The sequence below is a fragment of the Manis javanica genome, chromosome 2, assembly GCF_040802235.1.
Source record: "Manis javanica isolate MJ-LG chromosome 2, MJ_LKY, whole genome shotgun sequence".
NCBI classification, from domain to species: Eukaryota; Metazoa; Chordata; class Mammalia; order Pholidota; family Manidae; genus Manis; species Manis javanica.
The window spans coordinates 166,028,667-166,100,755 of NC_133157.1; positions in this window are offsets into that span (position 1 = coordinate 166,028,667).

Here is a 72,089-nt window from a genome sequence, read left to right on the forward strand (position 1 = left end):
TATTCGTACTCATTTCTGTTGTAGCAGAAGTCCTCAAGGAGAGTGACATGGTCTTTTCTCTCTGCTGTCACCAGGTGACAAGGACTCTGCATCTTCTCTCTGTCTGAGATATGCTATTGACTGGCTCTTATATCCAAGGCTTTCTCTGGTGCATAATACCTCAGCCAATGAGCATGAATCCAGAGCAGCACGTTTTGTTTAGCAAATTTCAGCAAGTGCTTTATTTGATTTCTTCATTTCTGGGCTTTGTCAATAAGTCTGTAACCATGAAATTTAGGGACTGTGGCTTTATTCTCTTTAAAAAAACAAATCTTATGTTAAGACTACTGGAGGTTTCAGTAGATGTAGTAAGTAATTCTCTGTTTCAATTTCAAGAATATTAATCCTATTTCTCCAATACCTTGATTGCTAGAAAATCCCTGTATTTAAATTTAGATATTCCACCTGAAAGCCCTCTGGTGAGAATGAAAAAATACAAAAAATAAAAAATGTGGAGAAAAGACTAGTTTGAGGGAAAAGGCCTATTTTGCACCTTTCTTTAAAAATAACTTGGAAACTACCACAGTTTTCCCATGTGCTAATGAATTACACCCGGCTTACTCATTTAACCTCTAAAACAACTTTGCAAACAGTTTTCATAAATTCCCTTTGCATTACCAATGCAGAGAGCACTTGTTTCACAAAATATGAGAGCACTAACCAAATTGATGTCCTTTTCATATTTTTCTTTCAAAACAGATAGAGAAAATAGAGGAATGCATCTCAGACCTGCAAAACCATGATCAGACAAAGAAGAAATGAGGTTGTCATTGTTCCCGTTAGGCCTGCTGTGTGATTTCTATTTGACCTACTCTGATTTTTTACCCCAGTATTCATGGATAAGGAGGAAGGCAAAATGACATATGCCCTCCAGCGTAACTGAGGCCACAATCTACAATGGGTCCCAACCATTTCCAAATGTCAGGCTTCAGTGGGGACAGAGGAAATATGGCTCGTGAATAAGAACAAGACTAAGTTCAAATAGAGTATTTTCCTCATCTTCATTGGCTAGCTCACTCTAGACTTCTAACTAGTACCAAGGTTGGGCTGTTTCACTTACGCTGCCTCCTGGGCTTACTTTGTTACTTTGAGCCAAGGGAATTAGTATGACCCATACTACTGCTACTTAAATGTTCAAGAGAAATAAAAACCTATGTCCACACCAACATTTATATACAATCATAGCAGCATTAGTCATAATAGCCAAAAAGTGGAAACAACCTAAATGTCCATGAACTGAATGGATAAAAAAAATGTAGAATGTGCAAATGATAGAATATTCAGCAATAAAAGGTACTGGTATGTGCTATAGTATGGATGAACCTTGGAGACATTATAGTACATGAAAGAAGCCATATTAGAATTGTTTAAAGAACACTTTCATAATATGATCATACTTAACATGTGATGTCCAAAATAGGCAAATCTATAGAGATGGAAAGTAGACTAGTGGTTGCTTAGGGCTGGGGGTGAGATACTGGAGTGAAATGGGAAGTCATTTTTAAAGGTAACAAGGGTTCTTTTGGTTATGATGATAATTTTATAAAATTTATTGTGGAAATAGTTGCACAGTTCTGTAAACATACTAAACCATTGAATTGCATAGTTCAAAGGATAGTAAGTGAATTACATCACAAAAAAATCTCTTATGCAAACAAAGGAACAAAAAGCAACAGGCAACCCAAAAATGTACTAAAATATCCATATGAAGTTGTTGCAGCTGAAGTGTTTAGTTGTTACATTGCAAAAAAACATTCTTAAAAATAAGCAAACAACTGAATTCCTTAAGAGGAAGAAGTTGACAATACATGAGAGACAGGGAGGGAAGAAAGCAGATAGAGGAGAAAAACCTAAAGACTGAGGTCCTTGAAAAATGTCTGAACAAGTGGAAATCTACAACACAAAAGGATTCCCTCCTCCACGATGACAAGGAAGGATACAGGCAAGGATAGGCAGGAAAATAAGTATACTAACAGGTGGAGGCACAAGGAGTTGACTGTCCCTACCAAAGGGACTCCACTGCCTTTGGGTGGCATGGCATCTTCTGTAAGTGATGGAGGATCGAGGCAGTGTAGAGAGTTGCCAGAGAGACAAAGCAAATATTCACCCAGTATTTTATTCACTCATCAGTGCCATAACAATACTGCAAAAATAAAATGCAAGAAATGAGATAATCGGACAATTGAGGCATGAAGGCTTTATGTGACAAAAACTCCAGGGAAGACAACATCAGCTTTTATAATAATCTTAACATTGTCATGTGAATGGAAAAAGTACAATTCTGAATACCTCAAAACACTTTCCTTGAATATGATTCCATTTATATGATTCTATGTTCCAACTAAACTTAACTTCTGTAAAAAAAAATAAAAGTAAATCCTCTTTTTTAAGGAAGCCCAAGCTAAAAGATAAACCTTTGCAATAAAATAAATGAGAAAATAAAAAATAAGTAAATACATTTTAAAAGTAAGTGCAAATGTATGGAAGCACAAATAATATTGAAATATTAACAGCTAACACATTGCCCCTGTGTCAGTCTGTTTTAAGTTGCATACACACACACACACACACACATTTAATACTCATAAATTCCTACGAGATAGGTACCATACTCCTAATGTAAATAAATCGAGATGAGGCGACAGTAGTTAGCACGTTTAGCAAAAATCACCCAGGTGGTAAATGTGTTAAGGGAAGATTCAAACCCAGGAAGTCATGCTTTGTAACTACTATGCAACACTGGATAAACTGCAAGATAAGTCCAGGAAGTATCAGCTGTACTTTGTGGCTGAAATGAATATAGACTCTGTAGTAAGCAATGTCAGAAGATGAAACTACAATAGTAGGCTGGGATAAGTTTATCAGTATCCTCAGATATAGAGACCAAATTGGGATTGCACCACCTGGGAGGCGCTCCAGGCACTTATTTATATGGGACTGCAAAAGAACAGTTGGTGTCAGCAATTTATTCCAAAGGTAGTGATATATAAAGAAGCATATTTACTGGGATTTCATTCAGAAAAAAAATTCCAAATGGGTTAGGAAAGAAAACTGATTAGCTACTTGGGATAAGGGATGATATCCCAGAAGGATATCTTCAAGCAACAACAGATGCCTCATTTTTACTGAGATAAAATTACATAAGATAAAATGCACACATCTTATGCAGTCCATTGGATAGATTTTGACAATTGATTATGCCTGTGAAATCATCTCCCACAATAAAACAAGGTACAGAATTTTCCAGTTTCCATATGCCCCTTCTAATTAATTCTCCTACACACTATCTGTTCTTTCAGCATAGGTTAGTTCTGCATGTATGTGGGTTTCGTATAAAAGTGTGTATACAATAGAGTTTTTTCTGTCTAGTTTCTTTCATTCATCACACAGTTTTTGAGAGTCATTCATGTTGCTGTATGTAACCATTATTTGTTCTTTTTTATTATTGAGTAGTCTTCCATTATGTGAATGTATGATAATTATTTGTTTATTCACTTTCCTGCTGAGAAATATTAGAGATTTTTCCCAGTTTGGGGCTATTATAAGTTGACTGTTATAAACATTTTTGTACAATTCTCTTTTATGGGTATATATTTTCACTTTCTTGGGCAAACACACAGAAGCATAATGTTACATTCTAAGGTAGGAGTATCCTAACTCCCTCCTGAGAAAAGTTCATCTGGTTATTAATTGAACTTGCATTTGGCAGAACAAGGTATGCAAGTTTGGGACCAGAGCTGAATTGTGCATCATAATTGAGGGAAGCTGAGTGCTTCTTTCTCCCCCTTTTCTCACAGATGCTCAGCCTTATGCATAAGTAATGATGAAAAATACTGAAAGACTATTGGTTTGAAGCAGTGATAAATTATTAACCCACTGCAAAAATATGTCCTAGTCTGGCTCACATATACCACAGTTATGAATGTAGATTTTGTTTTGAAGATTTTAAGTAACATAATTAAATCCATGTTTAATAACAATAACTTTTGTATATTACAGAAAGTGGACTAGGAACTGGGAAATAACTTAAAAGGCTATTGTCAAAGTCCAGGTGAAAAATAACAAAGTCAGCATCTTTAGAAGTTCTTAGCAGGAAACTGAATTCAAAAGATAGGCAAACACTGATTGTGAATGCGTGTGTGCATGTATGGCTTTTGTACATGTGTGTTGTAGCAGAAAATAAGTTTGTAGCAGTACTTTCTTTTTTTCTCATTTACTGCATTTACTGCATTTGCAACACACAACAAATTCTGTACTACAAATACAGTCTAACCAAAATACTCTGACCAGCCAGTAAGCTGAGGCAACCTCTCCTGCAAAAGTGGTGTGCCTGCACACATCTGGTACATATCTAATGTGATCCATAAAACTCTAAATATATCATGGCCTTCTACTTTGTTTCTTTTCAGAATGTTTCTAAAACTATTGACCTTTCCAACACGGTAGGTTGCCTTCAGCTCTAGAATCAGCTCCTATAACTACAGAAAACAAAGCATCCAACTGAAATGACACATGAGAAGAACTCTGACCTTAATAGTACCTCTCTTATTGTATTTCTCAACAATTTTCACATAAAACAGGTGAGGACTTGTTAGAGATGGACATTTTTTTAATATCAGATTCAGAGAAAAATCAATAATTTATTGTTTTTCAGCCCAAAAAGTCCTGGAAGAGCTTATCTTTATCCTCTCCTTACTGTGACAGGCTTTGTCATTCTGCTAGCTGGTAAGTCAATCCATGATCTCTGCCTCTGACTGAAATAAAACTGGTTGGTAATGGTTTAGGTCACTTTAATGTAATGCGCAGTCTTACTGTTTATTTAGCAGTATTGACCCACAATGCTAGAAGATATGAAAAGACTAAAAGAAAAGAGTTGAATTAGAGAGAGCCGTTACTCACATATTTTCTCCATCTTGTGACTATTATATTCATAGAAACTCTGTTATCCAATTTTACCCTCTGCTTAACTTCTTCAATTCATTGTGGACAGTTGGCCTATTATTCATTTGTCTTTCCACTTATCTTTAGGGAATCTCTTACTTGAGTATTTTTCAAAATTGAAAATAGTTCCTGAATCAATCTTCCATTATTAAAAATCAGGGATGTTAAATATTTGGTACTTGTTTGAGCAGAACTACAACTGATTAATTAACTATTAGGAGTACTTATTAAAGCCTACAGTGACTGGTGACTTTCATAAACAGGGGTTGAACAATTTTTTGTGCATCACTAGCTAGTCTGGAATATTGGTTTCTGGGATGTCTGGGACAAGAGCTGTGATTGTGTCTGCTAGGAAGGTGACTTTATTTGGAAGGTAACATGCCTCAAGAGTCACTAGAACTGCACACTAAATTTAGCCCTGTGATACTCTCACTGATTTTGCAAACCATTTATGTAGCAGCTGTGAACACTAACTGCAGTACATCAGAATCAATTGGAAGGGCAGGCTTCATATATATTAGAGCGATTTGCTAGGCCTTAGATTGCTAGTTAGGCAAGCTCTGATGTACATCCACACACATTGAAAGCAATACATAAGGGTTCTAGTTCTTAAAAAAGGCTCCCTCTGCAATATAAAACTTGATGCAGAATTCTTCATCTTCACACATCTTTTATCAAATTAGAACTCCAGGCTTGAAATAAAAATTGCCGATGGGAATATCAGGATGTGTGAGGCTCTATTCTCTACCAGGAGAAGACTTCAAACTGACTACAAAATCAGAGTTTTCATCTAACTAGGTGAGAAAGGAATACAAACATTTATTGGGCGAAGAAATAAAAGCCTATATTAGCCTATGTTTTTGCTTGCAGCTATGTCAGTTTACCTGAGTTTGAGTATCCAGGAACTTAAATGGCATCTTCAGAACTATAAAACCTCCCCCATGCTAACTAAATACAATACTTTCAGTAAGACCCAACACTCACACAGTACCTCAATATGAGCTAAATGAGACCACATTCTGTGAAACAAACTACACTCAGATGTTGAAAGTCTATTCACAATGATGGTCATCTGTCAGCTCACTTTAAATACAGATAGCTTATTTTATATTTCTCATGAAATTGTCTCCACAAAAAATAATGAGTAGTGGCTTGCTTTGAAGATATTTTATTTTTCACACACCTAAATACAATAAATTATTTGTTTTTATAACAAGGTTTGCTATAAAGTTACTTATGAACAAGATTTGTTTTTATAAAATAATATTCTTGAGGGCTACCATTAATAATCAGAGGCCAGAAAACCTTTGTTTGGATGTCTACCATTAAAAAGTATCTTTTTTACAGGGTTTCTCTATGAGTCAAGGCATTACTCAACTCTTCTGCAATATTAGATCTCATATACCTAAAACTTTTCTATCTTTAGTTGCCTGAGACCTGCCAAAATGCTACCAAACACCAGGTAGGGTAGATTCTGAGAGCTAATTTTTAAAGATTAAACCCGCCCATTCTGTAGAAGATACAAAAAGATTCTAAGAAACCATCACTATGGCTTTGCTTTGTTTGCATTGATAAAATTGAATTTTATATCAATTTTCTATTTTAATTATATAAAAGGAATAAAAATATTATTATAAGGAATTTATGGACACTGTTTTTATCATATAACATTTCAATAATGAACCATGGCTTATGTTTCTATTCCATTCTTATGTGATGAATGTCTCTAAGTATAAGATATATCACAACATGATAGAAAAGGCATGAGTTCTGGAATCAGACAAATACATTTCAAATTTTGTCCACTTCTTCAAAAGAGTATGTGATGTAGAACAAGTTATTTTAGGCCTTTATCATCTCAGATCACTCACCCTTTAAACAGGTATTATGACTACCTGATCAGGCTGTTGTGACAGTTCACTAAGATAATATTTTCAGACTATCTAGAAAAATTCCTAATACTTATTATTGTGTTTAAATCATCATATTTATTTCTATGATCATCTTCATTGTCTAAAGGCCTAAGACAGATTCCATACAATTAGCATTACTGAATTACTATATTTTTAGTAATTGATCATTCATACCTTCTATGTCCTTGGAACCTTTTTTATTAACTTGATCTGCACTGTTGATTTCTCCTCACATTTCTTCTGCCTTTTGTTGCTTGAAATGTATTTTAATATAATTACTATGGTATTTTAATATCTTGTTTGACATACTAAAGTTAATTTTTGTTAAGCCTTCAAAATAGATTATTAATTTACAGTGAATATTCTAGTTAATATTTTGTTCTTAGAAATATATTTGGTACATTTTCTATCAGTATCGGCCAAATATATCCTCATATGTCTTTTATTTACATCACATTGAACTATGCATCTTAATTATTTACAACATATGGCTACATTTTGTTCGTTCACTCCTATGTGTTGTCTTTTAATGAGTTTTTATATTTAGTTTAATAACTTTTATGATGTTTTTACTTCCAGGAAATAAGTGGAAATACCGTTACCAGGACCAACACATGAGTCAGAGGGCACTAGGAGCCAGATCACACAATACTGAGACAGAATTGCTCCTAACACAGTTGATGTCTCCAAGAGCCACGCCTGGTACAAAAAGACAATTAGTACAATGCCAACATGAAGCGTGGAAGAGAGATGGATAGAGAAAATGAAGGACAGGGCCAAAGTGTGAGAAGAGAAAAGTTTACATTTTGTTTTAGGACTAAGTCTGAAAACACATAATGATTAGGATCCACCTTTTATCCTGGATTTCATATATAATTTGGAAAACAAAAGGTTTTCCAAAAGGGTTCATTTTAGTTTGGACATAATTATCTTCATGTAGTGCATTTCTTCTTCAAAGAACAATTTTGTTTTTCATTTTCTCGTTCTATTTTGGGGGAATGCTGTATAAGCTAAATCTATTTTGTCTATAAGTTTTGCAATAATTTAGATGGTATATATTTGGTTTTGAATTTTGTTAGTAGATATCTTGTGTTTTTAAACACTTAAAATTGTATTTATCTAATTTATAAATAAAATTATTAACTTTTTTAAAAGTTTGTCTTTATTTCAGAAGAATCTCAGGGCTTTTATTTTCTTTCTATATCCATCTATAGACCAATTTTCACTTCCCTGAAATTTTCTTAGTTTACTATAAAGTAATTCAGGGAACATGAATCTGTATTTTTTAAAACACTTTCCAGCATACAGATTTTTTTCACATACTTTGTATGCATTTAATTTTGAAATCAAATTCTATAATTATTCAAATTATATTATTTACTTTTTTGGCTTAAATATTTATTATCAGTCTGTCTTATCTACAACTCCCCATTTTTAGATCTTAAACTTTGATTCAATAATTGAGGAGTGTCTATGTAGGATCAACGGATCTATGATAGAAAACCTGCTTTTATTTCTATAAACATCTAAAACATCTTGCTGTACATTTCAACCATGACATTTCACCCAATTTGGCTACACAAAGATGTTGCAGGTGGTAAATTTTATTTTATTGTTTTCTGGAAGATAACCTTGTGAAAAGAGGTCTACAATCAATATAAGTTGTACTCATTTTTAAGATTTTTAAAATATTTTCTGTATATATCTGGATAATCAAGTATTTCACAAATTTCTTAAACTATGTCATTTCCAGTTCAGACACTATTTCTGCTATTATTTTTGTTATAGGATATCTTTATGAGCTCTAGTATCTCATTAAAAAATATATTACCTTTGCTTCTTTGCTCCATATTTATTCTCATCATTTTTGTCTATTTATACTTTATGTCTGTGATACAGAGATGTAGCTGCAGTTACTCTTTTACATCATGAATTGGCTTTTAAAGTTTCTGATTTACTGAACCTGAATACACTAGTCATTCCCAAGCAAACTTTGCTCATTTTGCCCTGTTTTCATGACCTAATACTCTTCATATAGTTGTTATTTGTTTATATTATGTTGTGTTGATTCTAAAATGTTTTTGTTTTGCTTGCAGTAAATTTATTTCAGAGAAAAATTATTCCTTCGACATTAATGTATATTCTCTCAAGCTGTAGTTCTGCAAGTTTATTTACCATCTACCCACCGCTAGTTCCACACTTTGTCTCTTTAAAAGGAAGTTTCTATTTAATCAAGGTTTTAGCATATGGGCAACATTAGAGGCTATGAAAATTGTCCTAAATTCTACAAGAGTTTTTATATGGGACATTATACAAATGCTTCTCCATAACTCAACCTACCACATTGCAGGGTTAGAATGGAGTATTAAGGAAGGATTCTGGAATTGAATACTCAAGTCATGTCTCATCACCAATTCTCACTGGATGGTTTAGATCAGGAATTGGCAAACTACAGCTTGCAAGTCAAATCTGACCCACCATCTGTTTTTGTCAATAAAGTTTTATTGGAACACAGCCATGCTATTCATTTGCATATTATCTATAGCAGCTTTCAGGTTGTAATAGCAGGGAGGAATGGTTGCAACAGAGACAATAAGGTCTGAAATGCCTAAAATATTTGCTATCTGGCCCTTAACAGAAAAAAATTGCCAACACATAATCTAAATTCCCTAGGAGTGCTAAGGAAATCTGACTCCTTTTTCATCTTAACTATCATCTATAAATAATATGTTCTCTTTTTCCAGTATACAACCAGAATAGTCAGGGACATCCAAAATAATAAGTAATTCCTTTTCACCAATATATCCTTGCTAGGGTTGCAAAAAGAAAAAATCAATGTCCAGTTGGATTTAAATTTCAGTATATGTCCCAAGAAATATTTGTCTATCTGAAGTTCAAATTTAACTGACTGTCTTGTGTTTTTATTTGCTAAATCTGACAACCCTAATCCTGATGTATACCCATTGGATATATGCAGATCAAATCAAACACTAGGTCCCATTATAGTAAAAGAATTAAAATAGTCCATGGATGGAGAAACTATTTATGAACTAGTATTTTTTGACTCCAAATATAAGACTCAACTCCAGTTGAACTAAACAATAGTGGAATATATTGTTTTACAACATGGAGTCCATAGTCAGGGAGATTCAAGTTTAGGACTTTAAATTTATATTTCTGTGATTCCTATCGATCTCCCTCTTCTTTGTGCTGATTCATCCTCAAAGAATAACAAGATAGCTGCAGAAATTCTGTGTTACATCCAGAGCTACAACTTCCTGTGTCAACAATGAAACCATGTCATTTTTGTGTATCTTTTGAAGATGCAGACAATCATTTTCCAGGAGCACCACAGCAGAATTCCATTGAATTTCATTGCCTAGTATTGAAAAAGGAAATGAGATTATCATGATTGTCTTGTGCTAATCATTTGTGGTGGGATATTGAGAAGTCAACCACAATGACTAGTACAGTCTACTTCTTTGGCTGCCCAATGTCTATACATGTTCTTAGAAATGCCAATACCTGCATAAACATATTTATATCCTTTCCGAAGAAAGGCTAAAATCTCTTCTGCATCCAGATCCAAGCACAGGTCCCAGGCTTTTGTTCAGTCCTTTTCATCAGGGCCAGATATGCAATCTAAAGATAGGGGACCCAACCCTAAAATAGCCAACACTATTTTAGGGTCGAAAGGGGTCGAAAAGACAAGATAATAAAATTCCCACTTGGATAGAAGGGAGAATGGCAAATTAAATATAGGAGGTATTAGCCCACACATATATATTCTGTTGGAAAGAGAAGATTCTCTGTCCTGGAAAAAGAATCCTTGATCAGTCATTCTGCCAGCATATAGACTTGCAGATTTTCCTCTACAAACAACTGACAAATAATTGCAATAGAAGAGGTCATAGCTGAAGTGAGTGGTATAAAAGCAGACCTTGCAGAGTATCCCAAGGCTTTAGCAGACCATTTTAAGTAGCTGAAATTTTAGTGTCCAGGATATTTCCATAGGAGAAAACAGTTTGCCTAGCAATTTATTGAGCTTCACAGATTTTTGTTTCCAGTCCATAACTAAAGATCTTCACTTAAATATAATCTTTGTATAAAAATATCTGGTTTCTAGCTACAGATTTGGTGCCCTCCTTTTCCCTCTTGGCCCCAGATCAGTAGCCTCTGAATTGAAGGATTATGAAGCAATTGCCTTCAGTGGGGAGGCATCATGAAGAATTTGATCTTTTACCCAGGACTGGCCTTTTTCCAGACAGAGAATGACTAACAGGAAGGCACTTTAATATAACTCAAATATTGTGACCTGCTAAATTTCTGTCTCTCTGTTGCTATTTGGACTAACTTTAATAGAGTAAATGGCTATTCTAATCATCAGTGGACTTGGTTATAAATCAAAAGCACAAATGACCTCTTTCCAAAAAGCCATGTTTCTCTCCTATATGCATTTGGTAACACCACTTTCAGTCAAATCTCATCTTTTTCTTTTAGGAATTTACCAACAGCATTAAGAAGCATTAAATCATCTCAGCATCCTGAACTTTGCCTGTGGTTTTCCTAAAACCAGCATCTGTATGAGAATTGATCTATGCGTCCGTATACAAGAGCAACAGTTTAAATGAATGTTGGCAACTGCTGCTTACCTATGGTCATCCACTTCCTAGCTTAGAATAGTAAAGAATTCTAGGCTAGGGTATTCTCACTTCCCACCACTATTTTCTCTACTCAGCAAATACTCCTTTTGGGGTATATTCTTTAGTGCTACTACACTTCATTTTGCCACTTTCTGTATCAGGAATATGGCAACATCAAGTAACAATCTAGTTGGCTTAAATAAGAAAATACATGATTATTCCACACAACTAGAAGTCCAGACAGGCAAGGAAGAGCCACCTTTGGGTATCAGGACGCCAGTGCCTCTTCCTGTCGTGCTTTGGTTATATTGTCCTTTGAGGTGGGACTTCACACCCAGACTTGTTTCAAGATGGTGCAATAATGCCAAGCATTACTTCCAGACACTGCAATGTTCTCCAGAGTAAGAAAATAGCTTATCTTTCATCTGTGTCTTTAATAAAAGCAAGCAAGACCCCAGAAACTCTGGCGATCTTTTCTCAGCCTCATACCAGTAATGAGGATTATTAACCTCTTGTCAGACTTTGAAGTGTACTAGTTTCCTCCCATCTTCTTAATTGCAGAAAAATATGTTATTATTTTTAGATGACTTTCTGGCCTTTTTAAGTAGAATTTAGGGATGGAGAAAGGAATCAGTATGTGTTCATATTGTTATTGTACATAGAAGCCACTGCAATCAAAAGTATTTTTTATTTTAAATTGAAATACAGAGCACATTTTTTGGTAGCAAGATAACTCAATGAAACATTTAAAAATATTTGCAAATTCTTTCTTTTTGGATTTAGGTAAACAAAAGCAATATTTAACTTCAGAAGTTATAGTTTCCACTGAATGAATGAAGAGGGAGACTTAAGAGACCCTCTCACTCGTGAGGGTTAATTAAGCAACATTCACTACTGGGAGGCGGTACATGAGATGTTTCCCTCAGATGTTGTTCTGATATTTTTCTATTATGTTGCCTAAGATTTCCATAAGGCCCTACATACTGCATATATTTGTGATGCTGAAATGTCTCTGCCACGGAGATACCTCCTAAACTGGTAATGAACATCCTTTGGTAATAATGCCAATTTGACATTCCACACATCTAAAGTGACTTTTTATAAAAAAGCAAAAACTTAATGGGCCCACAACATCGTATGCAGTGGAAGCAGACAGACTTAATATGACCAGACTTGAAAATGTACCTGAAAATCCAGTCCTCAGACTCCATTTTCCTGTGGATAGAATTGTTCTCCCTTGTGCAAGTGACACTTTAAACACCATGTCCCAAGTGCTGTGTCAAACGCCAGGAACATGGAGGTGAAAGAGAATAGAGATTGTTTGACTCCCAGAGAACTCATAATCTAGTAAAGAAAAAAAACGAACAAACAAACAGACAGACACATTGACACATAATTACAGTGGAAGAGGGCAGGTTCTATAATAGCACTTTGCTGGGTGGCAGGTGACCAGGAAGACAGCAGTAAAGGAAGCCCCAAGAGACCCTTCTTCCATCTGGTTCATGGAGGTCTGAAGGAGAAGAAAAATTCTCACCCAGCTTTTTGCTTCACAGCACGTTGATCCCAACTCTGTCACAGGATTTAAACCCTATACAAACATTCGAGTGTACCCCAGTACATGCCTGCCCAAACAACAGGGTGAGAACAGCTGAGAGTTTACATACTTCCTACCTACATTGCTCATCAGTTTTATGCCCAGAGCTTACGACAGTGCCAGACTCTTAAAGATGCCTAGTGCATGTTTGTTGAATCTACTATGAATCTATGAATATGAATTTAATCTATGAATCTTGAACCCCAAGTCTATTTTCGGTTGATTCAAATGCAATGTGTTTAATGTAAAAGTAATCTTCTTCCTAAATTAAGCCCTCTTTCTGATTTGCCAATTTCTATGAAAAATTTTGTTACTGTCTGCATTACCCTGTTACCCCTTGATCCCCTTTACTGTCTACATCCAATTGCCAAACACGTCTTATTGATGATCTTTTCTTGGTATCTCTTGTTACTGTGGCACACCCCTATGTAAGGTCACTTCTGATGCCACGCTTATTTCAATAATTTCCCCATTTCCCTCCACCTTACAGTCTTTTCCTTCCATTCCATTCTGAAATCCTCCACTGTGTTTAAGCCCTTCACTTCTGGCTTTAATCTCTTTGCTATCTACTCAGGTAAAATAAAAATATATTCCTGAGAAACATCTTCTCAAATTAGATGTATTTTCTTACTGTCAAAATATATCAGGAGAGGACTAGAAAAAATTGTCATCCATTGGTGTATCAGTTACCGATTGCAGAGGAACGTGTTACCACAGACTTCACAGCTTATACCAACACACAGTAAGTATCTCACAGTTTCCATAGATCAGGAGCCTGGACACTGAGTCTTCTGCTTCAGGGTCTCACAGGCTGCAATCAAGGTATCAGCTGGGCTAGAATCTCATCTGGGGCTCAGGGTTCCTTCTAAGCTGTTGCCATAATTCACTTCCTCAGAGCTGAAGGACTGATGTCTTCGGCTCCTAGAGTTTACCCACAGTTCCTGTCGTGTAGCTCTCTCCATACAGTTTACAACATAGCGCTTGCTTCTTCCAAGTCAGAAGGAGAGGAGAGTGAGCCTGCTTGGAGTTACATATTTATATAGGTAATGTGCTACAACCAGGGCAGTAATGTAACATCCTAACCTTTACCATATAATGTCACACAGTCACAAGAGTGACATCTCACCACATTTTTCTGTATTTCTTTGGCTCAAAACAAGTCATATGTCCCACCCACACCCAAGGGGAGGAGTGATTACACAAAGGCAAGATAATAAATAGCCTGACTCCATTTTTTATGTTTGATTACACACAACTTGTACTTCTTATTGTTCCTTTTATATCTTCTACCTGTATCTGCGCAAGCTGATAGCAAGCCACGTGCTCCTTTCTTTGGAGCCAGCTGAAATTCGGACCTCAGAAGCTTTGGCTACATGTGAGAACCCTGACACAGGCCCACCCCCTAACTACTAAACAACTCCAGGCCAGTTTCCTTTCCCTTCACTGTTCTACTTTTCTTAGACCATCCGGAGAAGCCTTCCTGCTCTCATTATGTGAGCAATACACCTTTGCATACTCTTAGTGTGTGTATGGCATCATCATTCTTGACTTCTTTTGGATGGGGAATCCATCCTATTTGTGCAGGGTGTTTACAACAAGCATAAACACCAGAAGGTGGGGGTCACTGGCAGTCACCCTAGTATCTCTTCACCACACCAGCTTGAAAGTTGAAGTTAGGAAGAATGCATAGCACCTTGAAACCTTTTTAAGCTCTTCTGTTATGGGATGAATAGAAGCCATAGTACCAGGAAATTCTGCCTTGCTGCTATGAAAACATATTGGATAACTATAGATGTAAGAAAAACAGTATTTCTAAGATTCCATATTATCACACATCATTAGGCATAATCACAAACTTGATTGTATGTGTCATTGACAACAAATATATTGAAAATGAAAGGATAACGGAAAATGTTTAAATATTGAATTAGCATGAAATACATATATACATACATATATAAATTGTGTCACAGGTAAAAATAGAATGTAGGCTTACCATATGAAGTAAAATGCGGCTACATTCGCATTAAAGCCATAAAAATTAAATGTAGTATTACTATATACCCAGCTGGACCTGGCCATAGGAAAAATCCAAATGGATTCTAGTTCAGTTCCACCCTGTCCATCCTGTTCTGGGCAACAAGTGAGGTAATTTTCACACTCTTATCTACATACAAAGTTTCTAAGACCATGAATTTCTATTCAGTGAAACATAGTAGCTAGAATTGTGGAAGTGTGGTTTGTCCACAGGCTATGAGGCAATGGGTCACTAGGGAGGAGAAAGAATACATACTGGAGAATAGCCAGTAAGGAGCCCCTTCAACTTTGCTCCCTAGTACTAGGAATAGGAAATCCAACACTTTCCTCCCCTTGGAAGAATCATGGTTCTCTCCTCCTCCTCTCTAGATATAGTCTTATTTTCCCACTGCCCTTGCCTTACTAATCTGTGGTTACCAAAAATATACCTCCGCAAGTATATATGTGCATCTTCTGACTTCTATTTGGACATGTATTCATTTGAGTCTTTTTCTATTTCAGTGTAGGCTTGGGGAAGTAAAAATAGCCTCCAACATACCCACAGAGAGGGGCAAAGCCCAGGAAAAGCAGAAATTAATATTTGGAGTTATAGCACTCCCCCTAAAAGTAGATTGCTTTACGTTACCTGCTCTTCCTAAAACAATGATAAGATACACACTAATTAAAAACATATGAACACAATATTTTTAATATATCAGCTGTATGGGGAACTTATTGTAGGCAAGGGCTATGTTTCTTTCTCCTTTATCATTGCAATACTCACAGTAATGTCTGGTACTGAAGGCACTAAATAAATATGGATTCAATTGAATCTTATATGTTATACTTAATAATAAGTATTTAGTTTAATTAGAACTGAGGTTCTTGTTAATTTTCATCCTTTGACTTGTGAAATAGATTTGTTGTACAAACCTTAAAACTTCATTTATTTTCACAGAAGAGAAGTTTTTGAATATTCCTTATGAAAATATAGGAAGTGTAATCAGTTAATTTTTTATCTATTGGCTTGTAACTAATTAACATGGTATATTGATCTGTGACTCTCCCACCCAACATTCAGCTTTCTTTGTTGCAAAGTTGTATCAGTTAGCTATTGCTGCATAACAAACCATCTGAAGACTTTGTTATTTAATAACAATTGTTTATTATTAATCTCATGAGTCACAAGGATGCTGGTTGATCTTGACAGGGCTTGCTTGTATTTCTGCAGGTTCATTTTACACCAGATGCCTCTTATTCTCCTCCTAAGACTTGATGTCCAGTTCAGGAATATCTTTTTTGCCATATGACAGCATCTATAAAGAACAAATTGTCTCAACTTCAACACTATTGGCATTTTAAATTTAGTAATTTTTTCTTGTGGTGTGCTGTTATGTTCCTTACAGGATGACAGTCAGCATTCCTGGCCTCTACTAACTAGATGCCAGTAGAATCCCCCCAAGTTGTGACAACTAATAATGTTTCCAGATAGTGTCAAATTTTCCTGGAGGCAAATTGGCTCCAGTTGAAATCTGCTTCTCTAGAACACAAGCAGAAATGTGCAAGGCTTCCTGAGTCCTGTGCTTGGAGCTGGCACGCTATCACTTCTCCTGCCAAACCAAAACAAGTTACACGAATAAGTCAAGAGGAAGAGCAGGCCACCCTGCTAATGGCAAAGGGATTTGAATACAGAGAGGTGAGAAGGACTTGGCTATTAAAGCAATAAATCTACCACAATAGTTATGAGTTCAGGAACTTCACTGGGGTATAGACTCTCAAGATTATAATAACATTTTCCATTATTTGTAATCTTATTAGAACAAGCTTCCAGACTTTAATCCTGTACTATAACTATTTCCCTTTTGGTCTGGTTATTTGCAGTATCTCCTAGACATAACATGTGCTAGGCATCATATAAATAAAATAACATTGGCACCATTATATTATATATATTAGGTTTTCTAATATAACACACAAAGAAATTCAATCTAAAATTTTTTATTAAGTTCTATAAATAGTCATAGTTATTTTTCACACAAAAAGGTATACTCACACATAGAATACCCTGGCGGACATTAAAACAATACAAATGCAAAACATGCTTTATGGATCAGAATTGTATGCATATGCAGTATACATAAAATAATGCAATTTAAGATCTAATTGTTTTCGATTTAGAAAAACAGAAAACAAGTTGCAGATACTGATAAACATTTTTTTAAAAGAGAAACAACTATAGCTCAGGGGAAGGAGCACACTGAAACTAATTCTCTTTTACATTTAAGTAACTTTGAAGTCAAACTGTCTGAGATTCAGTTTATTCAGCCACCGAGTATATAAGGCTGGATCTTATGAAACTGCTAATAGTCATTTTTTTAACCTTCAAAAATATAATTTCATGTGACTCAACACAACAGAAAATAATGCCAGCCCTATAATATTTTTAGAGTGTTAAAAGAATGAATATTAGTTGATTTTGAGCCAAACTAAGACATATACAATGGTAAATAATCAGAGAAATACAGAAATCCCTGATACTAATACAGAATACCTCTAAAGCAAAGGCACAAAAGCATTTTCCAGGAAGTGTCTGCTTTTAAATAGCTTTGATCAAATTCCAAATTATAAAAACAAGATCACATAAAAAACTAGAGAGTTGCTGAAAACAGAGTTGATGAAGAGAGGGAAAAAGAATCAAAGAGAAAAAAATTTTTCTTTAAAAATAGAACAAAGAGTAGCACAAAAGAGACTAAAAATGAAATTAGGGCTTGTTATTCTGAGATATTCCTGTGGGGGGAAAATGAATTCATTGTTTTTGATTCTCTAAAGCAACCAAAACTTACCCTGGAAATGAAACACAAAGACTAAAAGGTTCTCTTTTAAGCTGGATGAAAGATGAATCACCCTTTGAGGCCAGTTTCTTAAAAAGAGAACTTAAAAAGAATGAAGAGAAAGAAAGATAAGGAGACAGTATGAGCACAAATTTTGATTAAGCTCCTTCTTAATTATAAGAGAAAATGGCTCATTTGTGCATCAGTTGACTACTGTGTATTAGTTTGTTATATACACTTCAAGAAGAATATATATAAGCAATACCTTTCTTTTAAAAAGTAATAAAAAATAAACATCATAATAGATTAGCAGTTCTAAAATCCATCATCAGAATTACTTGGGATGCTTTTTTAAAGAATAAAGCGTAGAAACCCCATTCCAGTTGACAAAATTAGAAATACTCTGGACTTCAGGTTTAAGAATTTGATTTTTTCAGAAGCTCCACATTTCATTTTAATCACCTAAGTTTGAAAAAACTCAGTTAAAACCTATGTTCTGTTGTTCCTCTCATTTATTTAAATTGATTTTATTTCCACACACCAGATCAAGTCATTTCTCAGATTAAGTGTATTCTCTCTTTAGCATTCAATAAGTGAAACTTCATCTTCTCTGTGCTTTGAGGTTCTGCCTGACATTAGGTTAATAACTATTACTCTTCTTAGGCTACCATAACAAAACACAACAGAGTGGGTGGCTTAAACAACATAAATTTATTTTCTCACAGCTCTGGAGCCTGGAATTGGAGATGAGAGGGGCAGAATGGTTGGCACCCGGTGGAGCTCTCTTTCTGGCTTGTAGACAGCTGACTTTTCACTATGTCCTCACATGGCCTTTTCTCTGTGCAGGAGGAGACAGAGACAGAGAGAGCTCTTGGTGTCTCCTCTGATAAAAATACTAGTCTTATGGGATTGGAGCCTCTCCCTTATGATCTCATATAACCTTAATGACTTCCTTAGAGGCCCCACCTCCAAATACAGTCCCACTGTGGGTAAGACTTCAACATGAATTTGTGGGCAGGGGGAACACAAATATTCAGGACATAACAGTAACCAATTACTTCACTCAACAGAATCAAACTAGTTGGTTTCAGCTGTGTTTAAAAATACCACTTATGATTGAGAAAAAAATGTAAACCACACAATGAACTGTGTTTACAACTTGGGTCTAAAATGCACAGAACATTGTATGACGCCGAAAACATTCAATAAGTAGTGTGGATTAAGTCATGCTACTCTCTTTAGAAGATGAGGGAGAATACTTGTGATGACCTCCATGAAACATCGGCCCTGTTCTCTCGCCTGATCTGCTTCAGAAACTTCAATATCCCTCATTAGCAGGAAGTGGGATTTATTGTGCTCTTTATGGAAGAATCTGAAGAAAGAGTATGTAGAGATGCATATGCATATGGAGAATGCATATTTACAAAGATAAGTTATTGATTTTTTTTTGAACAAAGAAAAGCTACAGTAAAAAGATCTGCTGGATTTAAGCCACTCATGCTATCTTCCTGAGTAATCCCAGATCAGACTGGATAAGAAAGATTGGATCTTGGTTGACACAAAGCAAAAAAAAAAAATCCAAACTTTTGTCAGAGCAATTTCTAGGACTTTATTTGAAGAGAATAATCAGACATGACATCAAAGATATAGGTGAAGGATATTCATTAAGGAGCAATCTCTTCCATCAGTCCATTTTCCTTTCTCTTCTTCTTTCTGAATGTTGGCAGTTCTCAGAGTTTGGTTCTTTGCCCTCCTCCTTATGTCTTGTGGGCTTTAAAAGAAGAAAAATAAAATTGGAAATATCTAAAGTATCAATAATGGGAGTATAATGAGATAAATTATAGTATATCCAGAAAGTAGGATACATTGCAGTCACTAAAAGTGGTAATTGCTCTCTACTCACAGGCACCCAGATCTGCACCCTTCAGTCATCCCCTAACCTGTTTCTCTTCCTGCCCGCCTCTTTCCTAGAATAAAAGAAGCCTGAAATCAACCCTGAGGGAAGATGGACATTAGTCTGCCATCTTCTCAGTCAGCTGGCTTTCCAAGTAAAGTCACTTTCCTTGCCCCAGTGCCCTGTCTCTTGACTTATTATCATATCGTGCAGTGAGTGGCACGAGCTTGGACTCTGTGACAATGGGGCCACATCTTAGCAAACCACAGCTAAAGATTCCCAGAGACAAGGGAGAATGATGGCAGCCTGTGCTTCTGAGGTCAGTGCAGACCCAGGTCAGCAGGAGAACACGAGGCCTCCTTCCCCACCACCATAAAAATAGGCGAGCTTCCACCTACACCCAGCTGCAATCTAGGAAAGAAGGGAGAAATGAAACTCTGGAGGAAAAAAAATAGTCTTGAAAGGAGTTTAAACTGACTAAATATTTACCATGAAGAGTTACAATTAAATGAGCCTTATTTCTTTCTAAATAGCAAAGTTGAAATTTTCCTCCTTTGGGAAGGAAAGGAGCCTTAAGAACAAGGTGAGATCAGTTATAGAAAACATAGAAAGTGACAATTTCAACAGTCTGATGTGAAATGATCATGACATGGACCAGACAAGAGTCAAAGGGAAGTATATTTATAGAAAAAAAGAACAGTTCTGAAGACCAAGAAAATGATGCTTAGAATTAGGGACTATTTAGAAGAATAATCGTTTTCTACTAAATATTATATATAGTCTCAAACAGCACAGTCTCTTGCAGCCATGTGACCTTTTGAAAGTTCCTTATAGGTTTCTTGAAGGAATGAAATTACCTTATGGAAAGCATTTGGAATAATAAGTATAATATAGTAAGCACTCACCAAAAACAAGCTTCCATTGTTTTAGTTACTTTGATTACATGTTGATGTGAATACAATTTAGTCAAAACATCGGACTTGGAGAGAGGAAAACTGAAGTTATCCCCACAGGTGTGTGGCCTGATACCAGGTATTTAACTTCTCTGTTCCTCAAGTCCATAAGGCGTAGAAAAAAGTATGGTAAATTCCATCACCAAGGAGCTAAGATACCCATTACATCCCAAGGAAAGTGGTCTGAGTGATGAGGCCATTAAATAAAACCAGGCCATCCTCATGTTCAAACATGCAAATGGAACACCCTTATCATGTCCATTTGCACATAACTGGGAGCAGAATAGAAAGCTTTTAATGAGTTTACTTTGCCAACAAAATCCCAGGCCTGGCTGCAACAGCTTGTGATTTTTGAACTCCTAAATCCATTTCTTGGGCCCCCAGATTGTACCCATGGAAGAGGCCTTAGAAGCTCAGCAACCAAAAAAAAGACATTCTCCCCTAAGCCCTCCTCAGAAAAAGCAGTGCAGGAAATGACCAAACAGGAACATCTGACAAACACGCAGGATACAAGAAGCCAAAGAAAATAAGAGAGATTCCCTAGAGAGCAGAACCAGGAGTTGCCAGATTAGCTATCTGATGCCGTTTGGTACGGCCCAGATCTCTTTCACCAGACTCAGCTGTTGTGCCTTTGGCTGCTAATGGCTGACAGCCATGTCCTCCTCAGCAACTCACTCCCCACCAATCAGAGCCAGCTGACTCAGAGATGGCTGGACCCTTACACAGAACCCTGCAGCTGAGTGCCGGCCAACAGCTAAGGACTCACTGACACAAGTGTAAAATCTCAGCGCCCTTGCTTCAAGGCAGGGCAACTCCTTGGTGCCAGTCGTACTCCTAAAGTCTCTATGGGATGAACTTGAGGCTAGTTCAACCAAACTCATCTCTTTGCCTACTTTCCCCTCCCCCTCCTGCTTCCCTCAGTTCCTTACAGGTGTCTCTTGAGGATGCTCTCTCAATTACTGACTTGCATAAGAATCACCCTCTCTGGGTCGGTTTCTTAATGAAACAGACCTAAGATATTACCAAGGAGCTTACAGCACTGCTACAGCTGCGGATCCTTGCTGTGGCGGTCCTGCAAGGTAAGGTGTTTGCTGTGAGAAGGTAACTACTGTGTATTTCCTGTTGTCCCCATTTCTGGATTAGAATTATAACTGTAGTTATGAAAGAACCATGGGGTTCTTTATGATGGATACTGTATATGTCAGAGGCAGATAACTCATCTTTTAGGTTATAGGTCACTAGACCATGAGGAGCCTTTAGAACACTTCCTTGAGATGATGGTGCATAGATTCTATGTATGAGAAGATGCATGTTGGTGTTAGGGAATGAAACTGATGTAGAGGGGGAGATTTTGATTTTGCCTACCCAACCCATTCTTCCAATATTTCCGTACGATCAGTGCCCTGATTTTGTTTGAAGTAGCAATTACTCTGCCTATTGCTACATTTCCTTCTCCAGGGTAGCTAGGAGTCACCACATGAAGTAGTGCTGAACAAGAAGGTAGAAGAAGTTACATGACAGAGCTTCTAGAAATATTTTTAAATTGGGGGAGAAGTGACTAGTATGAGCCTTTACCCCATCCCCTTTGACATCTTAAACTAGAAGGTGACAATTATGAAATGAAAGCCCCATGTTAAGAATGTTATGAAAAAACTGTAAAGTCATGCCATCAATCCTTACCTATTTAACATCACTCTATGCCAGATTTCTTATACATCAAATACATTCTAAATTTATAAGATATGCCAGAAAGAAAAATAATCAAAGGATATAATAAGGCAATTTACAAAAAAATTCCACTGTAAATTTCCAATGCGAATTTCCAATAATCAAGACTTTTTTTAAAGTTTCCTTTTTGGATAACAGATTGGCAAAAGTTAATATGGAAAAATATACAGTATCAGAAAAGCTATTGCAAAGCAGCTCTCCATGCACTCATAGGAAGATATGCTGTTACATTTCTGAAGGAGGGCTTGATAAATTATCTATATATAAAGTGTGCTCACCAGATTTCTAGTTCAAGAAGTCAGTCTAAGTAAATGCACTTACATTTTTCCCCACCAAAAAGCTTCATGAAGTAATTGTAAAAGTCACTGTTCAGAAATGAACTGTGTAGGTAGGAAATTCAAAACAATGTGCAGATAAGCTACTAGAATTAATAAATGAATTACAGAGTCACTACTGATAAAAGCCAAAAACTGAAAAAAAATGTACATTAACAGTAAGATAGACTAGTTAAATTATGGCATTTCATGCAATGGTAATATAATAAAGAGATTAATCAACAAATGTTACAGCATGGCTGTCTCTCACAAGCACTACATCAAGCAAAAAGAGAGAGACTCAGAGTACATAGTGTATGATTCCATTAAAATTAAATCAAAAGCAAGCAAAACTAATTTACAGTCTTTCAAGTTAGGCTGGTAGTGGGGTCTTTGTAGGCAATACTAAGATTGGGGGCTTTTGTAATACTAATAATGTTCTACATTTTGATCTGGGTACCAATTACATAAGTACATTCACTTATGAAAATTCATTGATATCAAAGATCTGCATACACTTCTATAACTTAGTTATGCTTCCCTGAAGTGTTTACTTAAAAAAAAAACATGATGGCAAAGCACAATATAAAACCACCACACAACAGAAGTTTATGGAATTCAACAAGTTTATGAAGAAAAAAATCAGGTAAAGTCCAAGCCACATGAAGAAGCCACATGTAGGCGTGCCAGGTGACCCCTCCAGCTGAGCCCACTGCTGACAGCCAGCATCAGTGGCCATAGTATGGATGAGTTATGTGTTTCGAATATTCAGCTCCACTGAACCTTCAGATGAAAACAATCTCAGTTGAAATTTAACTGCAAATGCATTAGCACTCTCAAGTCAAAACTGCCTAACCAGATTTTCCCAAAAATTTCCATTTACAAAATCATGAGCAAAATCAAAAGGTTGTTTTAAGGAATTAAGTTTTGAGGTGATTTGTTGCATAACTAGAGCAACCAAAAAATAAAAGCATCGAAGGTCTGATTGATAGGAGTCCCATAAAGAGAGAAGAGAGAAAACAGATGAAATTATTTTAAAAATAATAACAATAAGGACATCCTGTCATTTGCAACAACATGAATGGACCTTGAGGATATTATGCTAAGTGCAATAAGTCAGAGACGGACAAACACTGTATGATTTCATTTATATGTGGAATAAGAAAAACAAAAACAAAAACAAACTCATAGATACAAAGAACAGATTGGCGGTTGCTAGAGGTGGGCAAAATGGGCTAGGGTTTCAAAAGGTGCAAACTTCCAGTTATAAATAAATAAGTCACGGAGTTGTGAGGTACAGCATGGTGACCATAGTTCATAATTCTGTACTTTATATTTTAAAGTTACTAAGAGTGAATGTTAAAAGCTCTCATCACAAGAAAAAAACATGCATGAAACTGTGGTGATGTATGTCAGCTAGACTTATTGTGGTGATCATGTGGCAATATATACAAACAGCAACTCATTATGTGTACACCTGAAAATAATATGATATTGTATGCCAATTATTATATCTCAAATTTCAAAAGTGAAAAAAAGGAAAAATAATATGATAAAATTCCCCAGTGCTCAAGGAAAACAATAGTTGTTAAATTGACAAGGCCCACTGAGTGCAAGTAGGTAAAATGAAAGCAATTTTTCTCTTAGATAAAAACTTATGAAATTTCAGGACATCAATATTTTCACTCCTTGATCAATCATCTAAGCCAGGGACCAGTTTACAGAGAACACTTAGGCAGTTATTCCCATCCCCCTGTAGTGAGAAGGAACTGGTTAATTTTTCAAATATTCTATGTTATGGATACATGCACATGCTCACATATCAGATGACTAGACATTGGTTAAAAATTATGATTTAGCCCAATGTTTCTTGCAATAGAAAAATGGCCACAAAATATTATTGAGAGAAAAAAGATTACAGAAGAGCCTATGAAAAAGTTTTTAGTTTGAAAATAAAATTAGCATTTGCTAGATAAGGTGATAAAAATAAGGAGCAAATAGGCTTAGTGGTAAAAGAAACAGGAGTGATTAGGTATGGAACAGTTTTCTTGACTAGCATTGACAATAAAGCATAATGATGAGAGAACTGAACCAAGAGGCAGGAGTCCCTGGGTCTGGTGTCTGAGGTTTCCATTAGTTAAATTTGTGTGTGAGCAAGTCAGAAAAACTCAGACACTTGAATCCCTCATTTGTAACATGATAGAGCTGCAATAATAAGTCCTCAAGAATGAGAATCTGTGACCCTGTGATTGAAAGAAGTCATAGGGATTTCTACAACATTGGCAATAGCAAAAAGTTTCTTGAGGGAACAGAATTCTTTAATCTACCATGAAGTTTGCATTTCCCAGCTGAAGTATCTTGAAACACTTTTACCACTCAACTACCCAGAAGAGAGCATTGAAAAGTTAAGTAATTACTTGGGTAAATCAAGCCACTTGCCTATAACTGCATGTTGGAAACAGACATTAATTGACTTAATTCTTCACTGCAATGAGCCATACAATGACAATTATACATTTATTTTTTGTAACATACAATTATGCATTTTCATAACTTTTTACTACCTTGAATCAGAGATTAAATTGTTAATAAAGCAGCATGTTTCCTATTCTCTCATTTATGCCTTGAGTCTTTCCCTTGAAAACAAGTTTCTGGAACACACTATAATTTAAGAGACATGGAATAAAATGGAATAGAAATTAAAGGTTAAAAAAAGCAACTAAAGATCAGATATCATAATTTAAAATTCTATACACCATTTAAAGTTTGTGAACTGTTCAAAGTATGAGTATTGACCTCCAGACCTTATCTTCTTAATCAATTACTGCAGAAGCTCTCCTAACCAACTACTGTTTAATAAATTTGTCATATTAACTAACATTTTCCACTCCTTAGGTTAAAACTTAAAAACAGATGCTTATAGCACACAAAACACTCTCTGATCCTAAGTTACTTTTTGTATACCTGAATGCTTCCTTTTACAGTTAAATGGCCTGCCTACTAAGAGTTTAACATATTCAATTCTAAGGCATTTTATGACTGTGATATTTGTATTATGATTACATTATTCAAGGAGGTATAATATATACACATCAAGTATGAATACAAAAATATGGGAAAAATCTAGAAGGATCATGCTCTGTGATTGTGCTCAATTTTCAGAGAAATCATAATGATATTATATAATGAATTATCAGTTGATTTATTTAAGAAAGATAGCACATACCTATAACCACTGAATCCATACTCATAGGAGATGTCTATCAAAATATAGGCAATTAAATTTACCTTTCTATGCTTTAAGTTAAAGCCAAAGATTTTATTTTGTATGTTCATCAATCAGATGTCTAGGTTACACTGGGGTAACAGTCTCCAAATTTCAGTCATTTCAAACAACAGTTTACCATCTACACTATACATTACAACATGCCTAGGAGATAAAGACCTTAAATATTTACAAACATCTCTAAGGAACACCTGTGTTGAGTTTAGCCAACTGCAAAGTTAGAGGGAACACAGTCTAAACAAGTCTAACTACACTTCTTACACCAGCTACAAATTTGGTAAGGAGTGAGTGAAGGGGAATGTCCCCAAACTATCCTCAGGTTAAGCAATTTGCTAGAAGGAGTTAAACCCACTAAAAGCTGCTATAGTCATACTCATGGGTTATGACAGGCAAAGAGTACAGGTTAAAATTAGCCAAGGGAAGTAAGCATAGGGACATTCCAAGAAAGGTACTAAATGTAGAGTTTCTGTTGCCCTCTTTCCATGGAATCATGAACACATTACTTTCCCAGCACTGATGTATGACAATATGTGCAGAGTATTGCCAACCACGGAAGCTCACCCAAGTCTTTGGTGTCCAGACTTTTTACTGGGTCTCCATCACATACTCCTCTGTGGCTGTCCTTTAGTCTCCAGTACCTCCCAGAGTTTCAGCTAATACCTTAAGTCTTCAATCCCTTCCCGAGGCAAACAAAGATGCTCCTACTGGGAGTATGCAGGGGAGTAGTGGATCACATCCCAGGAGCCAAAGCAAAGGCCAGACCTCTCTTTGAGTCAACTTAATTCTTCACTGCCCAAAACCATATTATTACGGCACATTTGACTAACTTTTGTGTTAATTGACCAAATATATGACCCAATTTCTTTGGATAAGAGGACTTTGCTAAAATTAATTCATCTTAACATTTTAGTGTTGATTACATACTGATTATATTGAGCATATATTGTCCATAGAGAGTACAAAACATGATTCTCTATCCCAGACAGGGTGGGTTCTTTGATACAATAGAGGAACTTCTGCACAGTAAAGGAAGCTTCCAGGTAGCATCTAATCTGGTAGTTGGTCTCAACACAAAAACCATGATTGTCTTTGTTACAACTCACACTTCTTGACTGCAATTCAAACAGCACATCGCAGAAAAATTCCTGAGTAAGAGGCATTTCAAGATAATGCATTGAAAGGGAAGGAACGTTATACATTGAGCATTACATGAATCTGTGAAGAAGCAGATTAGAGACCATAAAGAATTATGGTCGATGAAAACTCAGCATTCAAAATATGAGCAATTACAGATAGAAAAAGTGAGAACTCTTTTGCAATTCAAATAAAAGCATAGCCAGATTGTTCACATGCCAGTGAATAGACAGCTGTCATTTCTGTAGCAGTTCATAGGAGATGGGATTGGGGCATTTGAAGAAAGCTTCACATGTGTGATGTGAGCATAGGTTTTGAAAGAGATCTATAATTAGATACACAGAAAGGAGGGAAAAAGACATTCCAGACTAGAAGACTAAAAGGTAAGCTGTGTCCAGCGTACCATAAGGAACCTAGAGGTTCTGTTTGGGCAAAGGAGTGAATGTGCCTGAGAAGTTAGGAAGAAGCTAGGGCTGGAGAGAATTACACAGGAACTCAATTGCAGAAGGTTAGTAAAAGTCTGGATTTTATACATAAACTAAAGGAAACCCTGAAGGTTTGGCAGAATAGGTATTGTGTACAAAGAAGTACTTTCAAAATATTCTTTAGGCAGTAGCATAAGAGATAGATTAAAGTAGAGGGGGACCACAAGCCAGATTACATGCCTTTCTCCTGAAAAGGTCATTAGATTCCACTTCTTATTTGTCTTGTGCAGATACATGTAGAATAATTAAATTTCAAAGACATACAACTCTGGAATTAAAAAACATAAATTTGTTTTTCTTCTCCAGGCTATTTCCACCATAAGTCTCCATTACACTGTTGGAGGAATATTTCATCTCAAGTGGTGTTTAGTCATCATTTCTCATGTAAAACTCTCAAAATTAGGATTCTTCTGCTCCCCTCATTCCCACAGAGCAAAATCCACGTTCCAAGGCAGCCTGATGGATTAGATGTCGTGGCTGGGAGAAGTTTCACACTGACCTAGCATCTGCTCTGGTCCTTACAAGATGTAATCTTTGCTCACTGGCATCTCCTCTTGCTGCCATTTACTGCTATGTCACTGCCTCTTTATGGAGCCTGCCTCTGGGGTCATTTATAGATGGCATCATCTCACCATTACCATGATACAGCCTCTAGGCTACAGCACTTTCTTGAACACTTCTGTGGTCTTCTCAGAGCAACTGGCAGCTCTTGTGTATTCTCCGTTGCTACTTTGACTCACCTGGGGAGAAAGAGGGGCAGGGATAACAGGTCCTGTCTCACCCACATCTCCTGCCAAAGACCCCCTGAGGTGGGCAGTCTCAACCTGGATGTGCCATGCCACCCTGACATACCAAGCTGGTGAGCAAATTTCTGTGTGAAGTACCCTCTGGCAGGTGAAGTACAAGTTCACTCTGCTCTCAAATACTACTGTGATATAATAAGTTATAAGAAATAAATATGTGGTCATTTCCCAGGTATATTTTGTCTTCATCCACAGTTCCTAAAAACACTGAAGGAGCTCAAAGGTGAAAAGGTGTTTTCTCATGTTAATGAGAGACTTTTGGACCTCCTCCCAAGGGCCAGAGCTGGAGGCTGAATCAGCCAATGGCCAATAATTTATTCAATCGTGACTATGCAATGAAGCCCTCACAAAACCCGTGAAAAGAGCTCTCTCTCTCTTTCTCTCTCTGTACTGCCTGCTCTGCTCAGTTGGATCCTGCTTCTTGGTTGGAGAGAGCTTCTGTGTTTGGGGAACCAGATGCCTCCACATGCCATCAAGCCAGGCCCCAAGCTCCACAAGCACAGAAGCTCCTTTATTTGGGACCTTCCCCTATGTATCTCTTCATCTGCCTGTTAACCTGTATCCTTTATGGTATCCTTTTTAAACAGGTAAACGTTAAGTGTTTTCCAGAGTTCTGTGAGCCGCTCTAGCAAATTAATCAAACCTAGTGGGGAGGTCGTGGGAACCTCCAATCTTCAGCCAGTTGGTCAGAGCACAAGTAACTGCCTGGGGCTTGCAACCTGCGTCTGGAGTTGGGGGTGGAGGGCAGTCTTGGAGGACGGAGCCTGTAACCTGGGAACCTGGTGCTATTTCTGGGCAAATAGCATTAGAATTGAGTTGAGTTCTCCAACACCCTGTTGGTGTTCGGGAATTGCTTGGTGTAAATATGCATTGGAAGACCCCCTCCCACATATTTACACACATTGGAATCAGGTCTGGGTCCCTGAATGGAGTTATACTACTATTACTGCTGTATATAATATTGTCACTGTTATACATATACGCAGGGAAAAACACACCATTGCTTTTGGTGTTGGAAGAATGGGAATCACAACTCCCAGTACACACCTAGAGTTTCTATCTCTGTTTCTTCACCAGGACTTCTCTTTCTACCTGTTTACTTTATCGTTTTCCCTAGACCATCAAAAATGTTCTCCTTTATAATTGGAAAATAGCCTCTTACAATATCATTCAATCTTCCCAACCATATTTTTGATGATACAAACTTCATTTTCTGAGGACTTTAGGCCTTTTGTAATCCCCTCCAAACACTTTTCCCTATCTGTGGGACTCCTGAAATTAAGTCTTGGAAGCAGGTCACAGTGATCAAGTAAGTAAAATTAGTCTTCCAAGGGCTGAAAACTGGCTCTACCATTTATTATGAGTATGAATTGATGAAAATAGCTTTATCTTGACATTCTAGAATGAAAATTATAATTACCTACATTCATTGGATTGCTCTGAAGATTAATCATATAAGTTTATAAACCAACACCTGGCACATAAATGTACTCAATAAAATTCAGCCATCATTTTCTCAGAGAATATATGCCAACTGTGTGTTCTTCAAAAATCTCTAGATCAGAGTTTTTAACCTAGGGACTATTTTCATTTCAGGTCAGATAATTCTCTGTTGTAGGAGCTGCCCTGTGCATTGTAGCAGGTTCAGACACATGTCTAGACCTTGCCAAACATCTCCTGATAAAAATCACCCCCCACTTGAGAACTACTGTATTAAATGGAGTTCAATAAACAAGATTTTGAATCTTTTAGACTTTCTTTTAGGTAATATGCCTCAGTCTAATTTTAGTGGTTGGTCTGAAGGGTATTAAAGAATCATAGAAAAAAAATCAATTAATGTTTCAATATTATAAACCTTCATTCAGTAAAATTATAAATTATAATCCTACTGGAAAGCAGTAAATAGACAAGACAGCCCTTAAGTTTTCCTAATTTTTCTTTCTTTGATTAATACAACATGAAATTAATTACAATATTTCTGGGTGAAAATGGGTATTTAAAAAAGTAAGGAACGTTAATGCTGTCCAAGATACAGTATTATAAAGCATTAACCCATTTTTTGAAATTGAGCTAATTATAATGACCACCAGAATTAATTAGAAATGTGATCAACATGTACATAAAAAAGCCCATCCATATTTCATGGCCAAATAAAACTCCTGCTTAATAATATAATTTGTACTGCAATAAACCAAAATCAATTTCTAAACGTTCTGATGGTTTATAACTTAATTTGCTAGTAATGTTTTTCTTGTAATATAAGCCTCTTCATTCACTGCTTGAAGTATTTTGAATGCAAGTTTCTCTCAATAGTTGTTTTCATTGTATAGATCATTGGGGCTTGCAAGCTGGTATTTTTTCAAAAGGATTGTGGCCTAATGGTTTCTGTAGATATGACTTTTATTCTAGGGTTTGATGATTTTCTATTCATTTTTCTCTTAGAAAGTACCCATTTCTCTTAGCTCACTGTTGTACTATTATCTGCAGCATGTGGTATCCCTAAAAAGGTACATCATGGGTTCAAGAGTTAGAATAAAGAGTAAGGGGAGAATGTCTCAATCTATGTGACATTAGTCAAGTCTTTAAACTCTCATTGTTTCAGTTCCCTCAACTATAAATAGGGGAAATAACACCTACTTCAGTATTATAAGATTGATTACATGAGCTCACATTTATATGAAGTGATTTAGAGAAATACCTGGCTCATAATGTGCATGACACAGGTTAGTTATTAAAAGTAAAAAGAGTAAATAGAGGGGGCGGAGCCAATATGGCAGGGCATGAGTAGTTCAGTGGAAATCTCCCAAAAATATGTATATTTATGAAAACACAATAAATACAACTATTTCTAAAAGAGACACCAGTGGATACAGTACAACAGCCAGGATACATCTACATCTGTGAGAACTCACATCACACAAAGGGGGTAAGATACAAAGCTGTGGCTAGGTGAGACCTGAATGCTCCCCCACCCCAGAACCTGGCGGGAAGAAAGGAGTTGGAATGGGGAGGGAGTGAAAGCCCAGGACTGCTAAACAACCAGCTCTAGAAATCTGCACCCGGAGCGCAGACACAAGGTGCACGGGGTGCTGAATATTAGAGAAACAGAAAAGCAAAACCTGTGGGCAGGTCCCTGCAACCAGCACCCCGGAGACAAAAGAAAAGCGAGTGCTTTTCACAAGTCTTAAAGAGACAGGGATCCCACAGCTAGACAAAGTCATCCCAGCAAACTTAGCCAGCAGCTGGGAATCTCGGAGAACATTAGGCACCCTAATCCTCTGGGCAGCAGCACAGCTCTGAAAACCCTCACAGGACAAAGCTGCCTGCCAGTCATTCCCTCCACTGGCATGGACCTCCACACACCGACCCTGTAGTGGGAGAGCGGCAGCACGCACTAGGGATGGCAGTGCCAAGGGGAACGGAAGCGGCCTGCGCACACCAATGGTGCCAGAGGGGACTGGGAGCGGCCCGTGTGAGCCCACTGTGGTGGCAACTGAGCAGTCCAGGAGCAGCCCGCATGCGCTGGCGACAGTGGCACCAGAGGGGCACGGGAGAGGCCCACGCGCACCTGCAGCAGTGCCAGAGGGGGCAGCCATGCTCCCAGCAGCCAACCGGAATCCCAGCCTGATGCACAGCCACCCAGGCCAGAACCAAAGGCAGCTGCCAGCACACAGCTGCCCAACAGGGGCACCACTATTGCAGAGGAGCGAACCCAGCATGCCTGCCACTCCCCACAGGGCTCTGCACTGCTCTGACAGAGACCCCACCCACAGCAGCATAGGAGATTAACCCAGTGGCTCTTCCAGGAGTGCAGGCAGCCGACACAAGCAGCGGAGAAGGGCAAGGCATCCAGAAAGCAGGAAAGGACTTTCTTCTCCCAGCTGAAACACCCACAACCTGCCTACAGCCACCGCTATCACCATGAAAAGGCAGAAAAATTTAGTCCAGTCCAAAATAGGCCAGACAACCCCTGAGAGAGGATCATCAGAGACAGACCTAACCAGTCTCCCTGAAAAAGAATTCAAAATAAAAATCATAAACATGCTGATGGATCTGCAGAGAAATATGCAAGAGCTAAAGGAGCAAGTACAGAGGGAGACTACAGAAATAAAACAATCTCGGGAAGGACTTAAAAGCAGAATGGATGGGATGCAAGAGGCTATAAATGGAATAGAAACCAGAGAACAGGAATGCATAGAAGCTGATGCAGAGAGAGATAAAAGGATCTCCAGAAATGAAAAAATATTAAGAGAACTGTGTGACCAATCCAAAAGGAGCAATATCCACATTATAGGGGTACCAGAAGAAGAAGAGAGAGAAAAAGGGAGAGAAAGTGTCTTTGAAGAAATAATTGCTGTAAACTTCCCCAAACAAAGTTGCTCAGACAACAGAAGCACACATAACTCCCAACAGAAGGGACCCAAAGAGGACAACAACAAGACACATAATAATTAAATAGCAAAGATCAAGGGCAAGGACAGAGTATTAAAGGCAGCCAGAGATAGAAAAAAGGTCACCTACAAAGGAAAACCCATCAGGCTATCATAAGACTTCTCAACAGAAACCTTACAGGCCAGAAGAGAATGGCATGATACATTTAATGCAATGAAACAGAAGGGTCTTGAACCAAGGATACTGTATCCAGCACGATTATCATTTAAATATGAAGGAAGGATTAAACAATTCCGAGACAAGCAAAAGTTGAGGGAATTTGCCTCCAACAAACCACCTCTACAAGGTATTTTAGAGAGACTGCTGTAGATGGGAGCACTCCTAAAAAGGGCACAGAACAAAAGACCCAACATACAAAGAAAGGAGGAGGAGGAATAAGAAGGGAGAGAAATAAAGAATTATCAGACTGTGTTTATAATAGCTCAATAGTGAGTTAAGTTAGTAAGATAGTAAAGACGCTAACCTTGAACCTTTGGTAACCACAAACTTAAAGCCTGCAATGGCAATAAGTACATATTTTTAAATAATCACCCTAAATGCAAATGAAATGAATGTACCAATCAAAAGACACAGAATAATAGAATGGATAAAGAAGCAAGACCCATATATATGCTGCTTACAAGAGACTCACTTCAAACACAAAGACATGCACAGATTAAAAGTCAAGGGATGGAAAAAGATATTTCATGCAAACAACAGGGAGAAAAAAGCAGGTGTTACAGTGCTAGTATCAGACAAAATAGACTTCAAAACAAAGAAAGTAACAAGAGATAAAGAAGGACATTACATAATGATAAAGGGTTGAGTCCAACAAGAGGATATAACCATTATAAACATATATGCACCCAACACAGGAGCACCAACATATGTGAAACAAATACTAACAGAATTAAAGGAGGAAATAGAATGCAATGCATTCATTTTGGGAGACCTCAACACACCACTCACTCCAAAGAACAGATCCACCAGACAGAAAATAAGTAAGGACACAGAGGCACTGAACAATACACTAGAACAGATGGACCTAATAGACATCTATAGAACTCTACATCCAAAAGCAACCAGATACACATTATTCTCAAGTGCACATGGAACATTCTCCAGAATAGACCACATACTAGGCCACAAAAGGAGCCTCAGTAAATTGTAAGATTGAAATACTACCAATCCACTTTTCAGACCACAAAGGCATAAAACTAGAAATAAATTGTACAAACAAAGCAAAAAGGCTCACAAACACATGGAGGCTTAACAACATGCTCCTAAATAATCAATGGATCAATGACCAAATTAAAATGGAGATCCAGCAATATATGGAAACAAATGACAACAACAACACAAAGCCCCAACTTCTGTGGGACACAGAGAAAGCAGTCTTAAGAGGAAAGCATATAGCAATCCAGGAATATTTAAAGAAGGTAGAACAATCCCAAATGAATAGTCTAATATCACAATTATCGAAATTGGAAACCAAGAACAAATGAGGCCTAAGGTCAGCAGAAGGAGGGACATAGTAAAGATCAGAGAAGAAATAAATAAAATTGAGAAGAATAAAACAATAGAAAAAATCAATGAAACCAAGAGCTATTTCTTTGAGAAAATAAACAAAATAGATAAGCCTCTAGCCAGATTTATGAAGGGAAAAAGAGAATCAATACACATCAACAGAATCAGAAATGAGAATGGAAAAATCACAACGGACCCCACAGAAATACTAAGAATTATTACAGAATACTATGAAAACCTATATGCTAACAAGCTGGAATACCTAGAAGAAATGAACAGCTTTCTAGAAAAATACAACCTTCCAAGACTGACCCAGAAAGAAACAGAAAATTTAAACAGACCAATTACCAGCAACGAAATTGAAGTGGTAATCAAAAAACTACCCAAGAACAAAACCCATGGGCTGGATGGATTTACCTCAGAATTTTATCAGACATACAGAGAAGATGTAATTCCCATTCTCCTTAAAGTTTTCCAAAAAATAGAAGAGGAGGGAATACTCCCAAACTCATTCTATGAGGCCAACATCACCCTAATACCAAAATCAGGCAAAGACCCCACCAAAAAAGAAAACTACAGACCAATATCCCTGATGAACATAGATGAAAAAATACTCAACAAAATTTTAGCAAACCGAATTCAAAAATACATCAAAAGGATCATACACCATGACCAAGTGGGATTCATCCCAGGGATGCAAGGATGGTACAACATTCGAAAATCCATCAACATCATCCACCACATCAACAAAAAGAAGGACAAAAACCACAAGATCATCTCCATAGATGCTGAAAAAGTATTCGACAAAATTCAACATCCATTTATGATAAAAACTCTCAACAAAATGGGCATAGAGGGCAAGTACATCAATATAATAAAGGCCATATATGATAAACCCACAGCTAACATCATACTGAATAGCGAGAGGCTGAAAGCCTTGCCTCTGAGATCAGGAACAAGACAGGGATGCCCATTCTCCCCACTGTTATTCAACATAGTACTGGAGGTCCTAGCCACGACAATTAGGGAAAACAAAGAAATACAAGGAATCCAGATTGGTAAAGAAGAGGTCAAACTGTCACTATTTGCAGATGACATGATATTGTACATAAAAAACCCTAAAGACTCCTCTCCAAAACTACTAGAACTAATATCTGAATTTAGCAAAGTTTCAGGATACAAAATTAATACACAGAAATCTGTGGCTTTCCTATACACTAACAATGAACTAATAGAAAGAGAAATCAGGAAAACAATTCCATTCACAGTAGCATCAAAAAGAATAAAATACCTAGGAATAAACCTAACCAGGGAAGTGAAAGACCTATGCCATGAAAACTACAAGACACTCTTAAGAGAAATTAAATAGGACACTAACAAATGGAAAGTCATCCCATGCTCCTGGCTAGGAAGAATTAATATCATCAAAATGGCCATCCTGCCCAAAGCAATATACAGATTTGATGCAATACCTATCAAATTACCAACAGCATTCTTCAATGAACTGGAACAAATAGTTCAAAAATTCATATGGAAACACCAAAGACCCCGAATAGCCAAAGCAATCCTGAGAAGGAAGAATAAAGTGGGGGACATCTCACTCCCCAACTTCAAGCTCTACTACAAAGTCACAGTAATCAAGACAATTTGGTACTGGCACAAGAACAGAGCTACAGACCAGTGGAACAGAATAGAGACTCCAGACATTAACCGAAACATATATGGTCAATTAATGTATGATAAAGGAGCTAACATCATACTGAATAGCGAGAGGCTGAAAGCCTTGCCTCTGAGATCAGGAACAAGACAGGGATGCCCACTCTCCCCACTGTTATTCAACATAGTACTGGAGGTCCTAGCCACGACAATTAGGGAAAACAAAGAAATACAAGGAATCCAGATTGGTAAAGAAGAGGTCAAACTGTCACTATGGACATACAATGGGGAAATGACAGTCTCTTCAACAGATGGTGCTGGCAAAACTGGACAGCTACATGTAAGAGAATGAAACTGGATCACTGTCTAACCCCATACACAAAAGTAAATTTGAAATGGATCAAAGACTTGAATGTAAGTCATGAAACCATAAAACTCTTAGAAAAAAACATAGGCAGAAACCTTTGAGACATAAACATGAGTGACCTCTTCTTGAACATATTTCCCTGGGCAAGGAAAACAACAGCAAAAATGAACAAGTGGGACTATATCAAGCTGTAAACCTTCTGCACAGCAAAGGACACCATCAATGGAACAAAAAGGTATCCTACAGTATGGGAGAATATATTCGTAAATGACAGATCCAATGAAGGGTTGACATCCAAAATATATAAAGAGCTCACATGCCTCAACAAACAAAAAGCAAATAATCCAATTAAAAAATAGGCAGAGGAGCTGAATAGACAGTTCTCTAAAGAAGAAATTCAGATGGCCAACAGACACATGAAAAGATGCTCCACATTGCTTGTCATCAGAGAAATGTAAATTAAAACCACAATGATATACCACCTCCAACCAGTAAGGATGGCAACCATCCAAAAGACAAACAGCAACAAATGTTGTCAAGCTTGTGGAGAAAGGGGAACCCTCCTACACTGTTGGTGGTAATGTAAATTAGTTCAACCATCATGGAAAGCAGTATGGAGGTTCCTCAAAATGATTAAAATAGAAATACCATTTGACCCAGAAATTCCACCTCTAGGAATTTACCCTAAGAATGCAGCAGCCCAGTTTGAAAAAAACAGATGCACCTTTATTGCAGCACTATTTACAATAGCCAAGAAATGGAAGCAACCTAAGTGTCCATCAGTAGATGAATGGATAAAGAAGATGTGGTACATATACTCAATGGAATATTACTCAGCCATAAGAAGAAAACAAATCCTACCATTTGCAGCAAAATGGATGGAGCTAGAGGGTATTATGCTCAGTGAAATAAGCCAGGCAGAGAAAGACAAGTACCAGGTGATTTCACTCTTATGTGGAGAATAAGAGCAAAGAAAAACTGAAGGAACAAAACAGCAGCAGAATCACAGAACCCAAGAATTGACTAACAGTTACCAAGAGAGAGGGACTGGGGAGGATGGGTGGGAAGGGAGGGATAAGGGTGGGAAAAAGAAAGGGGGCATTACAATTAGCATGTATAATGTGTGTAGGGGGGTGTATGGGGCAGGCTCTACAGCACAGAGAAGACAAGTAGTGATTTTACAACATCTTACTATGCTGATGGACAGTGACTGTGAAGGGGTATGTGGGGGGGACTTGGTGAAGGGGGGAGTCTAGTAAACATAATGTTCTTCATGTAATTTAGATTAATGATACCAAAATAAAAGAAATAAAAAGTAGAAAGAGTGAAACAGTTGATTTCCAATAATTAAATATAGGTTATAAAGCTTTTATAGCTAAATTAAGGTTAATGCAAAATGATGCTCACCTCTGGTTAACCACTTGAATGAATTGGAAAGGTTTCAAATGTGCCAGTGCCCAAGCACTCCTCCTGGACTAATTAAATTAGAATCTTTCAGGATGTTCCCAACCAGCACTGAGTTTTGAAACTTTCCAGATTATTCTAATGTGAAAACATTGATTGAAAACCAGGATAAGGGCAATAGTTGCCAAACTCCTCTCTTATGCTATTACTCCTTGCATTTCCTAAGAGTGATTCCTATTTGAAGGCAGGCGTAAGTGGCACAAACATCAATATTCCTCAAAAGGAAGTTATCCGACTCAAACTTCAGTGATATTATGTCCCCAGGGCAAACTTTTCCCAACATTTTAGGAAGCAATGTGAAGAAAAGACATTTTCCACCAGCTTCATATGTTACCATCAAAACCAGTGGCTGTATATCCAAAGACAGTTTGCATAAAACATTCATCGCATATGTGACCCCAAATAATACACTTTTGTGTATATTTTGTAATTCATTTCCACATAAAAATGTTTAATCTTCAAAAAACCTGATAAGACAGGAATAATTCCTATTGTTATCACTATCATATATATGAGGCTAAAAGAAGATTAAAGAACAAAAATTTTTAATTACATTCCTTCTCAGTAAAGAACTAGAACTCAGGTACAGATGTTGTGATACCTACTCGTATAGATTTCCCAACTCACACACAGCTCCATGTACCCTTCTCATGGTACTTATGCTATCTTTAGATTTAATGAAAGTCACCTCATAGATGTTGAGTATAACTAAATACGTTGAGTTTGTAAATAATTAAAATGTAAAAATGGTAATCTTACCATTTGTTATAATAGACTAAATTTTATGGTTGAATGCCTTCAACATTAAAAGAATATATATTTAGCCAAACTGATTTTTATAGTTTGTCTAGATCAAAAATTTTGGTGTAATATCGATGACCTCAACAGGAACTGCCCTGGCTCTTCCCTAAAATGAAGATGTGATCTAGTACATCCCATTATTATTTTATTTCCACTTGCCTCACTTTAACATCTACAAGAAAATATTAATGAAGAGTACATCCAAGAGGAAAAATGTCAGATTGAGGACAAGACTGGGCTAAGATTTTGTACATATTTCTGCTTCATTTAAAAAAAAACTGACTTTTACCCTGAAGAGGCTTCTGAGAAAAAAAAAATGTTTTTAATTCGATACAATTTTAGTGAAATATTTATTGAGCAACTACTTGATGATAGGTACTGTGACATATCTCTCGGGGATACAAAAGTAACATACGAAAGGCTTAAAATCCAGAAAGACAAAAAAGAAAATGGTAACCACACAAAAAAATGTATTTGCAATATTAAGTGTACTTGCAATAGTCCAAAGTCTCTTGCCTCACCTTAGTGCCAAGAGGTGGAGAGAAGTAGTCCATCTCCATATCAGTAGGTGATTACATGGGGGAGTGAGGGCATATCTGGACTGGAGAAGTTGAGTGGGGTCCATTTTTGCATCTAGGTTGTGAGAAACATGGGCAAGCAGAAGTGGACAACTGCTTGTAGGCAATAAACAGGTTTCTACCACATTATTTCTCCCTTTGACTGATTCCAAAGGTAATTTGCCCCAAGCTGGGAAAATATTTTGCCCCTGGACTTACATCTGGAGTTAGCAGAACCTCTGAACCGAAATCTGTCTTCATGGGTGCGACCCTTGGATAGGCTGCCCCTAGAGATGGTGGGCAGAGACCTGTAAACCCCCCTGTGGATGGTGGGGAGGCCTAGTGGCTACAGCGGTGGATGGTGCTGTTTCACCCTGGAGCCCCCTATCTGTGGGGCTCCCAACTGGGGAATCCCTAGTGTGGAATTGGCCTGAGGTAAAGTGCCTCCTAGATGGATGGGTCCTTCCCCAGAATTGGGGAAGGGAAGGGTGGAGACACTGGAAGCTGTGGGATTAGCCCTTTGTGAAGTAGAAGACTGCTTAGAGGCCCTGAGTAGTCATGTAGCAGCAGGGACTGTGGGATGTTTGTTTCTTGATATAGTGGAAAAGGTTATTGAGGAGAGAAACTTCAGCAGGACAGAGACACACTTCAGCATCACTTGGAGGAGCTGGATGAAGACCTGTGGGATGCCCTTCAGAGAGACAGTTATTGAGAAGACCAGTTTTGCTCCTGGAAAATATGTTAGCAGCAAGGTAGGAGGCAGAAGGAGGATCCTTGTTGCAGGAGGATGTCAGGGAGGGGGAGGAAAGAGCAGTGCCCTCAGCCCCAGAGATGGTGGAGGAGATGTCGGGAGAGGGTGAAGGGGTGGGGCCGAGGGCTGAACTGTTGCCAAGGCCACACCTGAGGAAACAGCTCCTCCTGTATTAAAGGCCCACCCAATTGCAATTGAGGAAATAAAAATGCGAAAACTCTCCCCAGATTGTGGAGCACTCCAGGCTCCACCCCTATACCCAGGATGAGCTCGTGGACATGAGTGTCTGGTTTAGGCAGAAGCCATCTGAACCTCTGCCTACATGTTTTTGCATCTATGGAATATGGGGGTGGAAAATATTGTTATGTTGGGGTCTGAAATGGGTAGACTGGCTTCCCTGATGACTCACCCTTCATTCTGGAAGCATTTGCAAACTGCCCTTTACACCTCAGAGAATCAAGCACTTCTGGATTCCCTAACAGAAGACATCAGGGCAGTTTGGCCTAATCATGTGATTTACCATACTTACCCACTAGCTGGAAAGCATTTGTAGAGCTCCAGCAGGGGACATGGGAACTGGGTATGAAAAATACAATGTATATTATGGACTCCCAGAGCCCCGATGAGTAGTTGTTCACCATAGAAGTGAGAAACCTGGTGCTCCACACAGCTCCCCCATCTCTCTTTGGATCCCTAGTGACTATTTTTATCCCCTACATAGGACAACCCATAAGTGAGCTTACTTGTACTGTAGCAGATCTGGGGGAGGTTGAAACAATAAGAGCACAGTAGCAAGTATGGGCTACAACTGAAAGGAGAGGTGTGAAGGACCCCGTGAAGGTCTTGATAACCCAGATGTGGGTTGACTTGATAAAGGCCAAGGTAGTGAAAGAAAAACTTGATGGGCAGCCTAATAGGATCTTGTTAGAACTGTTGTACCAATTAAAGCCAAAGCAGCAGTTCTAGCCACTGGGGTCCAGGACATGGAAGCCAGAGGCAAAGCCCCATGTCCTGCCTGTATCCCTGCAGGACTTCCTGGGGACAGAAGTCAGGCTTCTCCTGGGACCTCACCCCCACAGGAGGACAATTGGGCATTGGGGTTTGACTGAGGACTGAGGTCAAGGCCCCCATCTTGGGGGACACGGTGGGGACCGGAAGTTACATGTAGAATTAGCAATTCATTGGTTCCCCCATAAATGTACAATGTGTCTTGAAGCTGGTGGACACATGAACTGAGTATTCTCTGATTTATGGCAACCCTAAGCATTTTCCTGGGAACCCTGCTGTAATAGATGGTAATGGGGGTAAGGCAATTAGAGTGAAGAAAGTGCAAATCCCATTGGGGATATGGCATTTATGCCCAAAGGAGTATACTGTGTGCTTTTCTCCAATCCCTGAATATATTTTGGGAGTAGATATCCTGCAGGGCCTGTGGTTACAGACCACTGAAGGTACGTTCAGACTGAAGGTGCATGTGGTAAAGGCAGTGCTGAGGGGACATGTTAAGAACCCACCTGTAGCTCTACCTGTATCTTAGCAAGTGACAAATATAAAGCAGAATAAATTGCCTGGGGGGCACAAGGAAACTGGAGAAACTCTACAGGAGTTGGAGAAAGTAGGCATCATAAAGCCCACTCATAGTCCTTTTAATTCCCCAGTGTGGCTAGTGAAAAAGCCAGATGGCTCCTAGCATGACTGTGGACTACAGGGAATTGAATAAAGTTACACCCTCTTTGCATACTGCTGTCTCTTCTATAGCAGCCCTTATGGACACACTAAGTCATGGACTAGGGACATATCATTATGTTGTGGACTTTGCTAATGCTTTCTTCTCTATTGACATAGCACAAGAAAGTCAGGAAGAGTTTGCCTTCACATGGGAAGGTTGGCAGTGGACATTCACTGTTCTTCCACAGGGACACCTTCACAGTCCCACAATTTGTCAAGGATTTATAGACCAGGACTTAGCCACATGGAAGAAACTACAAATGGTGAGGCTGTATCAGTATATTGATGATATCATGCTCATGTTGATTCTCTTGCAGATTTAGAAGGGGCAGTTCCTAGACTGCTGCAACATCTACAGGAGAAAGGATGGGGTGTGAACAGCACCAAGGTTCAGGGACCTGGTTTGTCTGTAAAGTTCTTGGGAATTGTCTGGTTGGGTAAAACTAAAGTTATCTCAGAAGCAGTCATAGACAAAATCCAGATTTTCCCTTCCCCTATCACTATAGCAGTATTACAAGACTTTTGGGGTCTTTTGGGCTACTAAGAGTGTTTACTCAGCACTTGGCACAAATCTGAAACCCTTATACCAGTTGATATGAAAGGGCATCAGGTGGGACTGGGATAAAACATGTGCAGCTGCTTTTACTGATGCTAACAAGCAGTCAAGGCCGTACAGGCCTTGAGTATAATGTACTCACCAAGTCCCTGTGAGCTAGATGTTCATGTAACCGAAGATGGTTATGCATGGGGCCTTGGGCAATGGCTTGAACAGACACACCAACCTATTGAATTCTGGTGACGCCTACAGGAAGGAGCAGAGGTTCGGTACACCTTGATAGACAAGCAACTGGCTGTTGTGTATCATGCCTTGCTGGCTACAGAGCCCATCACCATAACAGCTGTGACCAAGGAAATAACCACCTATCCTATCATGTGGTGGCTATATGACTGGACCCAAAGGCCATGGAGTGACATGGCATAGATGCCTACACTGAACAAATAAGACACATATTTAGAGCAAAGTAGCACCTTGTCTACACGCCCCTTAAGTGGAGAACTCCTATGCTTATTGGGGACCTATACCAATGGAAAGAAGGAAGAACTTGCTTTTGAGCCATTGGTAGCCAAAGATCCTTACCAGGAGGGAAAAGCCTTTATACTTGAAGATGCTTGGTATACAGATGGCTCCAGTCATGGGCAGCCCCCGAAGTGGAGGGCTGTGACTTTCCATCCTATGACTGAGACAATATGGATGGAGGATAGAGAGGGCAAAAGCAGTCAATGGGTTGAGTTACAGACAGTATGGCACATGATTACCCAGGAGCCCTCCCCTATAGTTGTCTGCACTGACAACTGGGCTGTCTACTGGGGCCTGACCCTGTGGCTACTGACATGATACTAATGCCAACTGGATGGTTGGTCACCAGCCCCTTTGGGGGCAAAAGTTGTGGCAAGACCTATGGGCCTCTGATCAGACTAAGACAGTTACGGTATATCATGTGACTGGCCATTTGCCTTTGGCATCCCCAGGGAATGATGAAGCAGACACACTGGCCCAGGTGTGTGGGCTAGAAGGAAAGCCTACCTGTGATGTAGCCCAATGGTTACATCAGCATTTCTTGCACACAGGGCAGAAGACAATGTGGGCTGTAGCTCATTGGTGGGGCTTGCTGTTGACCTTTGCCAAAGTCAGCACAGCCTGGTAGGAGTACCTTGTATGCTCTAAGAGGGACTTACACCAAGTTCTGCAGCAACATGGGACAATAGTAAAGGGGCTGATAACCCTTGTCAGGTGGCAGATAAACTATATTGGGCCTCTGCCCATAACAGAAGGATATTGTTATGTCATGACTTGTGTGGAAACAGCTACTGGACTGTTGGTTGCATTTCTAGCATGTCATGCAGATCAGAAAATGACAAAAAGGGGCCTAGAGCATCTCTTTGCAGCCTCTGGCCAGCCACAGGTGATTGAGAGCAGTCAAGGCACCCACTTTACTGGACATGTGTTACAAGAATGGGTGCAGAAATTAGGAATAAAGTGGAAGTTTCATGTACCATATAACCCTACCAGGGCAGGTGTGATAGAGAGGTACAACAATTTGTTGAAATCTGGCCTGAAATAGGACACCGATATTCTACAGGGCTGTTCAGTTCACTATGGACAGTGCTATGGTGTTTGAATTAGAAGCCCTGAAAAGGAGCCTTGAGCCCTGTGGATATACTAACACACCTTGTTGCTTCTCCAATACAACTGTATTTGCAAACCAAAGAGGAGTTATTGAAGCCAGGATATGGCCAGCAGAACAACATCCTGCTGCCAGCCCAAACAGCCTTAAACCCTGGAGACTCTGTTGAGTGGACATGGCCCTGAACATTTTGCCACATGGACCAGCAATAGATGGCCCTTCTGGCACCTTAGGGAGGAGATCTGGAATCAGGCCTCCTATGTGTTCCTTGAGTAATAGCAGAGTGGCCCCCAAAAATCACAGTAGTATACCCAAAACATCCAGGAGGTAAGAGCATCTTACAGGGAAGTTTTGTTTTATGTTTATGGCCAGTGCATGTACCTCCCATAGCCCTATGGATTGACCCATCTGTAACTCCCACAGGGAGGAGGGTGAAAGTCTGGTACACTAGACCAGGATAAGATCTCATTCCAGCCACTGTCCTATCACAGGACCACTTTCTTGCATGCATCCTACCTGATGGACAAGATTTGCCTATGCTGGTGTCACAAAAACATGTTTCTTATCACCCTGAAGAATATTTTATTCTACAACCCCTGTGGCCTGGACCCACCCTCTGTCTGCAGCTGCTGCATGATGATTGTTCTGAACTCCCTACCTATGCAACTACTGATTGCCTGTGGAATGGGTGAGCTATAAACTTAATTTGCATAAGACTGAATCTAGCTGAAGCATCCAGTTTGAGGATTATCATGATTTTATTGTTGTTGTTATTGTATGTAATTAATCTGGTTACAGTGCTCCAGTTTTCTTGCACAGGGGCCATTGAAGAAGATGTGGAGTGAGTAGATTGTGAGGCAAGATTTCTGGAGGGTTGGGCTGTGGGTAATATTGCAATATTTCCAGAATTTCTCACCTGGCCTTAATGCATCTCCATATCAATAAGTGTCTCCAATGGGTGGAGAAAAGTAGTCCATCTCCATATCAATAGGTGATTACATGGTGGAGTGAGGACATATCTGGCCTGGAGAGGTTGGATGGGGTCCCTTTTTTTAGCGGGGTCATGAGGGACACGGGTGAACTGAAGTGGATGACTGTTTGTAAAGAATACACAGTTTTCTCCCACTTTATTTCTCTCTTTGACTGATTTCTGTTTCAAAAGTAATTTGCCCCAGGCTGGGATAATCTTTTCTTCCCAGAGTTACACTATGGTAAACAATGGCACATGAATTATTTCTTAAGAATTTATAAGTAGAAAAAAAATATTCCAATTCCATTAAAAGATTAGAAAAGTCTTTATAAAGGAGCTAACTTTTGTTTCGCCTGTTCATAGGTAGGATCCTGAGAGGAATGGAGAAAAGGTGTGTTATGCATAGGGGGTTTCCTGGAAGGATCAACCATGAAGGCAACACAAATTAAGCAGGACAATGGCCCAGAATGGGAGCTGTATTTCCTAAATGGGCTTACATGTAGATTTTTGAAATAACTGGTATTGAGACTAAAGAATAAGATTTTGTAAGTTTAACTCCAGGGGGAAAACTTGGGGCAAAATACCTCTAAAACCAAAATCAGTCAAAGGGAGAAATAAAGTTAAGAAACTCTTTTTTTTCTCACAAGCAGTCGTCCCTGTCTCTCTCTTGACCAGGCTGCAGCAGAAGAGCTTGTCACCCAACCTCTCTGGTCTAGATAAACCCTTGCACACCCTTGTAATTACCTATTGATATGTAGATGGACTAATTCTCTCCACTCCTTGGAAACACCTGTTGATACGCTGATGCACTAAAGCCAGGAGAGAGATTCTGGAAATATTGCAATTTTACCCACAAAGAGACATGAGAGCAAAGATAGGAACTTATCCCCAGACCAGTAGTAGCAAACAGCTAAGAAGGATGCTTATTAAAAATGGATGCCATTTACCAACATGACTCAGGGTTTTATTTGACAACTGACAATTGAGAGGTCTTTAATGTGGTCTTAAAAGTGTAGAGTGTTCTGGTTTCCCTAGGATGGTAGATTGTTGTCATTGTTCCAAATTTCATCAAATCTCTGAGAACAAAGAATTATTTTCAAATGGTTAACACATTTTTAGGGGGGAATAAGTAGAAGCAAAAATCTGGCAGTGTGCTAGACCCAGTCTTTCCCATGAAGTCCCAGTGAAGATTTCTATAGGGCATTTATCTAGGGGGAAAGACAGGAACAACCTGAGCAAAGACAGAAAAACTTTGGACAAGCTCATAGAACAGCATGTGTTTTCATGTATCTGTGAAGAGGGGAGTGTAGGTTGAGGTGGAACTAAAGAAAAACTTAAAATAAGGTAAAAGTGTTTCAAATTTGATTTGGTGAATAGAGGGTAGCAATTGGAGTTTTGTTTATTTTTTATTTGTTTTGGTTTTTGGGGGGTGAATGATATCAGAATCATCCATTTTCAACAACTGAATATTAACTAAAATTTTCAGCTTTTATTTGGAGTTTAGAAACATTGAATCATAATCTAAGAAATCATAAGGAATCTTATAAGGGTAATATCATTAAGTAATGGGAATATTTATATGGGAAGAGATAACAATCCTAACAATAACATTTCTAGGATAATAGTGATAATAACAAACCTTTGAGTATTTACTATACCCCAAGTGCTTTACTAAGTCCCTTATGTTAATTATCTCAATCAGTATTCACAATTCTGTGAATAGGTATTATATGCTCCATTTTCCAGATTGGAAAAGTGAGAAATAAGGGTTAAATAATTTGTCTAGGCTGACACTGACACAAGGAAGCTATACTGAATGAAGTCTCACAAGCCTTCTCTCAAAATCTGTGAATTCTAACCAAATACACACTTTGCCCTTACAAAGCTTTCATATTTCTGTTTAACTAGTCCTCAGATATACTTTTATAATTCCCCAACCTTGAAGATGTTTTATAGTTGATAATATGTTGCTCTGTTAAGTTTGGTATAGTTTCTAAGTTATTTATCCTCAAGGATCAGAGGTGAACAAATGACCTCATGAGTTTAAATGCCCCAGGGACAATGATTCAAACAAAGTCAATGGCTAAACAATAGCAAAGACCCATATGATTGACTCCTCATAAAAAATAGATAAGATTATAAAACAGATTTACCCAAGTTTGGATTAAATATGGCAGCATGAGAAGTGAGAGAGAAACCTCCTCCTCAAACCACATATAATATGAAAATAGAGAAAATATATCTAATCCTGAAAGAGCAACAGGAAAGAAGGCTGCAGCAGACTGCCTACACCTTGGGAAAACAGTAGACCTCAAGGAAAAGTGTAAACTACCAAAGCCATGAAACAGAAGGACCCAAGCCCTTCCCCAACCCAGCTCACTAGAGGGAGGAAGAGAAACAGAACTGGGAGGTGGTGGAAGCCTATGAATGCTGAACACCCAGCCCTGGAGATCTGTTCTGTGAGCACAAACCTACATTACATGGTGCTCTGGAGATTAGTGGGATTGGAAAGCTAAGACAGGCAGAATACTTGGAAGACTGAGATTCCTCTCACTTGTGGAAAACATGTATCCACAGCCGGCTGCTCTGGGATTAAAAAAAGGCAAGCAGTCTGAGAAAATTCCTAGGTGCAAGAGGGCTGCTCAAGGGGCAAGGACTGCACAGAGTTTGATCCTCAGAAGAAAGGACAGGTGGACAAAATTGTCTGTGCACACTCTGCCCAGCAGGTTGGGAACTTTCAGGAGCTTCAGGAGCTCCATTCCCCTGGCTGGCTACACAGCTCCAAGGCCCCCCACCATGATAAGCACCTTCCTCTTGGATGACCAGCACCAGCTCGCAAACTAGCTGCCCTGGCATCAGGCCAGCTAGAGGGAGGCTGCACCTATGGCAGCTACAAATGCAAAGCATAGAAGCTAACACCTGTGTGCTCGGCCCACTGGTTCTTGCAATGGAGACAGGCAGAGCAGCTGGGAAGCAGGAAACAGCTCTTTCTTCCACTTAGGCACCAGCGCCACTCCCCTCAACCCCCAATATCACTTCAGGGCCTGAGCAGCTCCAGAGAGTAGAGCTTCTGAGCACTAGAAGACACCATGTACAAATATGAAACATCAAAGGAAACTGGTTCAAACCAAAATCCCAGAAACACCAGAAAAAGGTCCAAGTGAAACTGAACTCATCAACCTTTCTGAAAAAGATTTCAAATTAAAAATCCTAAGCATGCTCACAGAGCTAAAGAAAAATATTCAAAAACTCAGGGAGGAATTCAGAAATTAGATACAAATATTGAAGAATGCAGTATCTGAAATGAAACATACAATGGAGGGATTTAAAAGCAGATTAGATGAAGTAGAGGAGATGGTAAATGAAGTATAAATTAGAAAAGAGGAATACAAAGAAGCTGAGGCACAGAGAGAAAAAAGCATCTCTAGGAATAAAAGAATATTGAGAGAACTGTGTGACCAATCCAAATGGCACATTTGCATTATAGGGGTACCAGAAGAAAAAGGGAGAGAAAAGGGATAGAAAATTTCTTTGGGTGGGTATTTGCTGAGAACTTCCTCAATCTGGGGAAGGAGATAGTCTCTCAGGCCATGGAGGTACACAGATCTCCCAATGCAAGGGACACAAGTAAGATAACACCAAGACATATAAAAATTAAAATGGCAAAGATCAAGGATAAGGACAGACTTTTAAAAGCAGCTAGAAAGAGAAAAAAGATTACATATAAAGGAGAACACATCAGGCTATTATCAGACTTCCCATCAGTAACCTTACAGGTCAGAAGAGAGTGGAATTATATATTTAATGCAATGACACAGAAGGGCTTTGAATCAAGAATACTCCACCTGGCAAGATTATCACTTAAATTTGAAGGAAGGATGAAACAATTTCCAGATAAGCAAAAGCTGAGAGAATTTACCCCTCACAAACCATCTCTACAGTGTATTTTGGATGGACTGCTATAGATGGAAGTGTTCCTAAGGCTGAATAGCTGTCACAAAAGAAATAAAACCACAGTAAAGAAAGTAGACCAATTAATTACTAAGCAGATGCAAAATCAAATCAACTACCCCCAAAGTCAGTCAAGGGATAGACAAAGAGCACAAAATATTACACCTAATTTGTAAAGAATGGAAAAGGAAGAAAAAGGAGGGGGAAAAAAAGAAACAAGATTGTGTTTGTAACAGCACACTAAGTGAGTTAAGTTAGACTGTTAGATAGTAAGAAAGTTACCCTTGAACCTTTGGTAACCATGAATCTAAGCCTGTAATGGCAACAACTACATACCTGTCAATAATCATGCTAAATGTAATTAGTTTGAATGCAACAATCAAAAGACATAGAGTCACTGCATGGATAAAAACAAGACCCATCTATATGCTGCCTACAAGAGATTCATTTCAAACCCAAAGACATATACAGACTAAAACTGAAGGGATGGAAAAAGATATTTCATTCAACTAATAGGGAGAAAAAAAGCAGGAGTTGCAGTACTTGTATCAGACAAAGTAAACTTCAAAACAAAGTAACAAGAGGCAAAGGAGGACATTATATAATGATAAAGGGGTCAGTCCAGCAAGAGGATATAATCATTATGAATATCTATGCACCCAACACAGGAGAACCTACATATGTGAAACAAATACTATCAGAATTAAAGTGGGAAATAGAAATCAGTGCATTAATTTTAGGTGACTTCAATACACCACTCAGTCCAAAGGAAGATCAACCAGACAGAAAATAAGTAAGGAGACAGAGGCACTGAACAACACATTAGAACAGATGGACCTAACAGACATCTACAGAATACCCTACCCAAAAGCAGCAGGATATGCATTCTTCTCAAGTGCACATGGAACATTTTCAAGAATAGATCATATACTAGGCCACAAAAAGAGCCTCAATAAATTCAGAAGGATTGAAATTGTACCAACCAGCTTCTCAGACCACAAAGATATGAAACTGAAATAAATTATGTAAAGAAAACAAAAAGCCCACAAACACATGGTGGCTTAACATGCTCCTAAATGATTAATGGATCAATGACCAAATAAAAAAAGAGATCAAGCAATATTTGGAGACAAATGACAACAATAATTCAACTTTGCAAAATCTGTGGGATGCAGAGAGGGCCATGCTAAGAGGGAAGTATGCTGCAATACAGGCTTCCTCAGGAAAGAAGAACAATTCCATATGAACAGTCTAAACTCACAGTTAATGAAACTAGAAAAATAAGAACAAATGAGGGCCAAAGTCAGAAGGAGGGACATAATAAAGATTAGAGTAGAAATAACTAAAATCGAGAAGGATAAAACAATAGAAAGAATCAATGAAAGCAGGAGCTGGTTCTTTGCAAAAATAAAGAAAATAGATAAACCCCTAGCCAGATTTATCAAGAAAAAAAAGAGTCTACACACATAAACAGAAACAAAAATGTAAAAATCACTACAGACACCACAGAAATACAAAGAATTATGAGAGAATACTATGAAAAATTACATGCTAACAAACTGGATAACCTAGAAGAAATGGACAACTTTCTAAGAAAATACAACCTTCCAAGGCTGACCCAGGAGTAAACAGAAAATCTGAACAGACCAATTACCAGCAACGAATTTGAACTGGTAATAAAAAACTACATAAGAACAAAACATCTGGACCAGATGGCTTCACCGGTGAATTTTATCAAACATTTAGTGAAGACCTAATACCCATCCTCCTTGAAGTTTTTCAAAAAGTAGAAGAGGAGGGAATACTTCCAATCTCATTCTATGAAGCCAGCATCACTCTAATACCAAAACCAGGAAAAGACACCACAAAAAAAGAAAATTATAGACCAATATCCCTGATGAACATAGACACAAAAATACTCAACAGAATATTAGCAAATCAAATTCAAAAATACATCAAAAAGATCATCCATCATGATCAAGCAGGATTTATTCCAGGGATGCAAGGATGGTACAATCTTCAAAAATTCATCACCATCATCTACCACATCAACAAATGGAAGGACAAAAGCCACATAATCATCTCCATAGATGCTAAAACAGCAGCAGACTCACAGACTGCAAGAAGAGACAAGCAGTTACCAAAGAGGAGAGGTAGGGGAGGGTGGATGGGGAGGGAAGGAGAAGGGGATTGAGAGGTATTATGATTGGTACACATGGTGTGTGGGAGGTCACGTGGAAGACAGTGTAGCACAGAGAAGACAAGTAGTGAATCTGTGGCATCTTACTACACTGAAGGACAGTAACTTCAATGGGGCATTGGCAGGACTTGATATTATGAGTGAATGTAGTAACCACAATGTTTTTCATGTGAAACCTTCCTAAGAGTGTATATCAATTATACCTTAATAAAAAAATATGTATAATAATAATAATAAAAGATTGTAAGATACATATGTCTTGCATTGTATATGTGTGTATATATGTGTATTATTCATAACATCAATCTTTTTACTGCTAATAACTTCTGAGTATGGCATGGTTGAAATTTAAGTGACCCCATCTTATTATACATTCTAACTAAATGTTGAAAATTTCTGAAATTTCCTATCATAGAGTAGAATTTTTTATTTCTCATCTTTGAAAATAGCCAAGAAAGGCCAAAAATATAACATGTTATAAAAAGATTAAGTTCAACCCTTTATATATAGTATGTGAATAAGCCTCTTGTAATATTATAGTTTTCTTTATTGAAAGTAGAATATAAACCATAAAAAACATATAATAACCATGTAAGTTCTCTAACAATATTCAAAATTAAAATAAATGTGTGATCTACCCAATTATTATTCACAAAATATATCTTGTTCATATAATTATTTTAGAAGTAATTTCAAGTTTAAATATGTCAGTCAAACCAAAATTTGCTCTGGTTTAAATATTTTCATATCATATTATATTAGAAAGTCTATTTTTAACAATGAATTTATAAGAGAAAACTCTCAGATTTAATTTGTCAGTATTCATTACTTTCTTGGGTATATTTCCAAAACTCATTAAAGCAAAGAATTTACAAAATGTGCTTTCAAATTCTATCAATATCATAAACTTTAAAGTCTTTACAATTCTACATTTTTTTAACATTGTTTAAGAATTATACCCCCTTCTCATGGTTTCCTTAACTTGATAAAGCCATTAATGTAAATAAGACTTACTTACATATAAATTCTAAAATATTTTATAATTTCCAATTCTATTGTTATCTGTAGAGATCAAAATATGTATTTCCATTATCAATGAACCATGAGTCTGTGCTGAAAACATCTGCAAAGTGATATTTTTTCAAAAAGATCAGAAATGATCACACATTATTTAACCCTGAATCAAACTGATATTTGAAACTGAAGCTCCAAATATAAATTTATTTGTAATAGCAACCAAAGAGAAATTACTTTATCTGGTTTTATAAGTAAATAATATATATTAGAACTTTCTTACATTCTACAAAGAATATTCATGAATGTAAAACACTTAAAAATTATTCTGGTTATTTTGGGATTGTTCTTACTTTTCATTTGTGAATAAAGAGTGAAATTCATTATATTTTTTTTTAATTTAAAAGAGTCTGAATTTTTTTTTCAAATATTTATTAAGGACTAAGCAGGAAATCATCTCTTAGCAAGTGAAATACATCATATAAAGTCAAAAAATTTTGGTAGGCATTTACTGATTTTTAACATAATAAACATGTCCCTAGGAATAATTAGCATGAAAGGGCATGTGTTTTCCAAAGGAAAGTCATGGTAGGTCATCTCTTAGGGAGTATTCTTCCCAGGCGATTACCCACACAGCTTGTATTAGTTTCCTGTTGCTGCCTGTAACAAATTATCACAAACTGAATGGCTTAAAACAATATAAATATATTATTTTAATAGTCTGGAGGTCAGAAGTCCTAAATGGGTTTCATTGAGCTAAAATCAAGATGTCAACATGGTTTCATGACTTCTGGGACTCTAATGGAGAGCCTGTTTTTTTTTGTCTTTCCAGTTTCCAGGGTCCACTGCATTCCTTGGGTCATAGCCCCTTCTTCCATGTTCAAAGCTAGTGTCTCCAAATCTTCTGGTTCTCTGTCCATTATCACATCTTCTCAAACTCTCCTAAGGACCCTTACATTGGGCTCACTCAGATAATCCAAGATAATGGCAAGGTCATTGATCACGTCTTCAAGGTCTTTTTTACATCTAGAGCTTGAGGGAGTTAGGATGTGAACATCTCAAGAAGACCATTTTTTTGCCTATCTCCCTGCCACACTATAGTTCCCATGGTTCCAAAATGTTACTTTAAAGCATTCAAACCTAGGCATTTCTCCCAAGCAATAATTGAAGTTACTTTTATTTTTGTTTATTTTGTCCTATTTTGTGAGGTTACAAGGTGAACAAAAGAAGTCAATTAAACAAGTTTTATGTTTGTGGGAGAGTAGGAGATATATTTATGTATAGTTCATTCTATGCATCCACCAACAATGTATAATTGATATGTAAATATAAACAGAGTGTAGTTCCGTGAAACATAAAAAGAAATGGTGAAAGAATATGTTTCTCTGTTAGTTCTGGTATGACTGCTTATTTCCTTTTATCTCCCCAGTTCTCTTCCATCTTACTTCTTCTGGATCATCTGCCGCTGCTAAACTCACTTCTTACATACCAATTGCAAAAATTTCCCTTGTCTACCCACAATGGCTCAAATTCAAATTCTTGGGTGTTATCAGTTGTAGTTCGTCACCTATACACCTTTTGGAAGGAGGCAGTTAGTACGGAGTAGAAGTTAAGAATAGACTTTGGAGTCAATTGTCTAGGCTTGAATCCATGTGTCTCTAAGCAAATTAATCCTAGCTCTGCCTCAGTTTTATATAAGCTGTAAAATGAAATAATGATAGTAGTTGCCTTAGAGGTTATTATGAGGATTAAGTGAAATAACTACTAGTCTTTCACTAATAGCTAACACTCATTAGTTATTAGGTAATATTTATTTCCCTAAGTGTTTACCACCCAGATTCATATAAATGTGTGTGATTGAGTAGGTGCTGCAAAAGACACAATACACATTGCAAACATATGTTTTGGAGTTCAGGAAAAAAGTCAGAGTCACTAAAGACTAAAAAATGAAGGCTATATGTTTCTTATGAAGCATCCCCTTCAGTTCATGGCTGAAAACTGGAATTTGAAATTTGCAAATTTGACGTGGCTTATTACAATTTAATAAGATTCATTTAAGCCATGAATATTATAATTATGTATACGTACAAAATATCTAGACTATGCACCCTCCTATTTCCAAGACAGAGTTAAAAAGATGGCCCAACCAGAACTGAAGAAGAGGAATAGTCACAGTGATGAACCATCCACTACAACATATCATATACATAAACAAAACTGAAAATTAGAAAGTAACCCAAACTCAGCTCTAGAGTAGCACTGCACAGTGTAGTTTCCTTTCTTTAATTCTAATAATCACTAAGCTAGGTCACATATGTAGTTTTTGAATATAGATTCTATGGCAAAGCCATTTCTAGGAGTCTAAGAAGATGATAGCTTATTTCAAAAATTGGAATATTTTTAAAAATTAGATGTTAAGCTAAGCTGTGCCCCTTTTTACCAAAATGGTGGACAAAAGGCAAATGAAGAGGAGTAAGAGCATACCCTATTTGCTAAGGAAGTGGAGAGAAAGTCAAAAAGAGGAGTCTTCTTCCTCAATTCTCCTAAGAAAGAGATTAGGGAAAAAGAGAAAGAGAATTTTTGTTTTACTTCACTGAAATTCAGAGGCCTTTTCTAGACATTTAACAATGAATCTAGAAAGAAATATAGAGGGAAGTTGAACCCACTTTCGAGTATACATTCAGATGGGTTGCAACTAAATATACATTAGTGGGTTGCAACTAAAGCAGTACTGAAAAGGAAATGGAACTAAAATATCTATATTAGAAAAGAAAGGTCTCGAATCAATTACATCAGCTCTCATCATAAGAAACTAGAAATGAAAAAGACAAATAAAAACCAAAGCAAGCAGAAGAAAGGAAATAAGAGAGATTATAGTGGAAATCAATAAAATGATTTTCTTCCAGAAGGCTGAGAAGGAGAGAATACTTACCAACTCAGACTATAATGCCATTACTTTTATACCAAAGCCAAATAAAGACCTTGCAAGAAGATAAAACTACAAATCAATATCCCTTGCCAACCTTAAAATTAAAATGACCAGTTAATCTGCCAGCAAAATGAGTTTATTTGGGAATAGCAGAGGAATTGCAATTCAGGATATACAAACTATGGTGAAACATAGGCAAGTCTGTGGAACAAATGAGAAGAACATTCTTTTATAGAGGAAAGGAGAAGATTGGGAAGGGCTGTTTGGTATATTTTTCCATTGGAGAGAAGAAAGAATTCTGAGTTGTGGCAACTTCTTACTGGCTGAGTTAGAGCAGTTCTCATTGGCTTGAGTGTTGCTGGGCAAGGAGAAAATCTTCCCTTCTTCGGCTGGGATAGTAAAGTAAGCTTCTTCCTATCAGGGTATGTAAAGGAAGCTGTGACCCGTGGTGCAAGATGAGAGCTCCCCCGTCAGGACTTCTCAACTCCATTTTGAGTGAGGTTCTCCTTTATTCATTTTCACACCCTCTTGGACATAGATCGTAATTTATTAAGAAAGTTTTGTCAAATTGAATCCACCATAATATAAAAAGGAAAAGTTATCATGACCAAGTTATGTTTACTTCAGGATTGCAAAATTTGTTTAACATTCAAAAATCAGTCAATATGTTTAACATATTAAAAAAGAAAAAAATTATGACTATCTCAATTGATGTAGAACAATATTTGATGAAATTCAACATCAATCCCTAATAAAAACTCTCAAGAAGCCAAGAATTAAAGAGAATTTCCCCAAATAAAATTATCTGCAAAAAACTGATACAGCTCATATCATACTTAATGGTGAAAAACTAAAATGCACGGATGAGGTAAAATGCAAAAATGTTAGCTCTTACCACTTCTGTTCAACCTTATAGTAGATACTGTAATCAGTGTAATTAATAATGATAAATAAAATGTTTTAATAAAATAATTAAATCTGTCCATTTACATAGTGGCACATAAGAGAACTTCTGTGAGACTAGGTACGTTCCTATATTGATTGTGTGATTTCATAAGTATGTACAGTTATCAAACTTATCAAACTGTGCACCTTAACATACAATTTATTTTATGTCAGTTGTACCTCAGTAAAGCTATTCTGAAACTTTTGTATATAATAAATTTATTATCTTAAATAAGAAGTCCCAAAGTGAAGCATCAATTAAATCAGCATTTTAATATCAAGATCGCTCTGTTTTGACAGCTTTAGGCTTATCCTATCAATGTATTAGGATGACTAAGTGCCTCTAGTATTTTATCCCTACATAACAAAGTCCAAAAGCAAAAAAGGACACATGTGGGTAAAATTGTAACATTTCCAGAATATCTGGCCTGGCTTTAGTGCATTTGCATATCCTCCGGGGTGGAGAGAAGTTCATCTACATATCAGAGGGTAATTACCTGGGCAACCGAGGGTGTGTTTGAACCTGAGAGTTTAAAGGGAGGGTCTGGCTTGCTTGCTGCTTTGCTTGTCCAGAGCAAAGGAGAAAGACGGCCCTGGACTGCAGTTTGTAAGCAATAAACGGGTTTTAAACTTTATTTCTCCCTTTGGCTGATTTCAGTTCTTAGAGGTATTTTGCCCCAGGATTTCCTCTCCCTGGATTTACAGTTGTCCTAAGCATTTCTTTTTATTGAAGTATAGTTGATACACAATCTTATATTAGTTTCAAGTATACACAGTGGTTTACCAGGCCCCCAAATTATTAAATCCTCATCCCAGCTAGTGCAGCTACTGTCAACTTAAAAAGATGTTGCAGAATCATAGGCTATATTCTCCATGCTGTATTCCATCCCTGTGACCACCTTATATTATGACTGAGAATTTTTGTGCCCCTTTATCCTCCTCACCCTCCCCATCCATCCATCCCAATCCCTTCCCCATGACAACTACCAGTCACTCTCAGTGTCTATGAGTCTACTGCTGTTTTGTTCATTTTGTTTTGGTTTTAGATTCCACAAATAAGTGAAATAATATGGTATTTGCCTTTTTCCACCTTAGCATAATACCTTCTAGGTCTATCCATGTTGTTGCAAATGGCAGAAGTTCTTTCTTCTTTATGGCTGAATAGTATTCTAGTGTGTATATATACCACATCTCCCTTATCCATTCATCTGTTGATGGGCATTTAGGTTGCTTCCATATCTTAGCTATTGCGAACAGTGTGACAATAAACACAGGGGTACGTTTATCTTTTCAAATCAGGGATTTTGTTTTCTTTTGATAAATTTCTATAAGAGGAATTATTGGGTCATATATTTCTATTTTTAGTTTTTTGAGGAAAATAAGTATCTTTTTGAAAGGGAAGACAAATTTCCTAAGAAACTTCCGTTCACCAGTAATTAGTCAAAATTTCATGACATGCCCAATCTAGAAAGGACAATGGAAATATATATTGACTTAAAGTATTTATTTCACCCTCTAAAATGTTTAGATCCCCCAGTATCTGAATAAAATCAAGAGTTCTGATAACAAAGAAGATGAATGTAAATGTCTTTTAGGAGAGTTATACCATCAATAACTGATGCAATCATTAAGTGGCTCTCTAGTTAGGACTTTTGCTTCAGTTCCTTGATGGGGCTAAAAGATTTCTTTATTGCTAACAAAAGATATATGCATTTTTGAAATTCTAGGGGGAAATGTTGGGATGCAACAGCTTTTGAAAATTCTTAATTTATTCAAAATTATTTTTAGTGAGATATAATGAATTTAGAGTAGCTTTCTTCACACTCCAAAGATGAATCAGTGCTTATGCTATTTGGATACCCCTCAATGTCTAATATTATTTGAAATTATGCAAAGTTTTAAAATATGAACATGTGTTAACCTCAGTTAGTTGAAAATAGGATCAGTGAAAATTCACTTTTGGAATATTCTTTCATGCATTGAATGCATCTATCAGGCCAAAGGTCATAGAGCAAATATGAAGGTCAAGATAATCTGATGAATGTCTTAGACTGTATCCATAAAAGTATGAAAATTTCCCCATTAAGAAAATTTGAAAAAAAGAAAGACAGAAAATTTATCAGACAAGTTTTTCTAAAGCAAATGAATACCAAAAGTGGTGGGTCTGAGAAGTGCTAACAATAATGATGAGTGTACTATAAAACCTGGGACTATTTCCAGGTGTTAGCACAAATCCTAGATTAGAAACTGGGAAATCTTTAATCCAGCTCCCATCTCTGACATCAACGGAGCAGAGTAAGGCTTCAAAGTCTCTGTGCTAACTCAGGTTGGCAGAACCAGACAGTTGGCATCTCACCAACTTCTAGAGACAAGAATCACTCCCATCACATCTCTTTTATTGCCTCTTGGAGTATGACAGATAGCTTGGGAGATCCAGAACCTATCAGGTGACAAGAGGATCTAAAAGATCAATGTCAACACCTCTTCCTATATTTATAGGTATGAACATCTGAATAGGCCTTCCTGCCTCCACTTCAAAGAAATAATACTGAGGCACAGAGCTTGAGAACAGGACATACAGCATGTACAGGTGTCAAACTTCTTAAACAAGAGGAAAATGTCTTGTTTTCACCACAGTAACCCAGACAAATGGGGATCTCTTCTCTTGTACTCTTTTACTTCTTAAAATATAAACTGCTCATTTGATTCCCAAAATGAAGCTGTTAATTCGGAATGGGTATGGCTGAATAGCTGCTCTGATTCTGCTCTTCTCTTTGCATGGCATTCTTCATGCTATTTCATTGAGTATCTATCTTTACGGAGCACTGTAACTGGCACAACAGCTAAGGCAGCCAGTGGAGCAGGGTGGGTAATACACAGTACATATCTTCAGGCAGCTTTAAATAATGAAAAATTATGCTTTAAGTTTCTGCTAATAGAAAGCATTCCAGAGAAGACAATACCCGAACACTTCTAGTTTACCTTCAGATTGACCTTGTATGTGAGTGTGAGGAGGTATTCCTTGGCTTCTTTTGCCCAAATAAACATCTTACTCCTCGGTTTGGCATGGCAGAGATTCTTTTCCAAGTTCAGTGTTCTTTTATCGATTTCTTTTGAAATGAAGCTTCAAAGAACCACAATTCAAATTTTAAGGTGCTTGCACCCAGATACACTAAAGTAATATATCCTTCAAAGATGGAAGTACTTTATTTCGCTCTTTAATCACCAACAGCACTCTGAAATCACTGTGAGGACAGGGACCAGCAGTTCTTGACTGATTAGAGCTTGAAACCATCTGCTTCCCTAGCTCTCCCCTGTTGCTATCCTCAAGACACTTTCTAGTTTCCTGGTCATAGGGGACAGATTCCTTGTTATTGTGGGTAAAATTGTAATATTCCAGAATCTCTCACTTGTCTTTAGTGTATCTCCCCATCAACAGGCATTTCTAATGGGTAGAGAAAAGTAGTTCATCTCCATATCAATGGGTATTTACTGGGCAACTGAGGCCTTATCTGAACCTGAGAGGTTGGAGGGAGGCTTTGCTTGCTCCTGCCAGAGCAGGAGGGAGATGGGGACTGCAGTTTGTAAGCAATAAATGGGTTTTAAGCTTTATTTCTCCCTTGACTGATTTCAGTTTCAGCTAGGTATTTTGCCCTGGGATTTCCTCTCCCAAGAGTTACACTTATATTCCAAAATTCCTCCTGTATAGCCCACATGTCTTCAAAATATCTTCTGTCAAATTCAGAAGTTTTTGAAATGACTTACTGAGTGGAGTGGAAAAAGAGAGTTAGCCTCCCAACTCTCATGCCTGGGCACCTCAATTCCATGCACTGCTTTAATCATAGACTTTGATATGTTCCCTCTCCTCATGCTTCACCCCTACTCTCTCCATCTTGAGTTCATGGCTTCAGAAAAGAAGTCTATTTATTATCTTTCACCCTCTCATCCTTTCTCTTCTTCAAACATCTTCCCTTTCTAACATATGTGTTTGTGACAATATGTCCACAAATTATCGTTTGAATCTCATTCATGTTTTGAAGGACATGCCATGTAATACAATACATGGATATTTATTACTAAACAATAGACATTTAAGAAATGAGAAGTATTGTGCAAGATTAAACATAACTTTGTGTAATAAAAATTTACCTTGTTCGGGAATTCATTGTTTAATTGGCTGGGAATAACATTCATTCTCCAGCTGTCCTCATCTCCATTGGTCACAGCTTAATAAATGACCATCAGTATGGAACTTTCAGTGGAATACTCATCAAGCCAGCTCTGCTTCAGCCATTTAAGAATTTAAATAAACAAATAAATGCAGATCATTCTCTTTCCTCTGGGAAATTACAAAGAATGGAATGTCTCAATTGTACACATCATCAGCATTGAATGCAGCCTAAAGAAATGTGTGATGCTGTAAATTAATCCGTGATGGTAATAAAGCTCTGACTGGGCATAGAAACTACTTTACATTTATTTTATAAAGACAGTTAGCATAGGTGAGACCCCATCATTCACTTTTGCATTAGATTATTTCTATAAAGTTGTATGAGATGCTTTTCCATTTGTTTTTATGAAAACATGGGAAAATGATAAAGAAGAGTTTGCTCCTCAAGACAATGTACATTTGAGGGCCTACAATGTATCATAAACAATGCTTTACATATGTATGTGTGTGTGTGTATATATATATATATATATATGCATATAATACATATATGTTATATTACATGTTTTTTCTACTTAATCTTATTGAATCTTTATAAAAAGATGGAAAGGTAAGTAAAATGCACATTTTATGGATAGGAACCTGAAGCTCAGCAAACCTTAGTAACCTACTCAAGGTCACACAACCAGGAGGGGTACAACAATGATTTCTCACTCTGGTCTACCTATTCCAAAGCCCACATGCTTTCTACAACAGCATGGAGGAAGATACAATCCGTGGTGAAATTTACCTAGCGAAGATCAACTAAACATGTGCTCTACCAAAATCATCCTACCAGAATGTTGGCCAAAGCCTGAGGTGACTCAGACTCTGGGGATGTTCAAAAGACTTTAGCTTTCTGCCAAAAAATGGCTGAGTTAGAAACAAACAAGCAAACAAAGGAAAAGCTCTCAAATAGGGGGGGTGAATTAGCATCTAAAAGCTCTAAAATGTGTTTACAGGACTTCCCATCAGGCTTTGTGATTCTAGCTGTTTACAAAAGGAGGTACCAAGAGTCCAAATAAAAGGAGGAATATTGCCTTTACAATCAGGTACATTTAGATATGATCCCAAATGTTTTTTCCTTGCAAAAGACAAGCTTGAGGACCTCAGTAGTATTCTGGAGGTTTAAGGGCAATATGTTGGGGGATTAGGAGTTTAACAAAATGTAAAGATCTATAAATCACCTTCACTAAATAATAAGCAAGGAAGCTAATTTACTCTTTTTCTGCTGAAGTAGAATAACCATCAACAACAGAACGTCAAGTAGTACAGAAAAACTACAAAAGAAAGATATCAGACAACATAGTTACTGCTAAAGCCATAAGAAAAGCTACCACAATCAATGCAAAGTGATAATTAAAGCATTCTTTCAAATCATCCTTAATGACAGCAAACACAGCCTAGCCTCATTAGCAAACCACGAAGTGCAGTCCAACTAATGGAGCCCACTGGCAGTCTCAATAAATATTCCATTTCTGAAAGCCTTTGTAGAGAAAGCAACTTTGGGGGAGAGGAAGGGGAGAAACAATCAATTTCCTTTAAAGACCCTTGCTGCTTATAAAATTATAAATCAGTTTTTCATGTGTTGCTTAAGAGTCTAAGACAATGGAAGCAAATGGTAGAAAATATTCTTTAGAAGACACATTTCTATTGTTGACTTAAAACAACAGATGATTAAAGCAATCTGAACCACTGCAATTTTCCCAAATGCATAAAAACATCAGAGCTAATCAACTGTCATATTGTCAAGCTCAATCATACGCAATCCTGTTCTCACTGCTTTAGCAATTTTCTTCCTCTCCTGTTATTTCAAACATTTACTTTGAAGTGAAAAAGGGGATAAAATGATTTTTGAAGGGTGCTGAATGTATGGGCTTTTTAATGGAAGGACATTTGCAAAAGGGGAAAAAAGCATGTGGCATGATGAAGGTGAAATAACTGACTCACAATCTCTTACCAAGTTAGAGTTTTTAGAAAAATACAGGTTTTAAAATAAAGTCACAGTAACACTGTTTCTATTAGAAGGGCCTCCATTACATTTTAGTATATATCCTTTGAATCACCCCAAACCTAGTATAAATTCATCTTATGTTATGGTCTTCTTTTAGAAAAGGCAAAATAAAGCACTGCAAATAATTTTAAAACAAGACAGTCTCAATATCATGAAATATAAATAAGAATTAACAACAAGCAGAGTATGGCAAAATGAAACATTTCAAAGATGAAAAGTCACTAGAAGGAAAGAAATTCATCTTCCATGGACAGACATTAATTAGTTTCACTGGTTGTAATGCCTCTGTGAAAGTATCTATGATATAGGTTGAAATAGATCTGTGCTGTTTATCCATCAAGAAATGATATACATCTTAGTCTTTGCAGACTTTCAATGACCTGATTTACACAAGCTTAGTGAATAAAATGTGTTGCAAAAGTATTTTTTCTAATTATAAAATGTCCTGAAATGCCCAATATCTAGCAAGCTAGATAGTTCAGAAATCTGCTCCACTATTTAGCAAACATAAAACATATGGTCTATGAAGTTTCTTCCACACATTTTGGAACAAAAGCTTTTAAAGAAAGCAGCTTAAATAAATTCCCTAAAATCACTTTGTAAGTGATTCAGAAATTTGTGAAAAATAACCCAAATGTAGCTGGCTTCAGTTTTCAGAATTAATTTTAGATTGATGAGTTTAACCAAACATGAAATAACCTTTCGTTAAACTTTTTAACTCTGATTAAAGTTGGTTAAACCTATGGACATGAAACCAAGAATTTGTATTCAAACTGGTTTCAGTTTAAAATTCATAGTGGATAGGAGAAACATTTGCTTTCTGTTGCTGTGTAGCAAATTACCACAAATTCAGTAGCTTATAACAATATCCACTTATTATCTCAGTTTCAGAAGACCTGGACTGTCTGAGTTCTCTGGGTTCTCTGCTAAGGGTATCCCTGGACAGAAATCCAGGGGGTGAATGGAGCTGTAATTCATTTAGAGCTCAGGATCCTCTTTCAAACTCATACAAGTTTTGGCTAGCATTGTATTCCTTGTAGCAGTAACACTGAGGTTCCTGTGTTCTTGCTGGCTGTCAACTCGGGGCTGTTCTCAGCTCCTGGAAGCTACCTGATGTTCCCAACCACATGGCTCTCTCTACAACATAGAAGTTTTCTCCTTCAAAGCCAGCATAAGAATCTCCTTCACTCTTAATTTCTTTACCTCTTTTAAGGGTTCACCTGATTACATCAAGTTCACTTCAATAATCCATTCAAACTCAACTGATTACTGGCGTGATTATATCTGAAAAACCCCTTCTGTTATATGCCATAATATAATCATGGGAGTGATATATCCTCATATCCACAAATCCCACTCATAGCCAAGGAGAGAGAATTTTACACACTGTCTACACAGTGGGTGGATAAGTATATTAGAGTTCTGTTACCATAGACGCCTGTAAAAATAACTGTACCATAAAATGCTACTATATTTTATGAAAAGTTAGACTTTTTGTTTCTTGAAGTAACAGGGTTATTTCAATATAATTTACTTACATGTACAAGCAGTGTAAAATGTTACAGTCCATTACTACAAGCCTTTGGATGTCATATAATTTGGTGAAGCTCTGAAGCATTGTAGCAATAAAAATGTGGTTCTTTTCCAAATGTAAAGCACACTAGTCAACTAGGGAAAAAGGACTCCACTTTGGTTAGGTTAAACTCTCCTTCTGCAAGCTAGTTCAACCACAGGTTCTAAGGCTGTGCACTAGAAACATCTAGATCAGTAGTTAGTCTGCACCAGATTAGGGAAGCCATCTAGAGGCTAGTCCATTATGGGTGGCAACTGAAATTCATCATCATGCTCCTCTAGATGTGGTGGCTGGTGTGCTGGCTGCTGCCTCCTAGGGCACCCTGAGCACTGCAGGAGCTACTCTGTCCCACAAGTCCTCCTCTCCTGCCTGGTCCCTGTTAGTGGGTTTCTGGCACATTTCCGCAGTAGGAACTATGTCCTACCTTTGAACAAGCTCATTGGTATTAGTCACCACTCACCTGTCTCAGATTCTGCTATGGGAAAGTGGAAGTTCACCTCCATGTCTTCGGCTGCTGGACACATGCTGCTTCCTGGAGGTAAAATAACTAGAACCAAACTTCAAATATCACCATTTATCTGGATTTCTGTTTTCTTGCCTTTCTCTTGGAATTGAACCTTCTTAGATGAAAATACCAATCAGAGTAGCAGAAGGAACCATGATTTATTTAGTGTCTACATATTTGAGGTACTCAGATGGATATTATATAGTTATATAAATAAGCCTTTCAACAATTTTGAAAGAATTATTATCTCTATTTTACTTATAAAAAGACTGCAGCTCAGAGAGATTTTTGTAACTTGCACTAGGTCACCTACTTGGTAGACATCAAAGCTGGACTTACAACCAAGGCCTAGCTAGGTCCCAAATCTCATGTTCTTTTTCTTTAGTTAGAGGAGAATATTATTTGTTGCTCAAGCTAAGTCAGTTCTGAGACTAAAAAGGAGTCTTATTAATATTACAATTAATAAAAATTAATACAATTAAAATTATTACTATAATTACAGTAACAGTAATCAAAATGAATAACATGGATATAAGCCAGTCTTGTGCCAGGCACATCAAAGAGACACAATTTCTCTAACTTCAGCTATAACATCCTTCATATCCTATAGCCTGGCTTACAGTAAACTGCCTCCTAGTGGCCAAAACAACAATTAGGGTGTCTTCCCCAAGTACAGTTCAGTTTTCACCCCTCCTACAATTTGATGGGGGATGCACAGGTCAGAGCATGCCTCAAGGCTATGCCTACCAAGCTACTTCCTGTTAGTGTAACCAAATGAGAGGAGTGTGAACTTCCTAGTTGCAAAGCATGGCAAGTCAGTATTTCACATGCTTCCATTTTTTACATGTAGCAACTCTTCCTCATCATTAGCAAGATTTCTCAACTGCCTCTTAGAGACCAAGAAAGTTTCAGCGTAACATAGAGATTTTCTCAGCTAAATCTCTATGTCTGGTTCTTGGCATAGTCATAAACACCAAAAAAGTCTTCAAAATGTTTATTGATTATGATACATACACATCTATAATATTTTGAATATGCAAATGAAGGCATGTACATGCATACAGTTTTTATACAGACCCTCCCATATTTGGATCCATATGTAGCACACACCTTTCTATATTTCCTTCTAAAAATCCTCTATTATCTAATAAAAGCCTCATGAGTGGAGGCTACAGTACAATGCCATACAAGGCTCAGGATGCAGTGGGAACAAAATAAAGAACACAAATAAACTGATCTCAACTAATATGGCCTCCCAAAGTCTATAGTTTTCTGCACAAGCCCATGATTGTATCCACAATTAATTTTAACTTTCTCTTTCATTAAATAATTTTCCAAAAGTATTTTATGAATTCCTAATCCTTTGAGATTCTCTTCAGAAGAAGTGTTATAAAACCTTTTAACTGAGAGAACTCTAATTCAATTTTTTGCCCTTTTCAGACTTCTGTGAGGACAAATACAAACTGCCCTGGAATATTTCTTGTTGATCTGGCCTTGACTTTCATAGAGGGCAAGAACAAGGTGATGAAACTGTCTTTAAAAAGTCTGTCATGAGAATGTGAATTTTCATATTACTGTAGTTAAGGGTTGGTTAAAAGTCTGCCATGAAAAGACAATCTGTATTTAAATACCTTTGGGAGACACCATACTTCTCATTTCCTTTCTCAGTACTCATTAGCATCTTAAAGGTTGTAGTGTGGCCCATGAAAAACAGAGACCTAGAGACAAAGAAATACACAATACATATTAAACTGAAAGATCTCCATAACCCCTCAAGAGGGAAGTTGGACCACAGACTACAGATGGAATGAGGAACAAGTTACTACACCGAAGTCTCCCTTACACTGAAAACTCCTTCATAGCAAGGTATGGGTAATCCCATAAACTGGAGATATTTCCTAGCTTCCACCGGGAATGGCACCCTGAAGTAGACTGCTTTAATGTCAATTTCCCATTCTCTGAAAGTAGAACCAGAAGCCCTGCATGGACTTCCCCACTTTTCTACAACGATATCAGGAACAATCCAGCAAAGTGGCCATAATAAGATTAATAGTCAACATCAGAGATGGAGCAACATAGAGAAGTTTGTTCACACTGTAATGCTGAAAGAGAAATTGGGGGCCAACCAGTAGTGATAGTGATGAAAGAGACATAAGCCGGTCAAGGACAAACTGCATGGGCCAGACCTAGGGAGCCACCGACAGGCCCCTTGCAGAAGCCCCAGAAGAACTGCAGCCAACAAGGCCAGCAGCCAGGAGGCCAGCACTGTCAGCCAAAAGGGGAACGAGAAGTCACCAGAAAGACAGGTGAAAAGCTCACAAAGAAAGCTTCTAAGCTTAACTACAATGTGTCATTTGGGAAAAACCTAGGTCCATGGTACTGAGTCTGTTTAGAACAGAAAGAAATCAATATTCTTTCCTTTTTCCAGAGTCTACCTAGAGGAAGGACTTATCAGAAATATAAACAATAGGTTGGGCTTTCCATGTCCAGCACTTGGGGCCACACATAAGACTTAAATTGGCTTTCCAGAAGTGGCACCCTTGCTCATTTAAAAGGGAAGGGCCTAGAACAGGATTTCTGAACTTCAACACTTTGTCAATATGGACCAGAAAACTCTTTGGACTATCCTGGTATTATAGGTTATTTAGCAACATCCCTGGTCTTGATACACTAAATACAAGTAACATTTCATCTGTTGTGACAAAAAAGTATTTTCAGACATTTCCAAATGTCTAGCTGCAAATTCTAGAGAAAGGACAGACAAAACTCCCAGTTACTACAGAACAGTGCAAATGGACTGTATTTATATTAATAAGCATTAGCAGGAGCCTTGAGGTGGCAGTTAATGGAGTGGGGATGCGATTTTGAAATCTTCCATATTTACCAGCTGTATTCCAAAAATTGGCTACGTTTGGGGGAGTTTATCCAAATGCTTAGTACACTTGCTATTATTCATTGTGTGTTGTTCTTTTCCACATCTCAGTTATTTATTTGCCTAAACTGATTTTTTCCTTTCTGAGGTTGCGAAGTTCTATGTGAGTGGTGCCAAGAAAATAAGTTGGCCTGTCACAGGTGGGTTAGTCTGAAGCCTATCAGTTCAGTGGGGAAAAGGGCTTTTGTCTATACCACTCTGATAGAGCCCACCAATGCTCATGGTTAAGATAGGAATGCGGCAGGGGCATAGACATGCTCACAGTCATTTATTCTGGAGAATAAACCTACAGTGATAGGTGTGAATTAACCATTATGCACAGTGTAATAAGGTTTTTTTAAAGAACTGTATAGGGAGGGAGAATTCTGGAATTGTTCTTTTAGATGGAATCAATAGACCCAATTTTGTTGAAGTTGGTGGGCAGGTTTTATATCTGCGACTGCAAAGAACATGGATACAGGGCAGGATCAAGAGAGGCCAGAAGTTACCACATGGATAGAAATTCAAAGAGAACTAACTGATGGCTATCCCAAGATGTAGGTTGCATATATAAAAGCCAGGCTTTAATTTCACTTTTTCTGGTTATTGATTATTTTTTCTGATTATATATACATATACACATACACACACACACAATCTATACATAAATATACAAGTATATCTGACTCACAGAAATAAAAAAAAAAGACCTAAGGTTTCATTCTTTTACTCTCAAAATTCTGACGTCATGAATGTCAAGAATCATTGGAGATGATGCATATGTGGGGGCTCATTGTACTCCTCCACAAATGTCTCTGTTTCTCTGAAATTTTACATAATATGAAAACATTTTTTAAGAAAATAAATTACTACTTTTCTATAAAACTAGGTATTTTATTTTGGTAGTGCCTAATATTTAGCAGAAAGATTATATACCACTTTTAAAGTGAGATTCCTAGTTGGATGTTTTAAAAACAATGAAAAGTTTCTGTAATGTTGTAACTGTCTAGTTATTCAAACTATATTTGATCATAGTTTTGAAACGTCTGAAGAAGTATTACTTCTCTTGCACCCAATATATTAGGAACTTGTACCCTTTTGTTTTATTAAAATGCAATGTATCTATGTCATCTTGTTCTTTTTGAAAATTCAATTACATGGAAAGTCAACTAGAGAATATTGTCCCTGAGTTTAAGGTGATTCAATGAGCTATCAATGTATTCAGATTATTATGGAAGAAAATAGACAAAATAATAATGGCAGCTATAATTTGTTCACTTTAGGGTTTACAAATGACTGTCATGAACATAATCTTATATTTTCCATTCATGTTCTAGATCTACCCCTACTCCTAACTTCCTAATGTGTCTATTACTAGAATCAGGAAGAACTATCTAAATGTTATTGGTAAGGTATAATACCAGTTCATAAAATATTTTTGTCCCTATCCTATATAATCCATATGAAGAATGTGTGTATGTGTGTGTGACTTAGATTTCCTGATTCTCAAACACTTGTATCCCACCATTCAAAAAACCATGTCATAGTTTACAGAACAAAAGACTGGTGTATGAGTTCTACATCGTACCAGGGGCAGTTCTCTCCTAACCTCTCTCACACGGGGCACCTTTGTTGCTTGACTGTAGGATGATACAGATAGACTACAGTAGGCAGGTGCCACTCCACACATTTTAGATTCTTGTCTGGTTTCATGTTTTAGAAGCATTTGGAGGAGCTATAATGGGAAAGCTATAATGGGTCTGCAGGATATGAATTCCATTCATCACACTCTCTCCTCATGTTTATAAGAAGACTTTTTAAGGCCCATAATGCTCTTTGCCTGTGAGATATAATGAACTGTCAGGTATTTCAATATTGCAAAAAAATCAACAAATGGAATACCTCATGCACTTCACTGATTGACTGACTAACCCTGCTAAATGATACTTGGTCAGATTAATTTTGAAAGATGATCCATTTGCCGATACACAAAAAAACCCTTCTGTTTCCACTGTTTTACTTAATTATTGACTAAATTAAATTCCAGATACTTAGGAATGAGATGTAGATCGCAAATACAGCAGCCTTTACCATATAATTAATATACTTCATGGTATCATGAAAACCTTCTCCATGAGCCAATCGACCACATGATGTGCATTAGATGAAACTCCAGAGGTTCAACAATTGACTTTCCCGGCAAATTGCACAGGTGAGTCCAACAAAACAACCAGTACTTTAAGGTAAGGACCATAATTAATAAAACAAGCCTATGAAAAGTTAAAAAGATGAAAATGAATCCAGCTTACCTTGAGAAAAGACTCTGAGTAACAATATATTAAGTAACTTAACATAGTTGTTAAGGAAACATCAGTTGCTTACAAAAGAGGACTAATGATAAATAAGAATTAGAGTCAAATAACAGACTGATCTCACGTTTTCATTGTACAGGCAGGATAACAAATCGATAAGGGCCTGTCAGTTGGATCTGTGGTATCCAAGCAATGCCAATCATGTAATGCATCTAGCAGATGCGGCTTCCCATGAGGAAAACAAAAAAGTAACAAATACATTCAAAGAAATGTAATGGCTTAAATGTACACTTAGCGATATGTAAAAATTACCTGGAAAAAAATTTTCAACACCTAGAAAATGAACATAAACCACAGAAGTTTACATAATGACATTCTAACCACTTGTAGAAATAGATTTTACTTTTCTAGTTTTGTTTTCTCCTATTAAATTTTGGAAAGCTGTTTAAGGTTATAATTCAGACAGAAAAAGAAAGGCCAATGCTTTCTTCAAATTTGAGTTCCTTAAATAAATAAAATAAAAATTTTGACTTGTAGGATTATGCTGCCCACAGAATCTTTATCTTTGACAAAGAGGGTAGAGAAAGGGTTTCTATCTACTAGAATGTGCAGGGAACCCCCCTGTTATCTTGAAAGCTGGATCAAAGCACATTTTCAGCTTGTGTGTGAGGAGCTGAGGAGGACAACAACAGGCCCCTGACCTTGACCTACAGCAGAGGTTTGAATAATCTTTTATAGTAATCATCAAGTAAGCATCCCAAAAGAGTGCAAAATAGGACTGAGAGTTGTAACCTTACATAGTTTACTTGTTCCCTTTAGCCACACAAAGGTATCAGAAAATATGCTTCTCCATCCAGGCCTCTGGCAGAAACCCCCAAGTGAATTTTCTTCTTCCCCAGTCCTATCTCCTCAGCAGCTCCAACCCCTTTCAACACTGACACCTTGATCCTCAGTCCCTTGGAGGGCTCAGCTTTCTTCAGACCCCCTTCCACTCTAGGAAAATTCTTCCTCCCCAACATGAGGAAGAAGTCTACAGATGTTGTCCCTTGCTGCATATTGGTAACTCTGCCACCTCAGATTTTAGCAAAATGTCTTTGGACGTCTTTGCCCAGGCTTCTGCTGGTTCTGAGGAGAACCCGTGGCCTGCACCCATAAGAAGAAGAAGCCAGCAAAAGCTCTTTACCAATAATGGCTGCAGCCGTGTTCCTCTAGAAAAGGGACTATGAGAAAGCACATTCTTCCCAGTCACAGGATTCTCCTCCTATTCTCTGAGATATAAGACCTTGGCATGATTGTGATAAAAAATTGTTGCTTCTGTTCCACCCTGCATTCATCACAAAATGCCCACCCCTCACATAAAGGAATAATGGCTGTGCATGGGCTATCCGATCAGATAGTGCAATCATCACATGGGTTCTCTCTGACCCCAAATGCTTCCCCAGTGGAGGGAGAGAGTGCTGGTTAATTTTGCCATGTACACAAAAGCCCTTTTCTGGGGCTTAAGATCTTGTTCTTAGAAATACTAAAACATATCCATCAAAATAACCCAGTTATTTTTGCTGAGTCGGTTTTTGACCATCATCGATGACTTATTACTAAAATTCTGAGACAGTTTGGTAGTAAAAACAACAGGACTACAGACGACAAAAAAGTAGACCAAATGTTTATAGCCCCATTATTTCCAATTAACTTAATTTTGAATGTAACTGTAATATAATCAACCATTACACCCCAAAATATTTAGTCTTTCAGTCAACAAATATTTAACGGACATCAACTATATGTCAAAAACGGGGAAACAGGGAGAGACAAGAGCAGCCTAAACCGGGGGGATGGAGCCTTTCCTCTCTTGCCTGCCACCCACCCCAACTCTCTGCTCCTGCCTCCTCTGCTTTATTGCTCCCCCAAGTGAGAAACCCGACACAGGACTGGTGTCAGGGCGGCGCAGATGAGTGCTGAGCTGGGTCTTCACACAGACAGAAGCTGCAGCCGGGGATCTGGCATAGCACACACTTCACCTCCCTCCCCGAAGTCTCCCCACGGCTTCCTGTCAACCACTCTAAATTCTTCTAAGTGGTGCTGTGGTTTTGCTTTCTAGACAAGCATCGACTTCAGACACGAACACAGGAAGAGTGATTTCTCCTGTGAATGCGCGGTTGTGGAAGGCTGTGGGCAGGTCTTCTCCGGGACGGCGTGACCACAGCGCTCCAAGTGCCCCTTAAAGTCATGGGGAGAGTGGCAGCCAGTTCCCTGCTGAGCACACACAGCAGGCTTCCCTGCAGGGGAAAAAAAAAAAATAACAGCACCTTGGAGCAGGGAGGGGGACATCCAAAGGTGACAGAATGTTCCTCACTGTCAGCACGATAATTACTTCTGCTGCTCTGAGTGTAGAAATGGTGCTCCGGGGCTGCCTGGGACAGAGTGGCTAAGCAGCCAGCGTGGTGGGAGGGCAAAGGTTCAGTCAGAAGCATCTTCTTCAACAAAGGAAAAACGCTTTAAAAAAGCGAGTATGA